Source organism: Chenopodium quinoa, unplaced genomic scaffold (assembly GCF_001683475.1).
Source record: "Chenopodium quinoa cultivar QQ74 unplaced genomic scaffold, ASM168347v1, whole genome shotgun sequence".
Taxonomy (NCBI): Eukaryota; Viridiplantae; Streptophyta; class Magnoliopsida; order Caryophyllales; family Amaranthaceae; genus Chenopodium; species Chenopodium quinoa.
In genome coordinates, this window is record NW_018743906.1 from 76,245 (window position 1) to 148,333 (window position 72,089).

Consider the following 72,089-nt stretch of genomic DNA (forward strand, 5'->3'; position numbering starts at 1 on the left):
AATATTTTATGAGAGAGGAAAATTAGGAGCTAAACTGAATTGAACTGAACTGATTGGAGCTGAACTGGAATAAACTGAACTGATTGGAGCTGAAATGAACTGAACTGAAATTAAGTAAATGTGAACAGACCCTAAACTAAAAGAATAATTAAATCTACTTATGTCGATTGTGGTCTTTTTCAACTATATCATGAATAAACTGTTAGTAAACTTCAATTGAAATAAAAATCAAAATAAATTAAATTAAATAAATTGTTTATGATTAACATTTCACGTCGTTGGTCGAGGTAAAGTAGGTCGTTGGGACTACTAACCCTAACCAGATTAGAAATTTATAATACCTAGACTTACACTAAACTAGTTAGTGGCAAGTAAAGGGTCGAACAACGAAGACTAAGTGTATTCAATTTATGCTAATTAGACAACTAGGATGGTCGAGATATAGAGAGAGGTGCAACTAAACACTACTTTGAGCAAACAACTAAAACTAGGGAAAGTGGAATCCAATTACATTAATGAATTTAACAGCAACATTGCAATTAGATGAAAATGACCTCAATTAGGAACAATCAACACACTCAACTCACTCTCGCGCAATTAACCATGCTAATTATTCTACTAAACTAATTCACTCTCGTGCACTAGCCTAGCATAGGTATGCAAGAATTTAGACTCTCAAACAACTCACTTTCGCACAATTGATTGAAAGCACAATTAAGAACATAGAATCAATTAGCTAGAAAGATTCTAATCCATATTAGCATAATCCATATACAATAATTAAGAATCAATTTCATACAAATCACAATCAATCATTCAATTCATCTAACATAATTTTCATCCAATTCCCTAGAATAAAATCTAGGCTAACATGGTAAAGAAGAACATGAAAAACAAAGTAAAACTAGAATTAAAGCTAAAATTAAACTATTAAACTAATTAACAACTCTAATCAACAATCAAATAAACAAAACAAGAAATAAAGGAAAGCAATAAAGATGAGAGAAAGTTAGAAATGTGAAAGGAATGGTGTCCTTCGAACAAGTGTATTATTCTGATAGCGGGTTCAGAATTATTAGAAAGCTAATATATTCAGTAAGGTCAAGTGATCGGAATGCCTAGGTGGAGGCCGCTTTCGATCAGTAATATTAATATAATTAATATTACAGCTTAATCTTGACTGAACCCTTTGGGTCACACCCAAGCAAAATATACGAACCAACTCGACGAATTAATTCGTAAGAAATTAATTCGTCGCCCGAGTGTTAAATATTTAGACGTCGGTAATTCGAGCTTGGAGCGTCAAAACCGATCGTCGGAAGTCGAGTCAAAAATAATAAAAAGACGAGACCCGCAAAATAATAATAAATCGACCATATTCCAAAAATACCCCTAGCATCGGAATGCCCCGAGCATCCGAATGCTAGGGGCAAAAATGTCCAAGCATAGGTGGCTAGCAAGCGCACCAAGCCGAGCCTAGCATGGCTGGCTAGGTGCGTGCTAGCACACCGTGCTAGCAGCCACATACAGCAGCAGCTAGCAGCCCCGTGCACGTGGTGCGTGCAGCAGCTAGCTACCGCAAGCTAGGCGTGCTAGCAGCGCACGCACTAGCAGCCACGCACAGTCACAACAGCAGCAACCCGCATCTTGGTGCGGGGCTGGGCTCAGGCTGGGCTCGTGGTTGGGCCATAGGGCCGGTCACTATGGGGAAGCTTGAGGAATATGGGAGCAAGTGGGTAAGGACATGTGACACAAGGAGAGTATTGAGTGGGGAGCAAGTATGGTCCCCTACTCTCCATGTGGTCCTCACCAACCCATTTCACATGGTAATGCCACTTGTAGATTTATTATTAGTTTGCAATTTTAATTTAATTTAGCTTTAAATTAATTTGTGGAATTTCATGATCCCACATTGATGGGATAGGAATTCCCACTCATACTTTCCTCTATAAATACCAACCTTGGGATTTGGAGTAAAGGGCTTGAGTGGGAGTTAGAAAGAGCATTCCATATTTTGGGAAAAACTCTTAAACTCCATTAACACTTGGGTTTTGGTCGGACCTTGCTAACTCCAAGGTAGCGGACCTAAAAAGTCGTGTTCGTCCTTTGTGGGTGGATACCGTTGGAGGCACGGCATTTGCGGTGCTCAAGGCTTTCAAGTAAGAGCCCGTTTTGAGAGGGCGAATCTCGCTTCAAGGGTATGATTCGTTCTTCTTTTTTCTTGTGTTTATTTATTTATGCTTTATGGTTTTATTAATTACGAGTGGTTCCTTGGGTCGGGGTTGTTTCCGCGGTGAGTTGGACTCACCAAACCCCAACAGCGGTATCGGAGCCCCGCTCGTTTATTTTTATAATCATGTTTTTCAAGATTTATTTTGGCTTATTTTTCTGGTTTAATTTGCTAATTAGATTAGTAGCTCGATTTTATTTATTTTAATCCTGTTTTTAATGTCGAATTTGGCCCAGAACCCAGATTTTCGCCTAAGAATAGTGAATTTTGGGTGGAAAAGGTGTTCTGGAAAGGTTGTTACCCCTTCGGAACTGTGATTTTAGCCAAATTCTGACCAGAAATGCCTTTTTCGAGGGATTTTTCGTTTTTGACGAAAAATTTTAAGTCTTTTCTAACCTTGAAATTAATGGCATAACTTGTTGATTATGTGGTTGATTATTTGCATTATTTTATGCTTTTTAAAGTCCCCTTAAAGCACACTTACTTGGTAGTATTTGATGCTTAAAGGTTGATTTATTTTTACATAATTGCAAACTAATTGCTTTTTAGTGTGAAATTTTTTGTTTTGAGGCTTCCTAAGTGTTAAAGATTCAATCTTTATTTGTGATAAGTGATTGAAAATTTTAAAACCACTAAATTCCATGTTATTTTGTATTAAACTTTGTTGTTTTAATCATTTTGAGTTGATTGGAAACATAAAGTTTCAATTTTTGTGATAGAAATTTGGTTATCCTCATGTTGGAAGATATAATTTTCAAGGATTCACAAAATTTAGATGTTGGAATTTTCATTTGAACATTAAAGTTCATATTTTTCCAACTTCCCCTTACTTTGTCAAATTCTCAAGTTTAATTTAAATTGATTATTAAATTAGAAGTGAGAAATTGCCTCAACTTTGTTATTGCACCAAGCTAAACCAATTTAATTAAGAATGGTTCTTGTAATTATTTTGGTTATTTGCACTTTGAAATTTTATTAAGTTAGACTTGTTTAAAATTTTTATTTTTTTGCTTATTAAGTTAGTTCTAAAATTAATTTAGAATTAATTATGTCTCGCGAAATGGGATCAAATCCCGAGGCCATGGCACGCAAAACGAGGCAAAGAACCACCCTTGGCTAGCCGGGTTGCATAGCAGCCCGCATGTGGCTGCCCCGCCTTGCGTGGGGCCACACGCGCGGAAGCAGCACACGGCCGCAGCAGCCACGCACCAGCAGCCATGGCTGTGCGTGCGGCAGTGGCTGCAGCCCATGGCTGCTTGTCGCGGGCCGTGTGTGCGGAGTTTTTTTTTTGTGTGTGCATATGCTTGGTGCGGTGCGGTGAGGTGAATAGCCGTAGTATGCTTGGTTTGCATGGGCCGCGATTATTCGAGTTTCCTTGGCAAAACGCTTAAAGCGAAAGCCACTTGAAATGCGGTTGGCTTAAGATTGCTTATTTTGCCGTTTTATTTATTTTAATTAATTTTGTTTATTTTAATTAAAATTTTGGGAGGCTAGGCCTCGGTTTTGAGCGGCATTGGCAAAATTTTATTTTGACAAGTTTGGGTGCTACCGACTTAATTAATTAGATTAATTAAGGGAAATGCAGAATTTAGTGGGAGCTTCAATTAATTAATGACGTCAAATTACATAATCGGTTAAACAACTTTGACTAGTTTTAATTAGGCGTGTTAATCGGATTAACCACCTAGATTAGTTACTAGTGCGCGCGTTGTTTAAATGCATTTTACTTGTTTGATATTGTAAATTGCATGGGCCAGTGAATGGATGAATGGAATATATATTCTCTCTCACAGGTTTTATGAAATGGCAACTAGAGGGACTCGATTAGGATAGAAAATACGAACTACGTGCCGTTATGTATTTTTGTAAATCTAAATACGGTCTACGCACCGTTAAGTATTTTTGTACCTTAATATTTAGATTATTCCTAGTCGTAGACACTAGTACTTGCATAGTTTGGTTAAGTCTTGAAGACGGCGTATCTTGGAAGACAAAGCCTTGAATTGCAAATGAAGACCTTTTAAAGATTTGAAGAATTCAAGGGGTCATGCTAGTTGCCAATATGCATCTATAATTTCGCTTTATATTTTATGCTTATATACATGTGAATTATTCGTTAGATGCATGTTTAGGTTTTCTTTATGTTGCGATGATTAGTTAAGTTCACTTAAATCAACCAACATAGAAATCCTAGGTCCCTAATAATATTGAGTCAAACTTGCCTTTACAAAACAACACTTACCAACCAAATGAGGGTGATGGTAGGCTACGCCAAAGAGAGGTGTCATCACTTCTCCAAGGCTCATAAGGCACACCGGCTGTGCACGTTGGTTTTGGTTTAACTCATCGGTATGAGTGAGGAGTCCTCACATACAGTGGCAAAAGAGATACATCGCCAAAGATGCATTAGATGCGACGATTGTCTAACCAAGAGTGGCCTAGAGCCATTAGCAAGGCAATGCTTACCCTAGAAGATTGAGTGTTAAGACAAGCCAAAGCATGCTTAACCACTCTTTATTTCTTCGGATCTTGGAATCGCCTTATTTTCACAAAATAGGGACAATTTTACGTGTAAATAAGACGCTAAATAAGTATTGAAAATTTGCATGAATAAAATTCAATCTTATTTAAGTAATTTTGAATGGTTTTTTCATTAAAATTCTTTCAATTGTAGAATCATGTCTTCAACTAATGACAACGACCTTATGTACCCGGAACTTCCCGAAAAGTCACCATTTTTGCTCAATTTGGTGAACTTTAAGGAATGGGAAGATGAACGTGGTGCGTGCAGCAGCTAGCTGTCGCAAGCTAGGCGTGCTAGCACCGCACGCACTAGCAGCCACGCACAATCACAACAGCAGCAACCCGCATCTTGGTGTGGGGCTGGGCTCGGGCTAGGCTTGTGGCTGGGCCATTGGGCCGGTCACTATGGGGAAGCTTGAGGAATATGGGAGCAAGTGGGTAAGGACATGTGGCACAAGGAGAGTATTGAGTGGGGAGCAAGTATGGTCCCCTACTCTCCATGTGGTCCTCACCAACCCATTTCACATGGTAATGCCACTTGTAGATTTATTATTAGTTTGCAATTTTAATTTAATTTAGCTTTAAATTAATTTGTGGAATTTCATGATCCCACATTGATGGGATAGAAATTCCCACTCATACTTTCCTCTATAAATACCAACCTTGGGATTTGGAGTAAAGGGCTTGAGTGGGAGTTAGAAAGAGCATTCCATATTTTGGGAAAAACTCTTAAACTCCATTAACACTTGGGTTTTGGTCGGACCTTGCTAACTCCAAGGTAGAGGACCTAAAAAGTCGTGTTTGTCCTTTGTGGGTGGATACCGTTGGAGGCACGACATTTGCGGTGCTCAAGGCTTTCAAGTAAGAGCCCGTTTTGAGAGGGCGAAGCTCGCTTCAAGGGTATGATTCGTTCTTCCTTTTTCTTGCGTTTATTTATTTATGCTTTATGGTTTTATTAATTACGAGTGGTTCCTTGGGTTGGGGTTGTTTCCGCGATGAGTCAGACTCACCAAACCCCAACAAAATGCTCATTGAATAGATGAGAAGAGATTCCATATAGTTGGTTCTTCAATCTCTCAAAAACCCCATGGAAATCCAAGTTTTCTCTCTCTAAAACTACTCCTAAACTAGAGAGAATCCTAATCTAACCCTAATCCTCCTTAGAGGAGAGAGAAAATGTAAAAACTCAATAATATGGATCCCCGATGTCTTAAGAAGGTCGTATAATATATATACATCCCGAAAAACCGAGTAAAAACGAAACAAAACCGCGAGAAAACCCAGAAAGCCGCGCCCGCGGTGGCCGGAGAGCCACGCCCGCGGGGAAAGGGCCGCGCCCGCGGTGGCCGGAGATCCGCGTCCGCGGGGAAAGGGTCGCGCCCGCAGTGGCCGGAGAGTCGCACCCGCTGGCTGGCATCTCCCAGCCATCTACTGAAAATTGGAGAGGCTGGGAGGAAAAGGGTCGCGCCCACGGGTGGGCCGTGCCCGCGGTGGCGCTGCTTGCTGCTATGGGCTCGGTCCTTGGATGCTCGTGGGCTGCTGCCATGATGCTCCTTGGTGATGCTCGTGCTTGCTTCTTGATGATGCTCGTGCTTGCTTCATAGATTTCTTTGCTTCAACGCTTTTTCTCATGAAGGATCTGGCCTTCTCTCGGGTCGTAAATATCAAGGAAAATGTCAATTACCTAGAAAAAATAGAACACGAGAGAAATAGTGAAAGATCACAAACAAAAGCACGCGAAACAAGCTAGAAACCGAGAAAAATGCATAAAATTGCAAATTAAGGCCTAAAAACATAAACTAAAGCATTATTAACTAAAACGAGACTAAATGGACAAGAAATAACGAGAAAGACCAAAATAAACCTAAAACAAAAGGAGAAAAACGCCCTAAAATGTGTCATAAATGACACTTATCAGTCGTGGACCGCCGATAGAGTTTCAAGTGAAAATATTGATGTCTAGGAATACTTAGAGGAGAAATTGTGAAAGAATATATAATCAAACCGAAAATTAAGAAATAATAGTATTATAGAGATAGTGAGTAGAAAACGGTGTCCATAACCCTCGAATTAAAGGTTACGGTATTTATAGAGCTGAAGTCAAAAAAGGATAGAATTTAGGGGAACCCTAGAGTGAAACAAAAAAGAATGGCACAACGTGGACAGACTTGATGCGATGCGCCAGATTTGGCGTGCCATGTGGCAGGTTGGCGCCACGCAACGATGTTTGGCGCGTCACACCAATTTTGGCGCATCTCACTAGACTTTCTATTATTGTGGTTTTTGTTTTTATCATTCTTTTTTCTCAAATTATACACGTGTCAACTTCTCCTTCAATTTTTTCCCGCCCAACTTTATTTTTCTCTTTCAATTTTATTTTATTTTTCTGAAAAGCTAAATATTAACGGCAAATTAATTTTATACCGTTAAGGTACATATAACTAATCTTAGGAAAACAAATATTAATCCTGTATATATTATGTGATTACTCCATCTAATTACAAAGTCTATTAAATTTTGTTGTACACGTGAATTTGTTTATTACTATATTATTTTAATTTTGTACTTTGGTTTATGTTAATACAAAGATTTTACATATATATATTGGGTGATAATATGACTTGAAATGTACACAATTATAAATTCTTTTTATTATTATATATGTACTTCGCACATGAGCTATTTTCTAGTTAATAAAATAAGTGATAACCATAATGATTGTGGGCCTTGTAACAACTATCGGGTTCACTCTTATAAGATATTGATACTTAACTTATGTGAATTGGGCCCCTTCACTATGACCCCGTTTGGTTTGATGTAAAATTTTTTCGTGGAAAATGATTTTTCCATTTTCCTTTGTTTGGTTTGTTAAGGGGTGAAAAACAATTTTTCCAAGGGTGGAAAATTCCATCCTTAATGATGAAAAACATTTTCCTTCACAAAACAAGGGGAGCCACACTTTCCTCTCTCCTCCTTACCTCCTTTTTTACTTCCCTCTCATTTATCCTTATGGCTTTACCCCACTCCTATTTTTTATTTTTTTTTGAACTTTTCTTAAATGCAACCAAACAAAGGAAAATAAATTTGCAATTGTGCTTTTTCTTGAAAATATGTTTAACTCCAAATGAAAACTAATTTTCCATTGAAAATCCTTTTTGGTGCAGCAGGCCACACCATGTGGCCTGCTGCCAAATCAGCAAAAATAACGGACCCAGACGCGCATAACGGGATTATTGGTTTTGTTAGGGTTACTTGTATTTTTCAGGGGTTACTTGTATTTTTTTTTTCAGGGGTTACTTGTATGGATTACTTATTCAGGGGTTGTATTTTTCAGGGGTTTCTTGTATTTTTTTTTTTCCAAAAGTTACTTGTAAGGATTACTTATCTAGGGGTTACTTGTATGGGTTAATTCAAGGGTTACTTGTATGAGTTACTTATTTAAGGGTTACTTGTATGAGTTACTCATTTAAGGGTTACTTGTATATGTTACTTATTCAGGGGTTACGTGTATAAGTTAGTTATTCAATGGTTACTTGTAAGCCCCATACCAAACCAATAACACCATACAAGTAACCCCTGACCAAAACCAGTAACACCGTACAAGTAATCCCTGACCAAACCAGTAATACCCTACAAGTAACCCCTGACCAAATCAGTCGCACCTTACAAATATTCTACAATCTACTCATATTATTATTGTTGTTTCTGTTGCTGAATTTTTGACGAAAAATGTTCGATTTAAGATTCCATGAAGAAAACAAGCTCACATTTCTCCGGTTCTCATCAATTTCACTACTTCAAATGTTGTTTGATTATCTTAAGGTTAATTAATCACAACTTTTCACAGCAATCTGACACGCAATTTCTACAATTTCGGGCTTTAATTGCAGCAATTTGGCAAAGAGGAGAGAGAAAATGGGTGGAGTAGAGATATGTTGTTGGTAATGTGTGGTTTGATTTGGAGAACAAGTTAAGAAAAGAGGAGAGAGAAGATTAGTGGTATAAAAAAAAAATAGTGTAACCAACCCCAAAAATTTGTGAAATGTTTTACATTAAACTAAACGGGGCCTACATATATACTTGGTGACGAAAGTCTATACATCACAAAAGAGTGGCCGAACATGCGGAATTACGGAAGCGACGCATGAAACATGCTTTTACGATTGTTTATTGAGAGCGCGATAAATCATGCCACTCTCCTCACTACATGATGGATCGATTTGCATAAAAGTCAACTTCCTTAGTCTACAATACATTCCAACGTACTTCTCTAAACCAACCTAAGGTTAAAATTTTTCCTCAAAAAAAAAAACCTAAGGTTAAATTTTGTAGCATTAACTTAACCAAATATGGCAATCACAACATCTCTTTTATTGTTAATATCTCCAAAACTCTCTCAACAACAAAACCATACATTTTGCACCCTCAACAACCCTTCAAATAGGCACATCAAATTCAATCCAAATCTCAAATCCTCAGTCTCTAAACTCTTTAACACCACCCAAAAACCCCAATTCTTACGATTTCGATACGTAAGGAATCAAATAAACTCCATGTTCACAGGCATTGTTGAAGAGCTTGGCCATGTTAAGCATATGGGTTATGATGAAGATGGTGGATTTCACCTTCAAGTTGAAGGAAACATTGTCCTACAAGATGTTAATCTTGGTGACAGTATTGCAGTTAATGGTACATGTCTAACTGTGACTGAATTTGATACTAATGCTTCGGAATTTACGCTTGGGTTAGCGCCTGAGACGCTTAGGAAGACGACGTTGATGGACCTCGAACCCGGGTCGATTGTTAATTTGGAACGAGCCCTTCTGCCTTCTACAAGGATGGGTGGTCATTTTGTTCAGGTTAGTTCTTTCTTCAATAGCAGCTTTTATTTTTATCCTTTGTGACCTCCTTGCTCCATTTTACAGAAATTGCACCATATTGACTTTTATACCATTTCACAAATTCTCTTTGACTATTTATTGGCTATGTAAAGAAAAATAGTCATATACGTTTTTTGTCAAATTTGTCTCAATTTATACTTTTAAGATATCAAATTTTTATAATAGGATCTTGCTGACGAACGTTTTCGAAACGTTGGATAAGCAGTTAAAATATGACTTAAAGTGGTATTAATTTGGGAAAGTATGACAAAATCACGTGTCGATCGGAGTAATTAATGTTAATTTAATTTTTCTACTTTTAGCTAGCTTATCCAACGCTCCGCACTCGGAGCTTTTGCCTATATATAATATTTACATATTAAGGATAAGATTAAATACATTAATAATCAGAGTTATACGTTGAGAAGTGCAAAACTTTCCGTGTGATTCAATATTTGTTGAACGGAGCTTGGAATTATGAGGGAAGATTCTTTTTGGGATTTGAGGCTATTGCGTTTCCCAATAGCCTCAATGAAATATAAAAGTCTAGAATTCAATGGGACTTAAGCTAAGTTCTCTCAATTCTAAATTGAATGAAACATATTTGTTTTTAATGGTATGTTTTTCATCTTAATTCAGTTCAGTTTAGCTTCAATTAGTTCAGTTCATTTCATTTCAGTCCAGTTTTTAATTTTCTTCTCTCATAAACAATTTATTTCAGCTCTATTCAGTTCAGTTCAGCTGCAATCAGTTCAATTCAATTTAGTTATTTTTAGTAAATCAGAACATACCCTAAATCTCGAGTCATTTTCATGCCATATAGCTTGATCGAACGGAGTATGGGTTATAAATATATAATACAAACTAGTACACACCTAGACAATATATAATTTGGTAAACATAATTTTGTGATTTGCTTCCAAATTTCAATTATTAATAAGTATATTGCAATAACGCCAAATTTTCAATTTAATTTAGGGACATGTTGATGGGACAGGAGAAATAGTATCACTTGATCAAGAAGGTGATTCTTTATGGGTGAAGATAAAAACAAGCCCAGAGATACTAAGGTACATCGTACCAAAAGGGTTCATTGCAATCGATGGCACAAGTTTAACAGTGGTTGATGTGTTAGACAAAGAAGCATGCTTTAACATCATGTTAGTTGCCTACACTCAACAAAATGTGGTGATACCACTCAAAAAAGTTGGTCAAAAAGTTAATTTAGAAGTTGATATATTAGGAAAATATGTGGAGAGACTCCTAAGCAGTGGATTTCTTGATCCTACCAAATCATAATATGATTATGATTATTAGCATATTTATCATTGGCAAAATCCTGTATGTAACGGGTATATTGAAAACAATTATACTTACTAAATGCTAAATTTTGTATTTTGTTGTTTTGTGATCAACTAGAATTATTATAAGTTCATAGTTATATTAATTAATGAGAAGAATTGTAGGGGCATACTTGTTTAATTATATCTAAGTGTTTATTTACAAAATATCAACCTTCTTATTTTCAATAATTGATAATTAAAATTTATGGTCAAAGTTTTGTTTGGCTAATGTGAAAGCCAAAAAAATGCATAATTTCTAAATGGAGGTACATATATATATATATATATATATATATATATATATATATATATATATATATATATATATATATATATATATATATATATATATATATATATATATATATATATATATATTTTCCGTAAAAAAAAAAAAAAAAAAAAAAAAAGAGGCACATATTTTTTTAATTTAACTATTTTTTATTGAATTGAGCTTATTTTTGTTGAATTGAAATTATTTTTACTAAAATAAAATTATTTTTTATTAAATGTTATTGTTTTAAGGTGAAGTATATAGGACCTTGGTCTGTAAACATAACTTAAGTTAGTGTTTCAAAGGTATAAGTCAAAATGATACAACTATTAAGAAACCAGGGTTATGACATAACATGAATGTCTACCCACTAGTCATTCACATTGATACTACATTATTGTATGTCATTAAACTAGTACTCCCTTCGTGTTTTAATAAGTGTTACACTTACCAAATCCGGCCGTGTTTTAATAAGTGTTACACTTCCTTTTTTTGGCAAAATACTACCTTTAAATATTATATATCTCTCCTCTCATGATCCTCACCCAAACCCACTACTACTTTTTTTATTATATACTTCCTCTCATATTCATTATTTTTCAATAAACTATTAACCTCACTATATTTCTTTTACAACTTTTTAATACTCCAACTACCCCACTTATATTTTTTTTTATTTAAGTCAATTAAATTGCCTAAAAATATATGCCGGTTAAACTGTAATACTTATTAAAATACGGAGGGAGTAATATACCACACATATATGGAAATTGACATGAAGTATGTATGTCCTATTGTCCTACATAGCCAACAAACACATTCACTCAATCACTAACATAGTCATCAAAGGGGTTTACCTCGATCTATTATATTTTTAACCTCACCCTCGAGACTAAATATTTAATTTCCTTGTAGGTCATTAAAACCTATATCGATCGATTTTTAACACTTTTACCTTTACACTAGTGTCCACAATATATATTAGTACCTATATATCAAACAATGTCTCTAGCCTTAGTCTTCATATCAGCATATCGCCAACTTGCAACACTACGGCCAACACTCTATTACGCTGGAATATGGACAACAATGTTGATTTTAACGGTAGTGGTGGCATCATTCTCCCCGGAGCTAGCCTTCATGGAGGCAATAACCCGTTACTCGCCGTCGTGTGGTGGCGATGGATACGTGAGGATCCCACTAGACATGCCAGGTGAAAGAGTATGCTTGCCTGCCCACATGTTGAAGAGGTCTACGTTGGATGTCTTCATTCCCACTTTGTTCTCTGCTCTCATTGTGGCTTCTTCTGCTTTGCTTCTTAGATCTTTGGGCTTATCCTAAAATTGTAAACAACTTTATTAATTTTTTTGGGTTGGTAAAAGGTTGTATTGTGTGAGTTGGGTGTTAGAAGAGTCATGTCATATGCAAGGAAGGACAACAATTGCATTGTTAAATTAATAATATATACTTTCTCTAATTCTTTTTAATTGACACGTTTTGACTTTGTCCACTTTTTGCATAATTTATTGTAACTTATTTTTGTGAATTCAAAATTAGTTTTAAGAAAAAACTTAGTTATACGCGCTTTATTAGATTCGTATCAAAATCCACTTTTTAAATAATATTTTTTTCTAACTTTTGCTAATATATGTAATACGGAGTAAAAGATATTACATTTAAAAGTATGCATTAGTAAATATTTTAGTACTCCCTCCGAATTTAATTACTTATTCCACTTTACATTTTTTACTGTATTAAATTACTTACTCCATTTATTTGAAAAGTTTAAACAATATTTAATTCATTTCTTTCAACTGTTAGATTCTCTCTCCTCCAATTAATATAATAATAATAAAAATGTACCCCTTACCCCCCAAACAATAGAATTTGGTATGTACATCTCGTGATCATTTGCTCATTTTATCAACAAATGAGGAGGAAGTTTCGGTGGATGGGCTGGGTAGGGGAGGTGGTTAATGTGGTGGGTCTGCTGGAAAGGGTGGCCATGTTTTTTTTATTATTAAAACAAAAATCAATAATTTTTTTTAAATTTTTTTTTTTACCATTCACGTGGTTATGTGTTATGCCACCAATCTCCCTTAATTGAGCTCTCTTGCTTTTTTTTTTTTTTTTTTTTGCAAAAGAGTTTGCTACAAGCTTTCCTTCGCCACTATGGTTTGTGAACGGGTGCACCATATCTTGTTGTGCCGGTTTAATAGCTAGCTCTTCATGAGTCGTGATTGTAGGTATGAATTTGTATGTCTAGTTTCTTCACGATAGTTGCTGAAATCTAATAAAGCAGAAACACAATAGCTGGATCCGCCCTCTTTTTTACTTTCTTTTTCTGAGCTGACCGGTAGAGCAAGTTGCCAATATTCGTCTTGCTTTCCCGTCTTAGATACTTTATCCCCAGTCCTGGGACTAGTATTTTCATCTTGTGGACATGGATAAGTGATATTTTTTCATAATTAGATCTCATGGCTAATCTTGGTATTCCTTAGACATACTCTTCTTTTGTGATCTTTATTTGTTAAAATCATACACAAGTATTACATAAGTTCATACTTTATTTACAACCATTCCAAAATTGATAATGAAGGTAGAAGGCAAGAGAATAAATTCATAGAGTATAATAAGTATACAAGTAGAAGGTGTTCTTAATGATGTTTGGCCATATTATGAAAAGCGTAATTATTTAGGTCCAACTTGATCTAACTTGATATTAATCAAATATAACCCAAAAATAACCCGAACCCAACCCGTCATACACCTGCTCAAAACCTGACTCGACATAAGTTTAAACTAAAGTTAAACCCGACCCAAAATTGATAAAATTGAACCCAACCTATGCGTGAAAGGGTAACAACTCAGTATAACACAAAATGAACTCAAACTGAATACCCAAATAAATAGTTATATAAAAGTATAGATAGTGTAAGATTTATCTTGCTTGTTACATTTAATGTAACTAAGAGGGCCTTTACAAGTAGAATTCAAAGTTAATACAAAATTTCTGGTTTTAAGATTAAAGAAATTTTTTAGCCTTCTGAAGAACTATTTGCTTCCGGATTTCAAAAAAACATTTTCGTTGTCAGGCAATACTTATTCATCCTTTATTCGTTCTGTTGTAATCTGCATCACGATACAAAATCACTTTTGAAACAAGAAATACAAGGATGAGTACATAAACTAAATTAAACCAATATCCAATAGCTACTCTAGTTACACATTGCAATTAAAATTTATCTGCACTTTCTAGATCACAAGTTTCAACAGAGATTTATTATCAAACCTTCTACTGATCTTGGACTTGATCTTTGCCCTTTGTCCTTTGCACTTTCTACTGGAGTAAATATAAGTTCTGATTGGATAGATAAATAGTTTACAGTACTTCATTTACACGACTTGTCAACAAGTAATTGAAACAACTAATTTCCAAAAGGATATGCTTGGACAGCTTGGAAAGAGTGGATATGGAATATTACCAAAGTAATTGAAACAACTAATTCCCAAAAGGTTTATTTGAAAGTTAAGATAAAACCTAATTTCCAAAAGGATTATAAAAAAGAGTTTTTAGGTTCATTGCCATTATCCTCAAACTATCACTCTCATTCACCCTTTTCCCGAACACCTTTTTTTATGCATCACAAAAAACAAGAATGAATCAAAAGTTACAGAAACTGAATTGTAACATTGATAGGAACATCCAAAAATTCACATAAAGAAGCTATAAAAAGAATCAAGATCATAGCATTTACTTACTGTTAGGTATTTTTTTTCCTGGGACTGTTTGTTTGCCCCTTTATCTTGGCTTATTGTTTGATTTTCGAATATGTAGTTTCATTCTTTGAGTATTTTTTGGATAAAGAAAATACTAACCGTCAACCGTGACTTTGTTGTAGTAGTATTAAACAGTTATAATCTATAATAGTCTGTTAGAAATGCTCTATCTTTGCTCCCTCTTCTTTGGCTTAATCCTGTCTTTTTCTTTATCATCTCATCTTCATTGTCAACTTCTTACTCTTGTTCCAGATTCCTCTTTAAATCTGGTTACAAAATATAGTAACTGTAGTCGCATCTGCTACTTCCTCCTTCTGCTACCCTTCCCTTTTCCATATATTTATGTGAAATTTAAAGTCTATTCCTAACTTTTTGTTTGGGTCCAATTTAGCGTAGTTGGGCCAGTCTATAAATGATTCAATTACAAACCCAAGGTCAAAGGCTCAACTCTCCAATCCATGCCAAGTCAAGTCAATGGCCCAGTCAATGTGGCAAGCCCACCTGACTCGTGGCCCATATCTCCAATTGTGCAAAGGTATAAAAGTCATCACTACTCTCACATTACATTCATTCACTTAGAGCCTCAAGCAATTAATACTCTTGTATAGCTTTCTCTCTCTGAACACTGTATTGACTTCGGCATCGGAGGGGCCTTCCTCGGCACAACCCCCGAGGTCAGTTTACGTGTGTTTGCTGTGCATGAAATCCTCGGCACAGTCGTCACTTGGACCGAGACCAGTCTTCAGCCCACCAAAAAGGACCTTGCCGAAGGTCCCATTGTTTTCATCCGAAACAATTTGGCGCCGTCTGTGTGGAAGACTTTAAAAAAAACAAGTCAATCTCTATCGTTCTACGCAGTCTCATTAGCAATGGCTAAGAACCGTAAGAACGGTAAAAACATTAACAAATCCGATTCCTCCCCATCGAGGAGGAACCCGATCCAAATGGGTGCGCGGAAAGGTCCACTTTTGACGCCCTCGCCATCACTGTCTCCATCACCCCCATGAGTAGGCAATCAGCCAGCTCGGAGAGGGTTCCCTCGGAGAAATCTCCATCTCCACCTCATCACACTCAACAACCGACCAGTTCTCGTCATGTGAGCCGGTCGGATGCTAAGAGTCATCCTCAGAGCATCCACTCCCGTTCTCAGCCGAGGACCCCTCAGACAGGGCCCTTGACTCAGGAAGTGGCGAGAGCGGTCGCGGTCTTCATGGAAATGATGAAGGCCCAAGCAATGCCACCACCTCATGACCGTTCACCCCCTCAGCCGAGGCAGCTGCGGAGGAAAACGAGCCAGCGGGGAGGAAAGCCCCCATCCTTCAAGGAATTGGGGGACCAATGGGAAGAGGATACTTGGAGAACCGAGCGAGAAAGAAAAAGGAACTCGCACTTCTTCAGGGAATCCAACACCCAAAATTATCAAAGTAATAAAAGCAGCAGCTCTGCTTCAGCTCGACCAGAGTATGCTCGCCGAGGCGTTTACGACCGTCTCGGCTCCAGGGAGCAGAGCGTGCACAGCCGCCTCTCTTACCCTGATCGTACTGAGTCTCGTCCTAAGTCTTCCCAGCCGGGGACGAAAACCACTTCTACCTCTCTGAGAGGGCGGAGCGCAGTCCCAACGGCTAGGAACAAGGGAAAGGCCGTAATGCTTCCCACCAGTTCTCCATTTGAAAAATGGATTCTGGAAGAGCATGTGCTGACGGTGAAAATTCCGTCGCACATTACTTACTACGGTACTTCGGATCCGAAGGACCACATTGCCTCTTACGAGGGGCACATGCATCTGAACCCTAGGTCCGAAACGACCTGGTGTAAATACTTTCCTACCACTCTTAAGGGGGTCGCGCAAGCGTGGATCACAAGGGTGTTTAGGAGGGTTCAATAACTGGGTGGAACGATCTGTCCACCAAATTTAAAAGCAAGTTTTCTACGGCAAACCGCCGAGAGAAGACAACTGCAGAGCTCTTGGGCCTGCAGCAAGGGGAGACCGAGAGTCTCCGAGACTACCTGACTCGCTTCAGCAACGAGTCGTCCGGCATCACAAGCCTGGACCAAGGGTTGGCCGTCTTTTCTTTGCAAAACGGCCTACAGACTGGCAAGTTCCTCGACTTCATGGTCATGCATCCCCCGCGGACCTTGGAGGAAGCTCTGAATGCTTCGGACAAGTTCATCCGAGCCGAAGAGTGGAACAAAACAAAAACTCATCCCCAAACATGGGCTTAGAAACAAAAACAGCAAATGTCTGAAGGCCAAGGCCAGAAGAAGGGCAAGGCGAAAGCCTCCGAAATTTCTTTAGCGGCCGAGTCGAAGAAGGACAAATCTACCCCTCACCTGGGTAGATACGAATCTTATACTCCTCTCGCCCTCACGCTAAAATCTACAGCGTGACGAAGGAGGAGCAGAGGTACAAGAAGCCGAGACCACTTCCCCAGTGGTATCAGCAGAAAAATAAAGACCGATGGTGTGAGTTCCATGAATCATCGGGACATCACACCGAAGAATGTATCCAGCTGAAGGACCAAATTGAGGATATGGTCCGGAAAGGTTACTGGAAAAAGTATCTCGCGGATCACCGCGAGAAAAAAGCTGAGATAGCAGAGAAAGACCCTCGGCAAGAAATTGACTTCCCCCGGATGAACAGCAACTCGTCGGACAAGGAAACTTTTCTGACAATCCTTACCATTTCCGGGGGCCTAAGTTCTCGGAGAGAGCGAAAACGTCACTTGAGGGCGCTGACCCATCAGGTGAACAATGGTGACATCCAGCCTCCCCAATCGCCGGTGCCGAACATGACGTTCACAGTCGCTGACTTCCGGGGGGTAACGTACCCTCATGAAGATCCTCTGGTGATCATAAGGCGAACCCTCATCGACGGTGGTAGCGGAGCAAACATTTTGTTCCGAAAGGCCTATAACCAGATTAAGCTGAAGACCAAGCACCTCACGCCAGTACCCTACCCGGTATCTGGATTCGACGGGTCTTCAACTTACCCCGACGGGAAAATCACACTTCTTGTCACTATCGACCGCGACGAAGCAGCCAGGAACTTCATGGCCGAATTCTTGGTCATAGACGCTCCATCCGTATACAACATGATCATAGGGAGACCTATGATTCACGAGATTCAGGGGGTAGTCTCCACGTACCATCAGATTATGATCCACGTTTCAAACGCCGGCTACCCCGAAAGAATTGAGGGCAGCCAAATGGAAGCCCGAAGATGCAACTACCTCAAGCCATCCACAAGTCGTTCGAACGACGATGACGAGGATGAGGAGGAAAAAGAAATGGAGCGAAGTGCGAAGAAGCCGAAAGGCCTAAGCGCTTCGGCCAAGGTACCCTGGCAAAAGAAAAATCGCTAGGGAAAGAAAAGTGTGGTTCCTCTTCCGAGCCGAAAGACTCGGAAGGCCAACTGAAGAAAAAGTTTGGGAAACCTGCTAATATTGACAGCAGGCCCGATTGTGAAGAATCCGGCCCCAAAGCAATGGAGCTGGATCAGCAGACTCAAACCATAGAGTTGGCTAAGGAGACTCTGAAAAGTGCGTTACAATCGGACTGGATCTCGATCCGAACGTCCGCGTTGAGCTCATCCAATTCCTTCGGGACAACAGAGATGTGTTCGCTTTCTCGGTAGCTGATATGCCCGGAATAAATCCGGAACTCATCTCCCACAAGCTTAATGTCGACCCCACGTGTCGGCCAGTTAAGCAAAAGAAGCAGAATTACTCCGTAAGCAAGAACCGAGACATTGCAGCCGAAGTCAAAAAGTTGCTGGATGCAGGCTTCATCGAACCCTGTCAGTATCCAGAATTGATGGCTAATGTGGTGATGGTTCAGAAGGCAAATGGCACCTGGAGAATGTGCGTTGACTTCACGGACCTAAATAGGGTTTGTCCAAAGGACTTTTACCCCTTACCGAGGATCGATCAGCTAGTCGTCTCGACAAGTGGGCATGCTCTGCTTAGTTTCATGGATGCATTCTCGGGGTATCATCAGATCTTCATGCACCCTGAAGACCGAGCAAAGACGGCCTTCGTCACAAACGTCGGGGTGTACAATTACAAAATGATGCCCTTCGATTAGAAAAATGCGGGGGCAACGTATCAAAGGCTGGTAGATCAGGTTTTCGCCGATCAAAAAGGCCGAAATATGGAAGTCTATGTCGACGATTGTATCGTCAAAAGCAAGGAAGATAAAGACCATGTTACGGACCTGGCTGAAACCTTCGCCACCTTAAGAAAGCACCAAATGAAGCTGAATCCGAAGAAGTGTCTCTTCGGCGTGAAATCTGGGAAATTACTCGGCTTCATGGTTAGCAAAAGAGGGATTGATGCCAATCCTACAAAGGTGCAAGCAGCGCTCGATCTTCCCAAGCCGAAAACAAAGAGGGACGTTCAGCGGCTCACCGGAAGAATTGCCGCCCTGTCAAGGTTCATCTCTAGAGCCTCGGACAAAGGGTTACCCTTTTTCAAAGCCCTGAAATTCCCAAAATCTAAAGAGCTCATCTGGGAAGACGAGCAAAGAGAAGCCTTCAAGCAATTTCGGGAGCATCTAGCTCAACTTCCGAAGCTGGCTCGCCCAGCCGAAGGAGAAACTCTTTACTTATACGTGGCAGTCAGTCCAGCCACTATAAGTGCAGTACTGCTGAGGGAAGAAGAAAAAGTTCAGCAGTCGATCTACTTCATCAGCCACACTCTAACGGACGCCGAGACTCGCTACCCCCTACTCGAAAAGGTTGCATATGCAGTAGTGGTAGCCGCTCGGAAGCTGAGGCCCTAATTTGATTGCCAACAAATAGTGGTCTTAACTGATCAGCCGCTGGAAAAAGTCCACGACAAAGTTGAAAAATCTGGTAGGCTAGCCAAGTGGGCTTTTGAGCTCACTGAGTTCAGCATCAACTACCAGCCGAGAGCAGTCATTAAGGCTCAGGCTCTAGCGTACTTCCTGGCTGAATGCTCGTACCAGGAGACGCTAGATGAAGAAAAGAAAATTTGGACTGTTTTTACGGATGGATCCTCCACCGTAAATGGTTCAGGAGCAGGGGTAGTGATAACCTCTCCGGAAGGCAAATCCTTCGAGTATGCACTGAAATTTTCTTTCAAGGCTTCAAACAACGAAGCCGAATATGAGGCAGCAATCGCTGGCCTAGAGCTGTGCATCTCTTCGGAAGCCAAACATGTATGTCTCAAGACAGACTCTCAGCTCGTCGCAAATGAGATCCGAGGCGAATATGAGGCCAAAGAGCCCTCAATGATAGCTTATCTCGCAAAGATCAAACCAATTATGGCGAAGCTGAGAACTTTTGAAGTTCAACTGATCCTCAATGCACAAGCCAACGCACTCTCCAAGCTTGCTAGTTCAACTCTAACCGAGCTGAACCAATCTGTATATGTGGAAGTGCGCCGAGAAAAAAGCATCGACGAAGTACCTGAAGTGTGCTGCGTCGACCACGAGCCGAGCTGGATGGATCCCATTCTAGCTTACAAGCTTCGCGGAGAAATTCTCGAAGACAAAATCCTAGCCTCCAAGGTGATGCGAACCAACTCAAGGTTCATTTTTTTCAGAGGAGAGCTCCTGAAAAATTCCTTCTCAGCCCCATTCCTGAAGTGCGTGGGAGCAACAGACGCTGATTACATCCTTCGGGAAATCCATCTTGGCATCTGCGGGAACCACATTGGGGAAAGGACTTTAGCCCACAAGGCATTGAGGTCAGCTTCGGTATTCCGAGGGTCTTTGTCTTTGATCATGGAAGGCAATTTGATAATTTGTCGCTAAGGCGATACACTGACCAGTTCGGCATTAAATTGGCATACTCAGCAGTGTGTCATCCACAAAGCAATGGTCAAGCCGAAGCTGCAAATAAGCAAATCCTCAACGCTTTGAAAAAGAGGGTTGAAGATCAAAAGTCCAAGTGGATAGAGGAACTCCCCGCAACCCTATGGTCACTTCGGACAACCGAAAAAGAGACAATGGGCCACTCACCTTTTGAGCTGGTGTATGGTGCCGAAGCCATTCTTCCAGTAGAAATCGGCTCCGAAAGTCTGCGAGTGCACCACTTCTCGGCTGAGAATGAGCAACTCATGAAGGAATCCCTCGATTTCCTAGACGAGGTCAGAGACTCAGCCCGAGACAGAATGGCTGCATACAAACAAAGAATCAGCAAATTTTATAACCGAAGAGTTCATGCGAGGCCTCTCAAAATTGAAGACCTCGTCCTTCGGAATGCTGCAGCTGTGCAGAAGAGCCGAATTCATGGGAAACTCTCAGCCACTTGGGAGGGACCTTATGAAATTTATGATGAGCTTCAGCCTGGAACATACCGACTTCGGCAGTTGGATGGAACTGAGCTGAAAATTCACTGGAATGCTGATGTACTTAAGAAATATCATGTGTAAACCCTTCGAGGCGGAACAATCTTTGTAAGTGCATCTTCAATTATTAATGAAAAGGCCTCCGAGCCACCATTTCTTCAAATACTTGCAATTTTTTGTTCTTTTATTTTTCTGTCTTCTATTTTCTCTTAAAGGGTTTTTCTTTGGCACTGACCGAAGCATTCGCCTTATAGGCACCATGTTTTGGATTGCTACAAAACCCGCCTAACACGGAACATCAGTCTTCCAGCCGAAGAAAATGCTTCGGACAGACTTGTTCCTAAAGGCAATGAGTCCGTGGACGAATCTGGGGTATTGCCTTAACTGAGCCTTGTGCCCCAAACGGTTATTGTTTAAGACATTGCCATAAGTTGGTCCTGTGTCTCAGATATCCATTCTGAAGGACAGACAGAAAGCAAAGAAAAAAAGCGTGAAGTATTAGAAATATTGTTAACATTAAAAGCTTCGTCTGAATCAAAAAAGGACAAGCAGTCATCTTATAAATCCGAAGACAAGGCCTTCAGATTTCTGGGGGCAACAAGCATACAAGTGCAAATTATCTTCAGCTGAAATTTTCCAAGCCGAAGCTTTTTACTTGGAAGATTTTTGCGAATTTTCGGAAACTTAGAAAAGCAAATGCAAAGTTCTAAAGCAAGACAATGGAAAAAAAAGCAGCAGATTTATAACATGTGAAATACGCTCGAAAACCGAGCTACAACAAATAAATGTTTCAGAACAAGAACTAATATCGGCAGCCGCCCACAAACGGGAAATTACAGCTGCCGAGCTACGTACAACTACTCAAAAAAGCAAAAATAGATAGAGTTTGTACATCAAGGCAAGCTGAAGCAAAAAACATTCAAGGCAAAAAATTCAGAAGCGACAAGTCAGAAATTAAGTGCATGTTGATCCGATCCGCAAGATTCTGAAGACGAATGCCCGAGTTCCTAGGCTTCAGCAGAAGGGTCAGGCCGAGCAGTTGGGACTCTTAGCAGTTTCAGCCCCGGCTGAGGAAGCGGCAGGCTGAGCCTTCGTCTTGGCCTCTTCGGCCTCCTTCCTCTTCAGAGCTTCTCCAGCTCAGCAACTTGAAGACGAGCCAGGAGATCCAACTCGGCCTGGCTAGCATAGACCATGTGAAGGTCGTTGATGTTTTCAGCCAGACCTCACACTAGTCCCAGTTTATCTTTGCATGATGAGCCAACCTCCTGGCCACGTTGAAGTCGTTCTCGTAACCCTGATCATACTCAGAGTATAGATCTTGACCTCTAGTTGTTTTTGGGCCTCCTTCAGCTGCTCTTGAAGCCAACTGCTTCTTAGCTTCATCAAGCTGAAGCCGAACCCTTGCTCCTTGGTTCTTCAGTTGATCCCAGACAAGACCCACTGCAGTTAGGGCTTGAGACAATTTTGTCCCCTTTTCTTTCAGCTGAGCATCTAAGTCCTAGGCTTCAGCAGTAGTTTGGGCCTCGAGGAGCTGGACATCTCTGCTCTCAACAGCTTGGTTAAGACGCTTCATCTCTTCATCCAGCGTCTCTTCCCTCTTTCAGAACCTCTCTTCTCGACTGGCCATCCGAGCCCTGGTGTCCTCTTCAATTCTATGCTCAATCCGGGCTCGAAGACCGGGGACATCAACGACCCCAAACTCATTCAGCTATGCTGAGCCTTGATCAACGGTAGGAAGAACATGTTCTTCCATTTCCGAGAAAAAGACGTTGAAGGCTTCAACCATTCTCTTTTCATGGCTCTCGGCATCTACGTACTGCTCTTCTGCTGTCGCAGCCTTCAGCTCTACATGTTTGGCCCGGGCTTCAGCCTCTTCAACCTTCAGCTGAAGTGATTCAATCATCTCTACAGTAAGAGTATGATTATGAACAACTTGTAAATTCAGGGAAGAACCAAAAAAAAAATGCAAGTGAAGCAGGAAGCTGAAGTTTCCTGCATCAGCAGCCTTTAGTTGTCAACAGCAGGAACGAGGATCTTTCGGCTAGGCTCACCAATCCCAGCAGTTGCTCGGATGGACCATTCTCTAGCCCGATCAACCTCGAACAAGTTAGAGAAGTCCCCGAACAAGATCAACCACCTTTCTACTAAGTGAATCCAGGACCTACTGCTACCGCCTCTCCTCCAATTGAGTCCATTCCTAGTAACCCCCCAAACAGAAAGGAAACAAAAAAGGGCTTAAAGGAAGGCAGTCAGTTGTAAAAACAGATTGCAGACAAATGTCATTTCCAAATGGCTTAGTTAAATTAATGCTAATCAACATATATTTTGCTGAACTTAGTAAAAGGATTAGCAGTATCATATAAAGAATGATTAACTTACCAACCATATATTTTTCTGAACTTAGTAAAGTTAAAGACAATGATTCCAAACTCATGTGAAATACATATCACAAAATCCAGTTGGTAAATAATGATGAACTTACTATGAATGTAGACACTTTAAATTCTGCTAATTAAGGATGGTTATTACTTACATATTTTTTACCATCAAAAGGAAAAAGAGGAAAAATATTCAGGGGAAGAGGAAAGAACACAGACCTTGACCATGGTTTCCCAGAACCAGGAAATGAGCCCATACTTGTTGAAATAACCAGGCAATAAGTGCAGCAAACTATGTAAGGGTATCCCAAGCAACTGACTCAAATAAGCATTCTTTCTAGGTGACAACACCAGTAATGAGCTGCACAGATAATCCAAGAATTGCAGCAGTGACTGCATCAACTTGCAAAGCTCCTCCAAAAACCCACAATCCCACTTGATGAAAGTATCACAAGGAAAGCATATCAATGTAACATGACATGGTATCTTTATATTAAAACTGAAAACTGAAATAAAAGTACTACAGAATGATGTACAGAGCGGAAAATCAACTTTCACAACGAATCGATGTTAACATCATTGAAGTTCCTTAATGACCTCAAAATTGCACAGATATTTAGCCCATAATTAGTATAGAATTTATCAATTAATCTTCATAAGTCATACAGGTATATATAATTTTCAATTGGCTAACATACAGGCATTAGTTGAAGACTCGGCTTCAACAAACATTTGCAAGCTAAACTGACAGCAAATACAGCTACAGGAATTTTGAATAACATTGCAAGCAAATATAAATCCAGAGCAAATACAAGGACCGGTACTGGAAAGGTAAACAAAGAGCTAACAACCACTTTAAAGGTCAACTCTTCTAATTATTAAACAAATACATATACTGCTCCATGTTGATCATATCCGCCAATTTAACTTCTCAGAAGAATATCAATAAGCTGAAAAGCTTCCCCCCTCTAATAATTTATGATTATTATCTTGGTGGTTCAGACACAACTGTTTCATAAGCTATATTTTTTTAGGCCTAATTGCAGGTGTAGCAAGCAAGATCTCTGAAATCAATTAGCAAACACTAACAAATTTACTAACCAAAGATTGGATCTAACAGAAAAATAACTTCAAAATTTTATAAATTTTAATTCTAATTAATTCTAAGATATCGTATAAAAAGTCACAAGGTAATCACACAATCTTAGTCACTATTCATCAGATCAAGACCTAAAGGAGCAAAAAAACCAAGAATAATGTTTAAAGAAGAAGACAGAAAGAAAGAGGGACCTTGAATTGGATTATTCAAAGAGCTTCCCAGTAGACGAAAAGATAATAAGGCCAATTTCAGCATCACGCAGAGTATAGTTTTTTTTTTTTTTTTTTTTTTTGGTAAAAAGAGTGCATTTATAATCCAACCAGTATAAATCGCAAATTTAAAAGCAAAATGGGTAGTTTCATAATTATTTGTTTGAGACTTCCCAAAGATCTTACATTTAGCCCACTGAATCCCTGTTCTTATGCGGCTGTTTACCCAAAACACCAACCCACAACACCGCCCTTGACCAAACTAACAAGGACAAATTACAAGAGCCCAAAGGTAACCCTAACAGATTACTTTTGTTAACGTGATTATAAAAAATGAAGTTGGCTGACTTGATGGGACATGCAGAGTTAAATCAAAACAGAAGCAACGGGGCAGCATCAGCTTCACACAACAGGTCTTGCTCTCTTCTACATACTTTAATTCAAGCCAACTCTGATTCGTACCAAACTGTAAAACTAAATTCAATTGATCATAACTAATCTTTAGCAATTTAAAGTAAATTTGGCTGTTCCAATCGATTTCATCGATCTAAACTAATTTCTGAAAATTCTAATTGATCTCAATGCGAACTATACTCAACCCAACTTTGATTTGTACCATGTTACCCAATAAAATGCCAAATCCTTCTTCTCCATGTTCCCTCCTTTAAATGGCTTTGAAAATTATAGGTTGTACTTACTCCCCTCCCTTTCACTCTCTCTCTCTCTAAAAGTGCTCCATATCTCTTCCTCAACTACACTTTAAAAATGGTGAACTTATATTCTCGCCCTCCTCTTCCTCCATCATCCTCAAACTCGTCTTTTAAGGCTTTGCAAATTTAAAAGTATCCTAAAGGTGTTAAAATTGGTCTTTACCACTATCCCATCTTTTATTCATCCCCCTCTTGTTCCTTCCCCCCTTCTTTCTTTCTTCAACCCACTCTTCTTTGTAAGGCTTTTAAAAATATATTTTTCTTTTTACTACTTGCCAAGTTGCCAACCCCTGCCCTTTTCTAAAGAACATCATAGAGAGCGACAGCACCAATTCTGCAAAGATGATTTAATGAGTTCCTTCCAACGCATCCAATCAGGCAACCAAATACATAGAGTAATCAAGGAGAGTAAGAACCTAAGAGATCATTCATACTTCAATGCCTCGGAAGTCATTCCTCAACCTTGCACCTCGTCAGTAGCCCGTAGTTCCCATGCTTCAGGTTGTTAAGATATAAGTTAGCAGAAGAAGATGCAAATGAATAGAAAATATAATTATCAGGGCCATTTCATTGTCAAGGTCCCAATAATAGACCTTGACACCGCCATGTTGGAGCTTCAAAGCTGCTCTGATAGATACCATTGAAACCCTCAGTATATACATCTGTTAGGAAAAGAACAAAGTAACTTGTTTATAGCTAGGAAAAGATAGAACATAAAACCATAGAAAAGAACTCAGTAATTTCAAATAGATTAGAAAGATCATAAATTTGCTTTACAGATTATCTACCTTACTTCTTGCTTGAAATTGAAAAGAGGTGGCAGTGGGCGACCGTTTGGAAGGCGAGTATTGGGATCACGAAGCTCATCAAAGAAAGGATGAACACATGCTTCCAACTGCAAGCTAATTAGTAAGGCAAAAAGATAAGTTCAGATTCTAAAACTTGCAAAAAGTTACGAACAGTTAATACCGTACAATATAATTTAACAAGATTATTTATAGGAAATATAAATCTAGACGTTCTCATGTTTCCTTGAATGCAACCCATTCCATCCTTTCCTGTAACTTTTTTTTCCCTTGGAAGGGGAGGGAGGCTTTTACATGAAGGCAAGGTCAAATAAGAAAATAAGAATGAGATTGTGCCAAATGAGATTGTGCGAAAATGTGGGGGAGAAAAGGGTGATGGGTGAGGATGGTTGCTTACTGCAGTGCAACAAAGATTGGGTGAATACTGTAGTCCTGAAGCAAGATTGATGGCTTCAGGAGGCATTCATTCAGGAGGCATTCATTTAGGAATAACCTGCATCAGCGAACATCATTATCAGTATACAAATTCTTTCAAGCATCAAATTGTTCATTGATTGAAAATTACATAGATACTTGTATACGACATTGCAGATTTACACAAAAATGTTAGGGAATCAGATGCATGTAAGGACTTCCAACAACACACCATCTTGTTCCCAAGAAAAAAAAAATATATAAATAAAATAAAATAAAAAAATTCACCCAAAGACGGCCATATGAATGCCATATAAGTTTCACAAGGCCATAAGGGTTTAGGTACTAATGCTTAACACTTCAATGGATCAATTCTCTCAAAGTACAGGCCACTTGACCACCTCACCTTAATCTTATTAAATGAACAATGTAATCAACATTGCAGCAGTACTCATCCCCTTTCATAAATTCATCATATGAAGAAATTGGCCCAAGTGATACACATTATAGTATGATGCTATGATCCACTTTAAAAAAATGGAGTGAAAAAGTAGAGGGGAGGAAACAGCAATAATACCTTGTGCCAAGGGTGAGCTTTAATCTGTGGAAACCTAAAATCAATATAGTTGGGATTCATCATCGAATTTCTTCTCTAGTAGGAGTACCAAGAACCTGAAAATATATGGACACAGTCAATTAATTTTGAAACCCAAATTTAGGAGAGAGAAACATGTTGTGATCAGATCAATTGCCTGCCATTGATGAGAGAGAAAGGAAGGTTGATGAAAGATTGAGTGGTGGTGAAAATGGGAAATGGAGTCATACGAATGTACTCAACGAGAAAAAGTTAAATAATTGCAGGAATTTTCTAGGTGAAGTTCGGGTTTCGAGATCGAATGTTGCAAAAGGAGGGACAAATTTCGGTTTGGATTGGAATCTAATTATGAAAACCGAATTAATCTGGTTAGGTTCGGTTTGGATTGGACCAAATCTCAATTTGGTTTAGATTCGGTTTGAGAAATCCAAAACCGAATTAATTCGAATTGGATTCGGTTTTGGCCATAATACAAACCGCAAACCGAACTTTCACCCCTACTTGAGTATCCATGTAACACTCGACATTCCAAGTTTACAACATAAGTATGGAGCCTATGGACCGGTGAAAGTGCATATCTTTACCTCACACTATAATGGTCTTTTGAAGTACTCTACATATTTTCTCCCTCCTCTCTGCATGTTATCCTATATGTTGCCCTTTCACCCTAACATTAGTTCACCCCCTCTCGTTGAAGTGATTCCCTCACCAATTAAAATCAATTATACCTTGCAATAAATCTCATTCAATTATACCTTGCAATAAATCTCATTAATTTGGAAAATTGGCGAAAACTCCAATAAATCCCACTAATTAAGATGGACTACAATCTTCTACATAATCCTAAATCAATCATATTGATGTCAAACTTAACTAACAAACCCAGTTGTAGGGCATCAATACGAATTCAAGAATAATTTTCCTAAAAATAAAAGAAATTTAAAAGGAGAAATAATCTCAAAGACAAGAAAGTTAAACTTATCCCAAGAAACATCAAGATCAAACAACTTGCCAATTTAAAAGGTGATGCTGATGGCAATTTCGATGATTTGTCCTTCATCCTAGTAACTCAAATCTTAAAACACATAAAATAAAACAAAAAAAGGGTTATGCGCAATAATCTGGGCAATTAAGGAAATAGAGCTTTCAAATAGGGTTTTCAGGAAGTGGGTAAAATTTGTATGGTGAATACATGTAAGCTGAAAACTATGTATTCATAAGTATCATCATATATTCATACCTGATAACAAAAGTATCGTCAAAGTGTTCCTCATAGTACTGTAGAGATTGAATTGAAGAAGAAGCAGTGTTGATGAAAGGAGATAGAAAACCCAAGCATCATCTGCAATTTCATCACCTAAACTTAAAAACCTAGGTCAAATTGATGCTGAATTTCTGGTACAATTTGATTTCAGAGGAGAGAGAAAGTGAATCAGAAGGAGAGAAGATATTTGATGACTATAAAGAAGGATAACCATCTACTTCAAAAAGCTGTTTTAATGGAGAGAATGCTTCAGCGTGCTTCAATGGAGGAGAGAGAGAAAAAGTACTAATCCCAAACAACGTCCACGTGACAAGCAAAAAAAGGCAATAAGGAACCGATGTGGAAAGAAGGGCCAAAATGTCTCATCAATATTCATTCAACAGTAACAATTTTCTCATATTTATAGAAGGTGTATAGATTTGTAATCTCGAGATCACAAAAATTTTAATTTTCATTTCAAAGCCTAACACAACTATTTTATTTTTAGTTTCACACCTGGTTATGACTAGCTGTTCATAGGGTTCTGTTACAAGTTGAACAATGAAATAGCATAAATTTAATGTTTTACATAGTCCATCATTGTGGAAGTGCTGCTATAACAAGCCACTATGGATAACAGCCTAGCCTGACTGATACCGAAAAGGGTTATTGCAATAGACAAATATTATTACAATAATTGGCTAGACTGATTAAATGCGGGCTCTATAAAACCTTTTATATGAAAAATATTGACCTTGATGTTTTCATATCTGAGCTCTAATAGCAAACAAAACCGCCATGCACAAATAACTAATATAAGAGAGATAATAGATGTCTCTTTGTTAATCTAGGTTTTTGCCCAACTGGCTGCATGTGAACCTTGGTTAATCTTTTAATTATAAAGACAACACAGGACTTATCATTTAAAGCTTATTTTAAGCTTATATGCAAGTGCATGTATTTGTTTAATCCACTGATAGGTAGTTCAGACACATGTTTAAACCAAATGTATCAAAAGTCATTTTACCCAACTTTATTTAGGCTCAAATATTACTTCTATCAGCATAGTGCTAGGAATTAGCATGGTTTCTGACAAGATTACAACTCTAATTATGGCAAAGATTAGGGAAGAACAATGCTGATTATATTGATAATAGGTGAATTACATTAATAGAACGATAATTCCACTTTCGAGAGGTGGATGCTCTCCTAACATGAGCTTTCGAGAGGCTCATTCTCTCCCGATAAGAATCCTCACAATATTCAACATGATGATTATTCCTCCTAATGAGGCCTATATATAGAAAAACTCTCATAACAAACTCTAACTTATTCCCCAAGCTACTATTAATAGGCTATGACTAACATACCCTTCCCCTAATATTAATTCCTTGCACATAGTTATATCCATTATTACTTAAGACCGACCTAATAAAAAGTGCACATAAATGTAAGTAATTTACCTGCCACTTAAGCACCAAAAATAATAAAGGCCTTGAAAAGGAGCAGTGTGGTCTACAAGCACAAGCCTTACACAGTAAAGATCCTGAGTAGAATCCTAAAAACATCAAGTTTAATTCACCATTCTTACATACCATGTAATGATGAAACAACCAAAGCATATGATAGATTCCTAACAAAACAAATCAGCACTGCATAACACAGCAAACACTAAACGGACTCATTTAATAAGTCAAATGACCATGGAGCAAAAAAAAAAAACTTAAACAAAATAATCACAGCTAATAACCGCCTATCGTAAAGATGCAACAGATACTAAACATGAAAACCATGAATCACTTTTATCAATGCTGAGTACAAATATACGGATAGAATACTACAGGAAATTAGGTCAGGCCATGTAACATCCTTTAATTTAAGGTGATGCAAGACCTAATATAATGGCATGAGGTGCTCAGGTTGCAAGTAGCACAATTGTACTTGGGACAAGCCATGTAACATCCTTAAATCCAAGGTGATGTAAATAACACACAAAAATGATGATCATTATCTATGAACGTGGTGAATATCAACATATTTGGTTTACACCATAAAACAAGCATATGCAGATACACAGTACCTGATGTAAGAGCTCCAATCACCAATGTTTCTACAGAATGCACGTCTTCCACGTCCTCTGATTATTCTAGAGTCAACAGCTGCAATTTACCCAATAACTGTTCCTGACCAGGTTCCCCTGAGCACCATGAGAAGACATAATTATAAGACACTAAGCCAAGACAATTGAATTAGGAAATACCAATAGCGGTTACTGGCATGATAACATCTAATATGGCAACCATATTTTGCTGAGGGTGGCCAGATAACATATGTGTAATGCTACTGATATCCAATACACCAGCAGCCAGAAGTTGCAGTGGGCCGAAGCAAGTCCATGAGAAAGGGCAGGCTGATGTGTGAAGAGCAAAAGCATAGATTGAACTGTAGTGGAAAGGCTTATTATCATTCACAAGATGTGTTAAAATATTGCCTTCACAAAGAAGGGTTATAGAAACAAAAAGGGAACGATACAATATAAGCTACAAGTCAGCCCAAATGCAACAAGTTATATTAGTCAAAAAGTATCAAAACTTACTTCAACCCAGAGAAGGTAAACCAACCAGTACAATTAAGTTTGCAGAAAGGAGATAGTTTTGCAAAAGAAACTGCATCATAAAGGTCCCGAGATATGTTCTTTTTTCGACTTCTAGAGCTCATTGATGAACTAGAAATGCAAACGTATAAAGTAACGTCGGAGTATTGGTGTATTCATCAGCAACGTTCTGCAGAAAGTCTACTGCCACACTAGAAAAACCCCCCCAAATCATCCACCACACATTGAATTCCCTGTCAGCAAGTTTCTGACTACGTAGAATAGGTTAAAAAACAATTTAAAAAAAAAACAATCTGGAAAAGAACAACACTAGTCTTTAAATAGTAGCTGACCTGCAAAGAAGAAGGCATAGCATAAATAAGATAGTTGAGCTACTAACAACTATATAAAATCTCTAAATAGCCCTTCCTCAAATATTCAATCGATCCAAGAGGCCATAAAAGAGAGGGAGGAGATTGGCTATTCAGCAAATCAACAACTATAATGCCTTGCAAATTGGAACAAAAGGCAGAAAGCAGCAGAACAGAATAGAAGGTAAGGAAAACCTGAAGCACAACAAAAGCTATAAATTCGTGAACAAACGACTAGCAAATCTACTACTTAAAGTAGGTTGGGAAAAAACACTTAGAAAATCACCCCCTCCCCTCCCCTCCCCCTACAATTTTTTTTATAAAAATAGGAGCTTGAAAGCAAAAAATTGCTAACAAATCATTCCCTCTAATCCCTCTATGTAATCCCCAAGGGAATAAAAGCTAAACATTAAATCACACAAAATCTGGCAACAACTTACTGCATCATACTGCCATGAGGTTTGAACAATCCCAAATAGATCCACCACACCACTCTGAACATTCAAAAACCTTATAACACAAACGACCAAAGGGAAATGCCCAAATCCAGAACATCTCTAACAAATTATGAACAAAACAGAAAGCCAACAAACTTGGTAAAAGTATAGTAAAGGGCAAACATTAGAACAGTGCACATATATTAAAATATACATCATCATCACACAGTCAAATGAAGGAAACTATTGCTAATTATGCAACATAATTTCCTAACATAAAAAAAAATAAAAAACAAAGGCAGCCAACTAAAAATAGGACCAGTAAAACTATTTCAACTTAGAGTTCCATTTTTATAGTAGAAATCACTTCATCCTTTCGAGGTTTTAGCTTATTAACCACCTGAAAACTTCTGCTTTAAAGCTCTTTCTAATTAGAAATAAAATCCACAACCTACTTTTACTTTTTTCATGGATTATAGATAAAAAGATAAGCAGATAGATATTTAGAGTTAAATCTCTAATTGTAAATGCAATATCTCAAATACATTAGTAAATATGATAAATTTAAATATAGATTAATAGCCTAAAAAATTAACCATAAAAACCAAGAGATTGACATATATAACTAAATCAAACTCCCATTACACTTCAACTGAATAAGTCAACAATTGCAAGTCTAAATAGGCTTTCCAAGCTTATAGAGTTTAAAATGAGTATTTGGAATAATAACGGTGTTGTCAAACAAATCACAGCAATCAAAAATAAATTTTGTTCTTCTCATGGCAAGGAGAATTTGATGAATTTCTTGCTGCAACATCGTTTTAAACTCCATCCATTCAACCAGAAAAACCATAGCTTGTGTGTTAGTCCAAGCGGCAGACGCATTTGCAGCAACATGAACTCGATTTTTAGCTTTATCAGAGAATGATGAGATGATATTTTCATCAGGAACAGCAGGATCATAAACCACCAAATGAACATCACGAGCTTTCAACAATGCTTTGCAAATGTAAATGGCCGGAGACTCGCGAATATCATCGGTATCAACTTTGTTGGAGAAACCATAGATAGCTATTCTCTTTGAAGATCCTATCATGGATAAAATTGTTTTCACCAAATCATCCATTTTCTTCCTTCTTAATTTAATTAACTTATTAAAAAGTTCCATCTCTTCCTTCAATCCAATATAATCACATAAATATGAAAGATAGGACACATCTTTGTTCAAGCCTAATCCTCCGTAACCCGGTCTTGAATCGACAAAAAAAGCATCAACCCTAGGGTTGGCCGTAAAACTTCTCTTCACATCATCAAAATTAGCACCAACCTTTCCGCAAATGGTAGACCCGATATTCATAATAGTTAGTTGAGCTGAAATTGATGCATTAGACAAAAGTTTACCTAGTTCAACAGAAGAAAGGGAAGTAACCATTTCAATCCTATCATAATCATGCTCCACCACTGGCAAGTATAAATCCCTAAAGAATTCTCGACCACCATTAAAAAACTCTTCTAACACTATTTTATGAGGATATGACAGATCATCAACAACCGTGCCTTCGGAGAAAAATTCTGGGTTGGTAATGATATGAAGATAGTTGAAGTTGTTGTACTCAGAGAAACGATCATGAATGTTCCTCTTATAGTCTATTGGAAGTGTGGACTTTACAACCACATACCTAGATCGCAATACTGGTTCCCTGCCAATTGAATCCAATATAGCTCTGGTCGCATCTTCCCAATTTTGGACATCAAAATCACTCTTTACCTGTCTGGGCTGTTCTTTTAACGGTATATTAACCGCAATAAATATCACCCGACAAAGGTCAAGCTTAGCAGCAATATTGGAGCTAAATACCAAATTATAATTAACATGCATAGCTTCATCCAGTAAATCATCCATACCAGGTTCTGAAAACAACATCAATCTTTCATTCTCTTCGTTAACACCATTTATATTATTGATGAGATCTATATCCCTGTCAACCACAACGAATGTCTTATTTAGCCAGTGGTGCGAAAGAACAGCCATTGACAAAACTCCCACTCTTCCAGCTCCAATACAACAAATTCTCTAAACATCATCAAGATGTAGAACCTGGAAACAAAAAAAAAATTATAATAATTATACCAAGCAATATATCAGTAGTTGTACAGTTAATACAAGTAAAATATACTCACTTCTTCAACAGGAACCTCCCCATTATCAGCATCATCATCCATAGAATCCGTAACATAATCATCACGTTCAACAGGAACCTCCCCATTATCAGCATCATCATCCATAGAATCCGTAACATCATCATCATGTTCATGAGAAGAGAACTCCTCTTGACTAGCAGAAAAATTTTCACGATCGCTCATTTTTAAGAGTAAACAGTAGCAAATTGATGGATACTGAAAAGTAGCGCAACAATGTTAAAGTTTGAAGAAAAACTCAAATTAATTAATAAACAAAAACCCAAAATCAACGAATGTAATCTATGATATAAACTATCATCAAGCAACTCAATCAAACCAAAAACCCTCAACCCATTACTCCATGGAATACTTAGATTTTGCAGTTAGAACCTAACCCTAACAAATTCAAAACCAAAATTTTAGCACAATTAACATGTCCAAAACTTACCCAGAAAACCCAAATTCGAAACAATAAAAACTGCAACAATGAAGAAAAAATTGAGAAAGCATTAAGCAATAAACAACTGATCACATGAATACAAATTAAGTTTTGAAGATATACTCAAATTAGAGGAGAGAGAAAGAACCAAAAAACGCAAATTTTAGGAAAGAAAAAGGACTTACATTAAAGGGGTTAGGTTGGTGTTGACAGTGATTGGGCGGCCGCCGGTCCCTTCTTCCTCTGTCTCTGTCTCTCTCTCTCTCCTTCTCCTTTCGTGGTGTGCTCGACAAAAGAGACTATGGGCCTGTTTTTTTCGACGGCCCTGTTCTCCGAGGAAGTATATTTGACAAAAGTGGAGAGGGTCCATTTGGACCATCGCACCAATAAAAATAATAATTTTCAGAATATAAATAAAGATAAAATGATTACCACTTAATTTTGTTTTAATATTGTTTGATACTCTATTGTTCGAAATTTTTTATTGGAATTGTCAAAAAAATTAGTGAAATCAAACGGATACCTTATGTTCACATTCTTAAATGCATATGTTCATATTTTGAATTCTTATGTTCAAATTTTGAATACTTATGTTCACTTTTTGAAATGCATATGTTCATATTTTTTTATGCATATGTTCACTTTCTTAAATGCTTATGTTCATATGTTGAATCCTTTTGTAAACTTTCTGAAATGTTTATGTAAACTTTCTGAAATGCATATATTCACTTTCTAAATCTATATGTTCATATTTTTTTTATGTATATGTTCACCTTCTGAAATGCTTAATTATGTTCATACGCATTCAAAAATGGACCAATGCATATATTCATATTTTGAATGTGTATGTTCATTTTCTAAAATACATATGTTCATATTTTTAATACTTATAATGTGTATGTTTTAGGGACCCAATGCATATGTTCATATTTTGAATGCTTATGTTCACTTTCTTAAATGCATATGTGCATATATTTTTATGCATATGTTCTCTTTCTGAAATGCATGTGTTCACTTTCAGGGAACCAATGCGTATGCTCATATTTTAAATGCCTAGATTCATTTTCTAAAATGCATATATTCACATGTGCAATGCATATGTTCATATTTTTAATACCTATAATGCGTATGTTTCATAATCATTTTATTTTAAATTTCTTCAATTTTCTTGTGCTCATAATTAAGGGTGCGTTCTATTCACCTAATTTTTACTTATATGAACTTATTTGATCTTATCTGAACTTATATTAACTTATCTGATCTTATCTTAACTTATTAGCCCTTATTTTAGTTATAAAATGAACTTGGGTAGCCCTTGTTTTGGGTAATTTTACCCATGCCACGTGGGCCAATCCCTGCTTGACACGTGTCAAGCCCTCATTGGTCCCAATGGGACCAATCTCCATTTGACACGTGTCATCCCAAAGACCTGGGAGAAACGGCGGCCTTTAGGCCCAAATCCCGAGGTAGCCGCAATGCGGCGCAGCCCACCAATGATTAGGGCAATGACCTAATCATGGGCACATTTCCCAATGACCCTATAAATAGGGAGAATTACCCCATTTTGGGGGCATCTAAAAAATTATCTAAAATTACCTACATTCTCTTACAATAGAAGAAACACCTGATCGGCTTGGAATTCGAGACGATCTCACCTCAATTTCCGCACCTTTTTCCTTCTCATTCAAGTACTAACTTGATCGTCGGAGGCGGAGCTCCACCCACCCGGAGTCTCCGTTGTTTTGCAGGTACGGGCGCTTCCGGATCAGACCTTGTGCTGTAACTCTCTTGAGGGACTAAAAACACCCAAAACATTTGGCGCCGTCTGTGGGGATCAAAAGACGGCAAGGAAGTGTTACCTCTCAAACGTCAAACCAACGGCTGCTGCAGCCGGTCCTCCAAAGGAGCCAATAGACCTTGATAATGTCAAGGACCCTGATTCACCCCCACCAGCAGTCGGCAAGAAAAGAAAAGTTGATCAGCTGGTGGAGGTGAAGAAGGAGAAGAAATAGCAATCACTGACCGGGGAACGGTCAGATGATCTCCTTCCCCAGCCGGCTGGAGAGCACATTGATATTCCTCTGGATGATACCCATCCAGAGCGAACTGTTAAGGTGGGGACGGTTGCTCACAAAGAGTTGGGTGCAGACTTGCACCTTCTGCTGAAGGAATTCAAAGACATTTTTGCCTTTGAAGTGGAAGAGATGCCAGGCATCAGCCCAGATCTCGCTGTCCACAAACTCGCCATTGATCTAAAAAAGAAGCCCATCCGGCAAAAGAAAAGAAATCTTGGCGAGGAGAGAAGTCAGGCGGCAGTTGCCGAGGTAAAAAAGTTGTTAGACGCTGGGTTCATTCGGCCATGTAACTTCCCGGATTGGGTAGCTAATGTTGTGCTTGTAAAGAAGCCGAATGGTACCTAGCGCATGTGTGTTGATTACACTGAATGGTACCTCACTCTTTACATGGTTGTTAATAAGTTGAAACCTTACTTCTTGGTAAATCCGGTGGTGATCTACTAAGTTCAACCACTAAACCGGCCAATGACAACATTGGAGTCATCCGGTAGAATGCTCAAATGGGCTATTGAAATGCAAAGTCTTGAAATCACCTACGAACCAAGAAAGGCAGTGAATGGTCAGGCGTTCGCCGACTTCATTGTTGAAATGACAAGGCCGGCTGCTCCGGATAACCTTGATCAGGTTTGGAAGGTGCATGTAGACGGGAGCTCTACTATGAACTGATGTGGTGCAGGCATTATCTGTCAATCTCCAGAAGGAGGTAAATATGAATATTCACTACGGTTTAAGTTCCAGGCCTCAAATAATGAGGCGGAATACGAAGCCCTGCTAGCCGGTATACATATGTGTAAGGCGGCAGGGGCAACCAGAATTGACGCCTGCTCGGATTCTCAATTGGTTGTTAGCCAATACCATGGTGAGTATGAAGCCACCCATCCGGCTATGATCAAATATTTGCAGGCGGTCAAAACCGAGGTTGGGACTCTTGAAGAATTTCATCTGAGTCAAGTGCCCAGGTCGGAGAACAATCAGGCGGATGCTCTGTCAAAATTAGCATCCTCCGCCTCTTGTGATACGCCTAGGTCAGTCTTCTGGGAAGTTATGGAAAAAAGAAGTATATCTGATGAAGATCCCATCGGAGTTCTTGACCGAAGCTCTACCTGGATGGATCCCATCCGGGCATTTTTGACAGACGGTGTGCTTCCTGATTCACCACAGGAGGCGGCCGTACTGAAGAAGCGTGCTGCAAGCTTTGAGATGAGAAATGGAGAACTCTTCAAGGCGGGTTTTTTGAAACCTTTATTGAAGTGTGTTACCCCAGAAAAGGGGAAGGAAATTCTCGAAGACTTGCACGCGGGGTACTGCGCCTCTCACTCAGGCGGCAGGTCATTAACCGTCAGAGCCAGACATCATTATTTCTGGCCCACTCTTGAGTCAGATGCCATGGAGTTTGTGAAAAAATGTGACAAGTGCCAAAGGTTTTGGCAAGCTAATCCATCGCCCGGCTACTGATCTGACGGTTATCCACAGCCCAATCCCGTTTGCTAAATGAGACATGGACATTCTAGGTCCTTATACTCCTGCACCAGGCGGAAAGCGCTACATTTTGGTGGTTGTGGACTATTTCACCAAGTGGGTGGAAGCTGAGGCGGTCAAAGGCATCAAGACAAAGGATGTCATCTCCTTCATCTGGAAGACTATTATCACCCGGTTTGGGGTACCTATGTCTATGGTGTTTGATAATGGCCCTCGGTTTGAGACTCCTTAGCTTAAGACTTGGTTGGGAGACCAAGGGGTCTCACATTGTTTTGCATCAGTCGGCCGACCCCAAGCAAACGACCAAGTTGAAGCCTTCAACAAACTCATCTCAAACGGTATAAAAAAGAAAATAGAAAGAGCCGGTGGTTTATGGGCTGAGGAATTAATTCACGTCCTATGGGCCATCTGGACAACTGAAAAAGGGGCAACCGGTGAACCCCATTTCTCATGGTATACGGTGCTGAAGCCGTCTTGCCCATCGAGCATTACGAGCCTACTCTAAGGGTCATGCTTTATGATGAGGAGGCAAACTGGGAGGCCATGCAGCTTGCATTGGACTCACTCCCGGAGCGCAAGGGCAATGCCGCCTTGCGTCATGAGATTTACCGTTTGCGTATGACCCGTGCCTAAAACAAGAGAGTGCACAAACGTCCTCTGAAAGTTGGGGACTTTGTGTTACGAAAAATGAAGGCAACCGGTAGGGCCAATGAACAGGGAAAGATGACTCCTAATTGGGAAGGCCCCTACCGGATTTCTGATGAAGTAAGAAACGACACCTACCGTCTGGAAACTCCGGATGGCAAACGGCTGCCTAGAACTTGGAATGTAGACAATCTGAAAAAGTACAACTTCTGAGATTTTGTAAATTTTTGTAGATGAAAAGCCTATCAATGAAAAAGAGTTTCTTTTTGTTTTAATATTGTTGTCTATGGATACATGCGGTAACTTGTATATCACCGTTTGTGTAGTACACATATGGGAAAACTAAGTTTAAATAACTTAGTAACTTTTATTTCACCGTTTGTGTAATACACAGACGGGCAAACTAAGTTTTAAAATAACTTAGTAACTTTTATTTTACCATCTATGTAATACACAGACGGACAAACTAAGTTAAATAACTTAGTAACTTTTATTTCACCATTTGTGTAATACACAGACGGGCAGACTAAGTTATATAACTTAGTAACTTTTATTTCACCACCTGTGTAATCCATCGATTAACCATCTGTGTGATACACAGACGGGCAAAAAATAAGGCCAATAACCAGATTAAAATTTATAAATTCGTCTGCTCCGTTATGAGTATGGCGTCCGGCGACGCCCCTCCGGGTGTTATCGTCGCAGAGGGCATTTCTATCGAATGCTCTACAAGCATATGCAGATGGCAAAGATAAAACGACCTAATTGGTCAACTCATAGTTGTCTGACCAAAATAGTCTGAGAGCGAGGGGATCTAAACCGGGTGCTTTGCGAAAGCAGCCGGTGGATAACCTAAGTTTAGAGTTGGATTATTCGACGAAATTGCACAAGTTACCCCAATGGGGCAACTGGATAAGTGCAATGGATTGCAGGTACCACAGGCAGCCTTAAAGTTGCCCTGGGACCATTATTTAGGTGGACTAAATGTCTCCTATCTCATTAAAGGTCAGGTGGACAGTATGTCCTCGGCTGTATTATAAGACCGCAATTGCTCTTTGAATGTGGTAAAGATTATTTTAGCCAAACAACCATTTGGAAAGACGGATAAATGCTAGCTTCATGACGGCGGTGTGTTGGTTTGGGGCAATCACCATTGTGATTGATTGAACTTGGAAACATTCCATACTCCTTAAAGTATCAAAATTCCCAAGTCCAATCAATCATAGTATTGAAACCAATCACCCAGCCGTCAGGGGCAAAAGTAGCCGGTGTATTGACCACCGCATGCTTTAAATAAGTTGGGCAGTTTCAGGCACACGCATATGTAAAAAAGCTTAAAGAGAAAATTTCAAAAACAAAGATGCAAAGCGAACCGACTCAGTCGGCACATTCATAAATAAAACGGCTAAATTAGCCGGGATAAGCAGTAAGATAACCAGATCTACGTCCGGGAAAGAAGTAATTGTTGAATTACAAGAGAAATACTCGGCACGCAGGCCGGAAACAAAAAAAAGCTTAAATGGCATACTGCCGCTGAGAAATTATGGCTGGCCCTGGGCTGGCTGGGTCTGCTCGGCTACAATCTTCTCTGCCGGCTCGGTCTCCGCCTGGGGATCAGCCGCGTCTTCACCCGTCGCCGGCTCCCCCCATTGCTCGGCCGCCCAGGCCTCATAAGATTCCGACAGAGGCTCTCCATCGTCTCTCTTGCGCACAAGCTCTTCGGCATATTGGAAAGCTTGCTCCCAGTGGCTGTAGTCGCTGTCTGGGTAGAGAGCACTCCAAGCCATCTGCATGCGGAGGGAGGTGTCCTCTTCCTGATCGGCAATCAGGCGGTTTTGATCCGCCTCGATGGTCGCCTGGAGGTTCTCCTGGACCTTCTTCGCATCCTCTTTTAAGCGGGCAACCTCCGCCTTGAGCTCAGCATTCTCCTTAGCAGCACTCTGGAGAGATTTGAGGTCATCTTGCGCCTTCTTGAGGTCGGCCTCAACCGCCTGATTTTTCTCTTTGGCCTCCTTTAGCGCAACAGCTGTTTCGTTGAGCCTATCCGCCTATTCCATCAAGAGGGCTTTAGTTTCAAGATTATTAAGGAGGCATGTATGTTCAGCTACATCTTGAGATTTTCTAGCAGATCTACTTGCCCTTTTTACCTCCTCCCTCTTCCGGGTGTACGGCCGCTTGAGCCCATCTACCCTTAGCATTGCCTGAAGAAAAGATTGTATATATTAGGCATCCGGGGTAATCTAACGAAACTATATTACAAGTAAATAAGCATACCTCAGACAGCAAGCTGGTGATCCGTTCTAGATTGAACGTCTTAATGCCAGGAATGGAATCTTTCTCCCTTTTGGGAACAGCCGCCAGCATGGCCTTGGCATGCGCCTGCACGTCCGGCCACCTAGGCGATTGATTTGCACCAGATGTGAAACTGGGTGAGTAACCTATATAAGTGGCACCAATTTGATGCCGGCTATCTGAAGAAGACGTCTGCTGGGAGTGAGATTTCACCCGAAAGGGCCTCCCAGCTCCGGCGGGGTAACGAAAGGGTTATGTGTACCTTCAGAGTGAGGGGCTGCACTACCCCCAGGCGTAGAGAAGCCGCCTGAGGTCAGGTCTAAGCCTAGACCAAATCCCCCCAGTGTACTGTAGACACCCATTTGTGTCTCCCTAAAACCAAACCTAGTGATGAGTACCTTTCACGTCGAATCATAATCGAATGAAGCGAAAGTGTGGAAAGTCTAGTGTTGCGGATGGTTTTTAATTTCTTTTCTCTTCTCTCTGTTTTTGAAAACTTATTTTAAGAAAATAGTCAATCCAGTTTGGTTGGTCCATGATATGGTTACAATAATAATGTAGTTGGATGGGGTTTGAAAAGACCTTTCCAACGATATATTATAAGCCCAATTCCGATGAATATCGAGGAAGTTATGGCCAAAATACTAAACTGGGCCCGATTTGGTTTTTATATGCGGCCCAATAATCTAGAGGAGGGCCTATTATTAATTATCATTCCTAAAGCTATTAGGATTGATTATAGTCTTTTAGAATACTCTAGAAGGTTCTTTTAAATCCTAATGGAGTTAGGAGTGATAATTATATTTTAAAGAGTTTGAAATTGAATAAAACTACTCCTTTTAAGAATCCTTGTTTTGTACGAAGTGGAATATATTCAGATTTTATTTTCGTGCCTCGTAATATTTATTCAAATTTTATATGGTTGGATAAATCTTGAAATTATCTTTCCAATGATATATTTTAATATTAAATCCGAGTTATAACGAAAAAGATATGAATGAGACATGAAACTCTATCCAAAACTGACACCCTTCTACTATTTTGGCCATATCTTTTTATCTACAAAATATTTTAATCTGATTCTAATTGGATTGGAAAGTAGACTTTAAGATCTTTCCAACGACATATTATATTCCTTATTTGGACTTTCGGATCAAAAGATATGATAAAAACAAAAACGCATGAATTTCTGAAATCAGCGCCTGGCGCCAGCCATTGGCGCCTAGTGCTAGACATTGGCGCCTGGTGGCGCCAATAAGCTATTTCTGGCGCCAGCTCTGTTTCAGTTGCGCCAATGCTCTGTTTTGTTAATTTTATCTTTTTGGCTGATTTTCTCTATAAATAACGTCGTAAAAACTCCGTTTTCATTCATCTGCATTCACCAACTTACATCAAGATTTTCTTGATTATTCTCTCTCTCTCTCTTTTTCTAAACTAGCCTTTTCTCAAATACAAAATTCCGCATTCGCAAGATCTAGAAACACCTAGCCATATTCGAAGTTGCCTTCGCCCTAGACGTGAAAGGTTTAATTTCTGAGGGTTTGGTCCCAAATCTCTATTTCAATTATTTAATTTAATTGTTTTGTTTATTATTTTCCTTGAAGTTACTAACGTGTGTATTTTGTTATTAGAAAGAGGTACGAGGCATCAAAGTAAGTACTTTAATGATTTTTATTGATATTATGATGTAGAAATCATGTTTATATTGTTATTATGATATTCCTAGTATCATGTCTAGGGCAATTTTAATATTAAATATGATTGTTGCGATGCCTTTTATTCTCTTCCTAATATTTATGATTGTTAGTATCATGTTAGGGTTAAAGATTTGATTTTTATTGCTTAGTGATATGCTAGGGTTTGTTATTAATCTTGTTAGTATCATGCCTAGGATCTTGCTATTATTATTATGCTTTAATATTAACATGAACATGATTATGATTATAATTGTTATAATTTATGATGATTATTATTTTGATGATGATTATTTTATTATGATTATAATTTTGTTATCGCTACAATAATTATTATTATGATTAATATGGGTGCTATCATGATGATTATTCTTAATTATATTTGTGATGATTATAATTATTATTATGTTGCTTGATATTTATTTTTATTGCTTGATCACACTTTTTATGCATGTTTAAAGGGAATCTGTAGAATTGCATAATTTGCATACCATCCCATCCCACTTTGACTGAGTTTGGAGAAACGCGAGTTTCGAAAACAAAAGTCAAAGTATCGATAGGGACGGAGAATGATTCAGAACATTCTGCGATCCTAAATCACTCTTGTAACGTCGATACCTGCAAAACTAGCGTTAGTTAAACGGATAAAAGAGTTAAGAAACGCGTATCTTGCACCGTCAAGCACACGTCTCTGAAAGTAACCGATTGCTGCTGTATCCTTGTTTTGATGACCTCCTGCAAGCTAGAGAATGTCATCCCGCTTGAAAACTGCTACGCCTGTAACTGCTTCCAAATTAGAAGATTGCTTCGCCTGAAACGATCCTCCTCCGCTTTGATAATATTCCACGTCCAAGGGAATACCATCGAAGATTGCTTCTCTTGAAACAATCCTCAGTTGTTTGTGACCACCCTCCACAATCTAGGGAACGTCATCTTGCTGTTCGATGTTCACTCGTCTCTGAACAAAGAGCTTCCTTTGGATATGTTCACGCGTCTCTGAAAAAAGAGCTTCTTTTTGATATGAATCCAATTTCCGCTGTGATAGTCTTCGAAAAGATCACTGCTTTTATCCTTAATGTTGCTATGCCAGTATGTCGGCGCTTTGCTGCTTGTGAACCAGTATTTCGACAATCCTCTTTTCTTTGGGAATAGTTGACAACACAACTCTTGTATGATGTATTAAAATCCGATTTAGGGAAAGTTGTCAATGCTTCGTAACAATCCATCCTTGGAAATGTTGCCACGATGAAGCGACAATCCGTATCTCGGAAAATTCGCCAAAATCCAATTTTTGGGAAAAGTTGCCAATGCTTCGTAACAATCTTTCATAAGAACTTTGCTACGATCGACAATCCATGTCTTGGAATATAACTCTTGAAAGCAATCCGCCTTAGAAATTTGCCAACGCTATGCGACAATCCTTTTGGGAAAATATTGCCACTATTGACAATCCGCGTCTTGGAACATTTGCAAGAAAGAGTCGACCGACAATCCACTTCGGGAAAATTTGCCACTTGCTGAAATGAATGACAATCCACGCTGAGGAACCTTTGCCGATATTTATGATGAATAGAAACCTACAACAATCCTTTGGGAAATTTTGCCATAGGGAACTGGGTGTATGACAATCCAATCTCGGAAAACTTGCCAGCGATCTATGAATGTATGACAATCCGAACTTGGAAAAACTTGCCAAACTAAGAAGGAGCACGACAATCTACGCTTGGAAACTTTGCCAGAGATGACAATCCAATCTTGGAAAAATTTTCGTTGAAGAAGATGCACGACAATCCATTTTTGGAAATATTGTCAGTTGGGGATGACAATCCAATTTTTGGAAATATTGTCGTTTTAGTGCTTGCTTTTAAACCGATTGTAATGAGCCAGTGTTTTAGGCGCTTAAGCTAAGTGAGACGATCTTTCATCAGGTCGACCACTTATTGTGATTGTAATCAAACTGACTACTTAATCATGTCAAATTGCTTATAGGGGCTAACTAGCGTACCAAGGAACCCGAAATTGCTGTATGAGGTCAAAATCATCTTTCTGAGAGGCTTCGAGCTCTGTCGTTGTTGAGATATTTCTGGCGCCAGGAATTGGAGTAGGGTCTTCCCTATTCTGCTGCACCTGTATTTATTTTTGACTATAGAACTTTGCCAATCTCTTTAGCCATCTTAGGGTTGACCTAAGGCTTAAAATTATCTTAGGGTTGACCTAAGGTTTAATGTTGCTTGACTCATCGACTTGACACGACTCAAGGTATAAACTTGACTCGCTGATTGACTGAATCGAGGTTGACTCGACTCAAAGTGAAATGACACATGTGTTAGACTCATGACCCGTGTGTGCATAGTGTTGATTATGCGACTCGAAAATGCAAAAAAGCAAAAAATTTCCGTTATTTTTGTGGAGGGTACCGACTTTCTCCCGAAAAAGAAAGACGTGAAAAAGAAGAAGCGAAGTTTGAAGGTTCATGTTGAATGAGCTTAGTCAGATGTTGTTTGATACTGTCTATCAAGGTGCAAGGATTAATCCATCCTAGGTTATCTCAATGGTTGACTCAATGATAAAAGTATGTAGGTAACTCAGGCATGGAGGCTAAGCACTTCATACTTCGTGATGCAATGATGAATATGATTGATGAGTGATGTTGATATGATAAGGCATGCTTCAACGTTATGATTTCATGACAAAGGGTTCCTAAGGGAAATAAATTTGGTCATGTATGTGTGATGTGTGTGATAGTGACACTAAAGCTAGGCCGTAAGAGCTAAGTGCGTGGGAAAATATATTGAAAAGAGTCAAATGGTGGTGAATGATGTAAGGATCAAGCCCCCAAGTCTATCTCTAAGTGGATAGGGATGAGAATAGGGAATCCCTTGATATGATCATGGTGTAAGTGTGTGAATGTGAATATGAATGCATTTTTATTACGGCCGCACCTCGACGTGAGGTTGCCTACGTATCCGTTAGGAATCAGGCCGAACGTAGCTATAGCCGAACCTCGCACAAGTGTGTATACCTCAAAAAGGTCTTTTAAGGGTTGTAACGTGGTTAAGCTAAAGGTTTGAAGAAGAAGGGGATAAAGGCTCAAGACCCTCGATAAGCCCCCAAGGTGTGCAACCTTGCTATTGAATATTTGTATTTTCATGCTTGAGGTTTTCTACTCTTTTTTAGCTCTTTTTGCTTTAGCATTTATTTTATTTTAATAAGTGTGGGCAATCCCGATCATACGGTCTATCACTCACTTGGCATTCATGTTTCTCAGGCACGGTACCGAGCACGATAAGAGACGCAATCTGAGACGTGTTCTTATCGAAGATATTTTCATATCAAAGACATTGGAACACTTGCCCTTTTGTACACTTTTATTTATTTTTTGTTTTTGATTATTTTTGCTTTTAATTTTTGGAATCACTCAAGCCCTTTTTTAGAATTGCACAAGTTGCATACCATCCCATCCTAAGGTTAGGTAGATGTAGGTTGAAAAAAGAAGGGTCTATCGTTAGACGAGGCTCAAAGTGGTTTATGAAGAAAGAATTGCATATTTGAAAGGTGAAAGGAGATATGACGTGGCTACAAGGGGTGCCTCAAATCATTAGTATACCTTGTGCTTAATTCGACATGGATTTTTTTTTAATGCAATATAATGAAATGATCATATGCAAGGAAATAAACGCTCATTTTATTAAAAAAAGATAAAGAATTAATCTACAAAATTAATCTAAGGGAAAAGAAAAGGTGTCTATGATAGACTTATTGGGGAAAGAGTAAATAAAAAAGAAATAGAAAAAGAGGTCACGAAATCTTGTCGTTGAAGCTCGCCTCTTGTCTGGTGTCATTCGCTTCATCATCACCCAGTCTTCTCGCTAGCTAGAGGCAATGGGACCTTGTTTGCTTCTATGAGATCTTGAATGAGATTTTGAAACCTGTAGCATTCATCAGTAGTATGACCGTTTCCTCAATTGTACTTGCAATAGGAGTTTGGATTCCATCTCGAAGATCGATTTTCTGGTGTTGGATCCTCGGTAGGGCCAATAGGTTTGATTAATCCTCGATCGTAAAGACGGTCGAAAGCAGCATCGTAGGTCATTCCAATAGGTGTGAACTCTCACCTGGGTTTCCTTTTAGATCCTTGATTGTCCATGGCTAAGACACCATTATGGTCAAAGGTACTAACATTATGACTAGAGTGGGCGTTTTCGGAACAAGAAGGATTGTCGTTCTTCTTTCCTTTCCAGCCACCGTGGTTACTATTGTTAGTAGCTTTTTGCTTTGAGAGGTCGTCTTCGATTTCAATTCCGATGTCATAAACGGCCTTGAAAGTATTCACATTGTGTTGATATTTTAAATGCTTTGAATACTTTTCTTAGAGATTCTTGATAAACATCCTCACATACTCCTTTTCGGTGGGGACCTCAATCATCTTGGCGGAAGTTTCCCTCCATTTATTAAAGAAAGAAGTAAAACCTTCACTCTCTTTTTGTCTTAGCATCTCAAGTTGTCTATGATCGGTTTCAACTTGAATATTGCACTTGTATCTATCAACGAAAGCGTTTACTATCGATTTCCAGGTAGATGTTTTCTCCTTGTCAAGGGAGAAGAAGCATTGTTGGCAAACGGTTTCAAGAGATAGTGGGAACAAATAGGGGAAAACCTTCTTATCGATACCCTCAATGTTCATTATAGTTTCGAAAGCTCATAGATGGAAGTAAGGGTTATCTGTTGCCTTGAATTTAGGGATGTCAGTGGCGTTGAACTTATGTGGAAGAAGTTCCTTGTCCAGCGAGACCCCTTGTGAACTCATGCCCTCAAATTTATAGTCGCTAGATAGCTTGCTTAGACTTTCTTGCATGAGGTTCATTTGTTGTTGTTTCACGGGATCATCGATCTTGAGTGTGAGTAGCTTCAGTGTCTCAGTCACGTTAGTCAATTGACTCCTAAGTTCATTAACTTCCTCTTGAGTTGCCATTATCTTTTTAGCCTTCCTCTTTTGACGAATCGGTTTATCAAAAAGTGAGACTTGAATAAAGAGGTTGTCCTTGATTAATCGCCCTTCTCTCCTCGACCAAGTACTGTGGAAAAGAAATTTGGGGATATTCATTATTAATTATTTAACTTAAACTTTATTCAACATTCAATGGATGGAGGAAGTGAAGAAAGTTTGGAATAGAATGTGAAAGAAGATGATGTAGATGGAGGGATATGAAGAATTAGGAATAGAATGTACCCCCCAACTCAAATGACGGAAAAAGACCGACTCATGCATGAACCTAAGACATGGTCATGGTGACGTGTACTCAAAGTGTGTGCTAAGATTAGTGAGTGTAGATGGTACGTTAAGACTCGTGTCATGACCATGTGGCTAGACTATGTGACTAGACTCAAGCAAAGACTAAGTTAAGACTTCACGTATATGCATTAAACTTGACAGATTGTGGTATTTTAGTCATAACTTTTTATCTGTGACTCTGATTTGGATGAAACCAACGCCAAATTAAAGGTAAAACTCGGGGCTACAGATCCATAGGTTGTAAGACTCGTCGTTCTTTCTAGAACTCCGGATATGACTAAAACAAGTTGACGCTTGTGCAGTATACGGGAATAAAAATCCGAGTTGACTTAAAGGAACTATGACTCGATTTTATGTTTATCTATTAGCTCAAATTAATTAATTAATTAAACAAAGTCCTTTAGTCATTAATCATTTTATTTAGTCTTAACACAAGTCAAACAAACGGTTAGGAAAAAACCACATAGTGTATGCACAACAAATAATGCACAATTAGTCAAGTAGGCACAATATGATGCAATGAGTTTGCAACCTAACCATGGCTCTAGTTCTCTAAAAGTTCGGGATATGGTTTAGTCAATAGAGGGTCCATGGTTAATTGTCCGGATGCACCGCACGGAAGCCTAACCGTGAAGGGTTGGCGCGAGTGGATGGGACACTGCGAGTTTAGAAAAAACTCGCTTCCATGGTTTGGTGAATTCAACATCTCGGATGTACCCTTTGTTGCACGGAGCGTTCAATCGGGTAGATGGAGCATGAATTCCCAGAGGGTTATGTCCATATGTAGAACACATATGGGTTTCAGAAAAGTGAGAAAAATTCAATTAGGATGTAGGATCGAGCAAACAATACGAAAAAACGGTCGAAATTAGAACGCATATTTCTGGCTCGGTATTGGGGGAAATTGGCGCCAGCAATCAGAGACTGGCGCCAGATTTTAACTGTAGCGCCTGACGCCAATGCTGGCGTCTGGCGCTACGACTAAAATTCTGGCGCCAAGCTCTGGCCCCTGACGCTACTTCCCAAATGCCTCAGCAGCTTTCTGTGCTCGATAAAATTTTCCAGTTTCGCGCGGTGTTATTTCAGCCCAAGTCGTGAAAGACGTTTCTCAAATTTCCTACGTGTAAAATCCTATGTTTTTAACTCATTACGGATGGTCTTTCCAATGAGATCTTTTTTATGCATATGACAATAATGTTAATCAAAATTACGCACATGAAATACTTAGAACGTTTCGAGTCTCATCCACTCATTCTAAATCATTGCCGAAACAAATTCAGGAAGTAAAATAGAAATCCTCCCCAGTGGAGTCGCCAAAAACTGTGGGGAATAAATTTCAAGCGATAATCCCACTAGCTTTGAACCCCACTGTAATCATACACTAAAGTACGGTGGCGTCCAAAAGGGAAGAAGATAGAGCAAAAGAGTCGCCAACAAGTTTTAGGAACTTGTAAACCGTTCACAGGATGAAGGTTACACCCCTTAACGATACAAGAGATCGTCAACTCCATAAGGTCTAGAACTAAATAAGGGTTCGGGGATGAAGGTACAAATCCAACCTAAAAGAGATTGAACCTGCCCTAATAATAGGCCTCTACTTTATTCTGATTGTATTCATGTGCGCTTTCTGACTAACATGCAATCAATAGGTTTAACCCTAAACCTATTTATCTATGTTGGTTGAATATTAATGCACAAATAAACTATTATTGGCGATCACTTGAAATTATAATCAAATTAACCCTAACAAGATTATTAATTATCTTATTAAGCGTGATTACAAGTACAAATTCCCTTTAAACATGCATAACAAGTGTGATCAAACAATAAAAATAAATATCAAGCAACATAATAATAATCATAATAATAATTACAATCATCACAAATATAATTAAGAATAATCATCATGATAACACCCATATTAATCATAATAATAATTATTATAGCGATAACAAAATTATAATCATAATAAAATAATCATCATCAAAATAATAATCATCATAAATTATAACAATTATAATCATAATCATGTTCATGTTAATATTAAAGCATAATAATAATAGCAAGATCCTAGGCATGATACTAACAAGATTAATAACAAACCCTAGCATGTCACTAAGCAATAAAAATCAAATCTTTAGCCCTAACATGATACTAACAATCATAAATATTAGGAAGAGAATAAAAGGCATCGCAACAATCATATTTAATATTAAAATTACCCTAGACATGATACTAGGAATATCATAATAACAATATAAACATGATTTCTACATCATAATATCAATAAAAATCATTAAAGTACTTACTTTGATGCCTCGTACCTCTTTCTAATAACAAAATACACACTTTATTAACTTCAAGGAAAATAATAAACAATTAAATTAAATAATAATTGAAATAGAGATTTGGGACCAAACCCTCAGAAATTAAACCTTTCACGTTTAGGGAGAAGGCTATTTCGAATATGGCTAGGTGTTTCTAAAACTTGCGAATGCGGAATTTTGTATTTAAGAAAAGGCTAATTTAGAAAAAGAGAAAGAGAAAGAGAGAATAATCAAGAAAATCTTGATGATAGTTGGTGAATGCAGATGAATGAAAACGGAGATTTTACAACGTTATTTATAGAGAAAATCATCCAAAAAGATAAAATTAACAAAACAGAGCATTGGCGCAACTGAAACAGAGCTGGCGCCAGAACCAGCTTATTGGCGCCAGGCGCCAATGTCTAGCACCAAGCGCTAATGGCTGGCGCCAGGCGCCAGGCCTGGTTCCAGGCGCTGATTTCAGAAATTCATGCGTTTTTGTTTTTATCATATTTTTCGATCCGAAAGTCCAAATAAGGAATATAATATGTCGTTGGAAAGCTATTAAAGTCTACTTTCCAATCCAATTAGAATCAGATTAAAATATTTTGTAGATAAAAATATATGGCCAAAATAGTGGAAGGGTGTCAGTTTTGAATAGAGTTTCATGTCTCATTCATATCTTTTTCATTATAACTCGGATTTAATATTATAATATATCATTGGAAAGATAATTTCAAGATCTATCCAACCATATAAAATTTTGATAAATATTATGAGGCACGAAAATAAAATCTGAATATATTCCACTTCGTACAAAACAAGGATTCTTAAAAGGAGTAGTTTTATTCAATTTCAAACTCTTTAAAATATAATTATCAATCCTAACTCCTTTAGGATTTAAAATAAACTTCTAGAGTATTCTAAAAGACTATAATCAATCCTAATAGCTTTAGGAATGATAATTAATAATAGGCCCTCCTCTAGATCATTGGGCCGCATATAAAAAACCAAATCGGGCCCAGTTTAGTATTTTGGCCATAACTTCCTCGATATTCATCAGAATTGGGCTTATAATATATCGTTGGAAAGCTCTTTTCAAACCCCATCCAACTACATTATTATTGGACCCATATCATGGACCAACCAAACTGGATTGGCTGTTTTCTTAAAAAAAGTTTTCAAAAACAGAGAGAAGAGAAAAGAAATTAAAACCATCCGCAACACTAGACTTTCCACACTTTCGCTTCATTCGATTATGATTCGACGTGAAAGGTACTCATCACTGGGTTTGGTTTTGGGGAGACACAAATGGGTGTCTACAGTAATGCCTTTCCCGCCGACAGTCAGGCGGGTCCCAGTGTTGCTGTCAGGCCCAATCTTGGCTGAGCCGGTTCGGGCAGACTTGATGCCCTTAGGAGTAGAGGTGGAGTCATCCCGCCCTCTTTTTACAAGGTTCTTCGAGAAGGACCTTGGAACTTCTCCACCCTGCAAAAAGAATGTGAGTAAAATCAGCCGGCAAAATTCGCAATCTCAAGGATAATGACTCAGGCGACGCTTTACTTACCGCAGCCTCCAATTTGGCTGCCTTGGCCTCAGCCAGATCTCTCCTGATCTGGGCGGCAGACCGTTTGGGGGTTTTATCATCAGCCACCATTTCCAAAGCTTTTTCTGCAAGAGAAACAACAAACATTAATCACAATTTGCAAGAAAACATCACAGACGATATGCAACCGGATGTGTAGCAGACGTACGCTTTGGAAGCATTGTACTCAGGTCGCAGGCGGACAGGAACGCCTCATCCCTGAACCATGCGCACATGGGAATCCAGTTTCTGGGGACAGGGTTGCCGCCTCGAGTTCAAAGAACTTGGTCTCAAGTATCTTGTCGTAATCGTCCCAAGGGATCCGGGGCAGAACGCATTTCCTGCCTAAAAGCTCTGGCTTCTTTTTGTACCGGCGAAGCTCCCGGTTTTCCCGCTTTGTGGGGGCAGACAGTAAGAAGAAGCGGCTCTTCCAGCCGTCGTACTTGGACACTTTGTCCAGTGTCATTTGGTACTGATGGAGAGTGGTCAGGGTATACCAAGCCCTCCAGCCGCCTGGGTTACGGCTGAGATAACGCATGTGAGCAAATACCTCCCAGCCGAGGTTCAAGCCCTGTATCTTGCAGGCGGCGACATAGCCTAGGATGTTAGCCCACAAATTGGGGGTTAACTGCCAGACGCCTAGGCCATATCCTCTCAGTATATCCTTTACCGCATGATGAAGAGGGAAACGGACGCCGACTAGAAAGGCCGTCTCGTAGCAGCCAAAGTAGGCGTTGGCGTTCGGCTGGTCATCCTCCCAAGTGATGGTGCCCATCTTAGGCGGTACCCGAACGGTAAACCCCTCGCCTAAGGGCCGCTTTCGAAAAAAGGTTTCGATGTTTTGAAGCATAGCCCGCCTATCCTGGCGGAGATGTGAATGTTGAATGGGTCATCCTTATCATCCCATTTTTTCCTTTCCTCAGCCTCGCTATCCACAATCAGGGAGGAGGGAGCATCACTGTCCTCAGAGCTTGATTCTGAGGCGGACTCTCCGGATGACCTAGAGCATGAAGCAGAGGCTCCTTGGGCTCTTCTTTGTGAGACGGTTCCCTCACTGTCTCTGTCCTCAACTTCATCAAGAATTGAGTCGCTGGGGGTCCTAGGGATCCCAGACGGGGAATACTCCCCCAAATCTTGGTTTATTCTCCCCTCCTCAACCGGGGTCGTTTCATTGGACGACACTTCCAATGTACCGTCTCTTTGACGCCGTCTGTAGGCGGTCTGCTTAATTCTGGCCATTGTGTCCTTCATAGACACATAGATGGTCGGTTGAGGAGGTGAACAAAATTGCTCCATGCACCCAAAGCCGACACTCCCAGTCCGAGACTCAGCCGTACCTGGAGACCGGCTGACTACTGACCTAGGCTGTGCCGTGTGTGTTGGTGATGAGTCCATTTATTGAAAAAAAAGATACAAATAAAGAGTTGAAAGGGGGAGAGGCGGTACATTACAACGTTGCTTGAAAATGACGTTGCTTGAAGGTGATGTTGCTTGCATGGGTCACATGCGGTGAATAACCGACTGTATCTGGCTCCTAAAGTCGATGTTGCTTGCGTGGGTCACAGGCGGTGGATAACTGGTTGTAGTAGGCTCATAAAGTTGATCTTGCTTGCGTGGGTGACAGGCGGTGAATAACCGAATGGGGCAGGCGGAAGGCAGACGTTCTCTCTCTAAAAATCTGTGAGCTTTATCTCTCTAGGAAGTTTTTAGAAACGTCCAAAATGAGACGATTGACGTTTGTATTTATAGAGGGGTAAATTCAGGGGCAATATTGTAATTTCCCTATAATGTGAAAAGTCATCCTCTCACAATAAAAAAAAATATTATTATTATTTGCCTGAGTGACACATGTAACAGATGCCACGTGGCGCGCCACATCACACCTGTGAGGGGCAAATGTTTTGGGTAATTTTACCCATGCCACGTGGGCCAATCCCTACTTGACACGTGTCAAGCCCTCATTGGTCTCAATGGGACCAATCTCCATTTGACACGTGTCATCCCAAAGACTTGGGAGAAACGACGGCCTTCAGGCCCAAATCCCGAGGTAGCCGCAATGTGGCGCAGCCCACCAATGATTAGGACAATGACCTAATCATGGGCACATTTCCCAATGACCCTATAAATAGGGAGAATTACCCCATTTTGGGGGCATCTAAAAAATTATCTAAAATTACCTACACTCTCTTACAACAGAGAAAACACCTGATCGGCTCGGAATTCGAGACGATCTCACCTCAATTTCCGCACCTTTTTCCTTCTCATTCAAGTACTAACTTGATCGTCGGAGGCGGAGCTCCACCCACCCGGAGTCTCCGTTGTTTTGCAGGTACGGGCGCTTCCGGATCAGACCTTGTGCTGTAACTCTCCCGAGGGACTAAAAACACCCAAAACATCCCTGATTAACCCTTATCACAACTTATTTGACCTTATCTAAACTTATTTTTCCTGAACTTATCTTATCTAAATTTATTTACCCTTATCTGAACTTATCTGAAATTATTAACCCCGAAATAAGTGAAAATAAGGTGAACAGAACAGGGCCTGAATACCTTATGTTTATATTATTTGTACTGTATGTTCATTTCGTAAAACAGATTTTTTTGAAGAATCCTTCAAATTCACAAAATCAATCAAAATATATCACGAAATCGACAAATAATCAGTGAACATGTTAAAAAAAGTTATAAACATTTAGTATATTAAAAATGAACATGTTTTTCATGTATTCATATAGTTCAAGTTCATTGTATATAATAAAATAAATCGCTAAAAAGTGTTCACTTTTTTGTAGTAAATGTTCATTTTTAATGTACTAATGTTCATTTTGTAATTAATGTTCATTTTTAAACTAATACATATTCATTTTTCTTACAGAAATTATACAAAAGTTTGATTATAATTATTACGTCAAAAAATTGATTATATATTTGATTGATTAAGAATAAAAGAAAAAAATATATATATATATATATATATATAAAAAGAAAAAAAAAGGAGGAGAGAGAAAATAAAATAAAACCCACCTTCTTCTCCATTAGTTCTCTGAAACTTAGAATCATTTTACTAAATGATAAAGGGATGAAGATCATTATTGTAATTATATCATCATTATTGCAAATTTTTGATCAAGAACATTCTTCAACAACATTCGTGGCTGGATTTGTGATAAATCAATTGAATTTAAAGAAGGAAGGAGAAAAAACAGAGCAAAAGAAAACTATAATGAAATTTTTGATCGAAAATTTTGATGAGAATTAGGAAAGAAAATAGAAGAGATAGAATTGGGAAGAAGGAAACTAAAAATTTTAAAAAGGAAACAAACTAACGCGGGAAGAACGTTAGAGCTAGGTTGTATGATTTGAGTTTGGGCTGCGTTTCATGCATAAATTCTTGCGTTTCATGTTGTTGCAACTACACTAGTTGCATAAGGTTGTATGTAAGAATATGCGTGGACCGATTAAGCTAGGACCAAACCCGGACCGGACCGAAAGGATCGGTCCAAAACCCAGACCGGACCGCTTTAGACCAATTTAATAATTTATTAAAAAAGACTCTAATTTTTTTAATAATTTTATGGAAAACTCGAAAAAAGTAAAGGAAAATCTACACTTTATCATTTTTTTTGTATATTTATTACAAAAAAAAACTCATAAATTCAAAGTTTTCTAAGCTTATTAAGGATAATCTTAACCAATATCTAAGGTTTCACACATATTTTTAATAAAAAAATCGGTCCGGTCCAAGACCGGTTTTTTATAGGGTTTTGGACCGGACCGGACCAAAGACCGGGAAAATAAATTTCTAGACCGAACTGATTAATTTGGTCCGGTCCGGTCGGGGGTCGGTCCGAGGTGGTCTGGTCCGGACCGATTTATGAACACCCCTAATTAGCAGTTTAGCACGAAGCTGTAGAAGATCCAATCTCGGGTATTACATGTTTTCTAGTATGAGTTAGGGTTTATGTATTTTTGCTGTAGCGTTTTCCATTTTTTATTTAAATTGGTATATTATGTGTATTTTACCTTTGAAAATTATTCTTGAGGACGTAATCTTGAGGTTTTGTCTAATTTCCTTTAAATTTTTTGAATTCCTTTATGTAATTTCTTTGAATTATTTTTGTGATTTCATATGGGTTGTGACTATTTTGTTGTTTGGGTATTTGGGTTTATTTTGGTACTCGAATTTCTGCTATTTTTAATGCGAAATTTGTGAGAAATTGTTGAAATTTTTTGATGCTTACTTTGTAGTCTTTAAACTCCAAAATTACATCAAAGACACTTGATGTAATTTGTGCAATCTTGAAAATTAAAGGCATATGGTTAGGTGAGGACCATTTGGAGAAGGGGGGACCAAACTTGCTCCCCACTCCTCTCCCATAGCCGACCAACACATTCCCTCAATCCAATCAATCCGCGCCACGTGGCACCCCCACACTTGGGCACCAAGGCACCTAAGTGTAGAATGCCAGTCGCTGCCAAGCCTTCAGCCCAGCAAGCCACACACCAATTGTGCGGGCTGCTTGGACGAGGCCTGCTGCTAGCATGCCACGCACCATGCACCATGTGCGGGCTGTTAGCTGCAGCCTGTTAGCATGCCTCGCACTTGGTGCGGGCTGCTAGCCTCGGCCAGCTGCTAGTATGCCTTGCACATGGTGTGGGCTGCTAGCTATGTTGTAGCTTAGCCTAACAACTTGGTTATGGACATTTCTTTGGTTCAAGATGTAGCATCATGTATTGGTGCTATGCATTCTATCCTTGGGCAGCAAGATATTCAACCCCTTGAATTTCTTGTTGTTCTTATTAACTAGTTTATTCTAGTTCTTTTTATGCTTTGAATAAATTGTAAACTTTAGTCATTTTAAGTTTGCAAATTAGTTATATTTTTTCTTAGCTGATTTTAGTTCGAAAAATATTGTCACATTCACACAAAAGTACAAGTGCAAAGATACATCAAAATGGCAGCCATTTAAGCTTGGAATCCGAAATTCTTTTACAAGGAATTTCAAAGCTTTGACTTGGGAGTTACAATTAGTTGTCAAAGATGAATTACAATCCATTACAAGCCTTAACTTCAGCCTTCAAGTGGCCGTTGATATCAGTCAACATTGGAGCATCTTAAGCCTTAATTTCAGCCTTCAATTGGCTGTTTAATTCAGTCATCTTTTGCAGCAACTAAAGGGCGTCCAAGTACACCCTTTTCCACATACATTCAAGATAATTTCAAGGCTTGAAACAAGGAGGAGTTACACTTCTTTGTTGTTTGAATTTGGGCGTGAAAATTGGAGGAAATACATCTCCAACTTGCTGCTTGGATGGGCGTGAATTAAGGGGAGTTACACTCTCTTAATTCTGATTTTAGTTCAGCCATAATTTGGAGGTTATAAGCCACCATTTTCTCTTTGATGTATCTAGTTAAATAAGGCTTCTTTTAATAATGTATCTAGACAACAAAAAGCTGATTTGTACTTAGCTTTAGCTTAGGCGTGTAACAAGTGAGCTGAACAGCCACTTAAGTTAGCTTGTACTTAAGGATGCTTGTTTACTATAAATAGCAAGCAAATGTGAATGAAAAAAAGGCAGATTATTCAAACAAAAAACTTGTCTTACATTCGTTTCTTGAATTAGAAACAAAAACCTGAAATTCTTGGATTTGGAATTTCGTTTCCTTTGCTTAGTTAGCTAGTTTAGGCTACTAGCTGGCTTGTGATCTTAGGAATCCAAAACGTTTCTTAGTGGTGTGACTTTATCTAAGAAGCCTTTGGTTCTTTAGCCTTATCTATCCCTTGGTTTATCCCTTGTGTATTTCGAGTGTTACTCCAAATATACAATATTTGGCGCTAGAAGGAGGGTGATCTAGCAAAACAAATACCCAAACACATAGCTTAAACACATACCCAAACACATACCCCAAACACAAACCATGTCCGACATCCCACCCCCTAATTGACAAGAATATGTCAATAAGGTTGCACAAGAGAAAGAAGATATGGAGCAGCGAATGCAATATTTGCAAGATTAGTTAAAAGATCTTTCTACTAAGTTGCGCCATCAAAAAGAGGGCTTACCCAATCATAGTGATGAAGAATTGAGTGAATCTAATTTCAATCACAATGATAGGCCTTTTCATGAAAGAGAAAGGTCACTGCCTAATAATGACATTAAGGCTGACATCCCGGAGTATGATGGCAAACTCGATGCTGATGAGTTTGTAGAATGGCTTAGAACGGTGGAGAGAGTGTTTGATTACAAGCAAACACCGGAAGAAAAAAAGGTGAAGATTGTAGTCTTGAAGTTAAGAAAATATGCCTCAACTTGGTGGGCTAGTGTGTGTGCCAAAAGGGAAAGGCAAGACAAAGAGAAAGTGAGATCGTGGACCAAGATGAAAAAGATGCTGAAACAAAAGTTTCTTCCCACATACTATGTGCAAGAAAACCTTTCCAAGTTCCACAACCTCAAACAAGGTACAAAATCAGTAGAAGAATATGCTAGGGAATTTGAAGGATTTGTCATGAAGTGTGGAGTAGAGGAAGATGAACCTCAAACATTGGTGCGCATTCTGGGAGGACTTGACCCAAAAATAGCCAATGTGGCCGAACTACACCCTTACACCACCCTTGAAGAGCTCATTATCTTAGCACATATGATTGAGCAGCAACAAAAAGCAAGAGGCAAAAGTGAATCATCACGTATTGCACCTCAAACCTCATTTCCCCCCAAAAAGCAAACATCCAATTTCCCACCTTTCAAACCCACATCCAATCAGCCTACTTCTAAACCACCTTCACAAAACACCCAAAATTCCAACCCAAAACCAGCCCCAAGAAGATGTTTTAGGTGTCAAGGCCTTGGACATTTGGCTAGTGATTGTCCAAATAAAAGGATTGTCACTTTGATCGAGCATGAAGAGGAGGACGAATTAGAAATTGAAGTGGACAGCAACCTTGAGGTGAATGATGATTATGCGTGTCTTGGACCGGATGAAGGAGAATGCTTGGTGGTTCGACGTACACTAAGCAATATGATTGGCAAAGAAGGGAGTTTGCAACGTGAGGCAATCTTTCACACTCGTTGCACCATTGGTGGTAAGGTATGTACCTTGATTATTGATGGAGGTAGTTGTACCAATGTAGCTTCACAAGTAATGATAGACAAGCTGAAAATAAAAACCGTCCCTCACCCTAAACCTTATGTGATTCAATGGCTAAATCATGGTAAAGGGATTCAAGTAACACAACAAGTCTTGTTATCATTTAGCATTGGTAAAACTTATGAGGAAGAATTATGGTGTGATGTTATACCTATGGATGCATGTCATATTTTACTTGGTAGACCTTGGCTGTTTGATAGGCGTGTGATGAATGATGGGTATAAAAACACATATTCCTTCACTGAGGATGGACAGAAAATACTCCTTACCCCTCTAAACCTCAAAAACGGCCACCCCATATCCACACCCCCCACTTCCCTTACCACTCTCATAAAATCAGAATTGCATGAGTATAAAGCTCACAAACAATTCATTTTAAGCCAACTTGATACCCCTTCCCAACCGACACAAAAAGAACCACACCCACTCCTCACCCCTCTTCTCAAAACCTTTTCCCATGTTTTCCCCGAAGACATTCCCCATGGCCTACCCCCAAAACGTGACATACAACACAAAATTGATCTTGTTCCCGGATCAATGCTCCCAAACAAACCAGCCTATAGAACCACTCCAAAAGAAACCGAAGAGATTAGGAGGCAAGTGGAAGAATTACTGTCCAAGGGTCTTATTCGTAAGTCTCTTAGTCCATGTGCTTGTCCTACTTTGATTGTGCCTAAGAAGAATGGAGAATGGAGAATGTGTGTTGATAGTAGGTCAATCAATAAAATCACTATCAAGTACCGGTTTCCTATTCCAAGGTTGAATGATTTACTTGATGATTTGCATGGTTCTAAAGTGTTCTCTAAAATTGATTTGAGAAGTGGCTATCATCAAATTCGAATTTTTGAAGGAGATGAATGGAAGACCGCTTTCAAGACAAAGGAGGGCCTCTATGAGTGGCTTGTGATGCCATTTGGTTTGTCTAATGCACCATCTAAATTTATGCGCCTTATGAATCAGGTTATGCAACCTTTCATGGGTAAATTTGTTGTAGTTTATTTTGATGATATTTTGGTGTATAGTAGGGAGGAAGAAGAGCATTCTATGCACTTGCAACAGGTTTTTGAAGCCCTTGAACGTGAGAAATTGTATGGTAACTTAGAGAAGTGTCATTTCTTCACTTCCCAAGTTATTTTTCTTGGCTTTAAAGTCTCATCACAAGGCATTGAAGTTGATGAAAAGAAAGTTGCTGCAATTCGTGAGTGGCCCACGCCACAAACCATTCAACAAGTTCGAAGCTTTCATGGACTTGCTTCTTTATATAGAAGATTTGTGCGGAATTTTAGTACCCTCATGGCATACTATGACAAGAAAAGAAAGGAGGTCCGTTTTCAGCCCGGTGACTTAGTTTGGATTCATCTTCGAAAGGAAAGATTTCCTTCCAAAAGGCGGTCCAAGGTTAGTCCTCGTAGTGATGGTCCATTTGCTATTATTGAAAAGGTGAATGATAATGCTTACAAAGTTGAGTTGCCCGGAGATTATGGTGTTTCTAGTACCTTTAATGTGGTTGATTTATCACCTTACTATGATGAGTTTGAAGAGTTGCCGAGTTTGAGGGCAAACTCTTTTCAAGAAGGGGGGAATGTTGTAGCCAAGCCTAACAACTTGGTTATGGACATTTCTTTGGTTCAAGATGTAGCATCATGTATTGGTGCTATGCATTCTATCCTTGGGCAGCAAGATATTCAACCCCTTGAATTTCTTGTTGTTCTTATTAACTAGTTTATTCTAGTTCTTTTTATGCTTTGAATAAATTGTAAACTTTATTCATTTTAAGTTTGCAAATTAGTTATATTTTTTCTTAGCTGATTTTAGTTCGAAAAATATTGTCACATTCACACAAAAGTACAAGTGCAAAGATACATCAAAATGGCAGCCATTTAAGCTTGGAATCCGAAATTCTTTTACAAGGAATTTCAAAGCTTTGACTTGGGAGTTACAATTAGTTGTCAAAGATGAATTACAATCCATTACAAGCCTTAACTTCAGCCTTCAAGTGGCCGTTGATATCAGTCAACATTGGAGCATCTTAAGCCTTAATTTCAGCCTTCAATTGGCTGTTTAATTCAGTCATCTTTTGCAGCAACTAAAGGGCGTCCAAGTACACCCTTTTCCACATACATTCAAGATAATTTCAAGGCTTGAAACAAGGAGGAGTTACACTTCTTTGTTGTTTGAATTTGGGCGTGAAAATTGGAGGAAATACATCTCCAACTTGCTGCTTGGATGGGCGTGAATTAAGGGGAGTTACACTCTCTTAATTCTGATTTTAGTTCAGCCATAATTTGGAGGTTATAAGCCACCATTTTCTCTTTGATGTATCTAGTTAAATAAGGCTTCTTTTAATAATGTATCTAGACAACAAAAAGCTGATTTGTACTTAGCTTTAGCTTAGGCGTGTAACAAGTGAGCTGAACAGCCACTTAAGTTAGCTTGTACTTAAGGATGCTTGTTTACTATAAATAGCAAGCAAATGTGAATGAAAAAAGGCAGATTATTCAAACAAAAAACTTGTCTTACATTCGTTTCTTGGATTAGAAACAAAAACCTGAAATTCTTGGATTTGGAATTTCGTTTCCTTTGCTTAGTTAGCTAGTTTAGGCTACTAGCTGGCTTGTGATCTTAGGAATCCAAAACGTTTCTTAGTGGTGTGACTTTATCTAAGAAGCCTTTGGTTCTTTAGCCTTATCTATCCCTTGGTTTATCCCTTGTGTATTTCGAGTGTTACTCCAAATATACAACAAGCTAGCCTTGCTAGCCAAGGTGCGCTAGCACGCACCAGCCAGCCTAGGCTCGGCTTGGTGCGCTTGCTAGCCACCTTGCTAGGCCATATGCCCCTAACACTCGGTTTGCTCGGGGCATTCCGATGCTAGGGGTATTTTGGTAATTTTGTTGATTTATTAGTAATTTTCTCGTCTCGTCCTTTATTATTTTCGACTCGTCTTCTGGCGCTCGGTTTCGACGCTCCAAGCTCGAATTTTCGACGTCTAAATATTAATTACTCGGGCGTCTCATTAATTCTTTCTAAATTAATTCGTCACGTCGGTTCGTTAGTTGCTTGGGTGTGACCCGAAGGGTTCGGTCAAGATTAAACTGTAAAATTAATTATACATTAATATTACTGATCGGAAGCGGCCTCCACCCAGGCATTCCGATCACTTGACCTCACTGAATAATTAGCTTTCTAATAATTCAGAACCCTCTATCGGAATAATACACTTGTTCGAAGGACAACATTCCTTTCACCATGTTCCCTTAACGTACTCAATCACTGTTGGATATCTTGCCCACCTCGCTTTCATGGTAGCTAGAGCATGATCATACTCCGCCTCGGTTGTTGCATCCATGATACGTTTCCATTTGCCATTTTTAAAACTGCTACCAATCTTCTTGTTTGTGAACATCTTCGTCACCCTAGCCTCCACATCTTTGTTAATGTGCCATCGACAGAGTAAATGCGACGTCCCTAGAAAAACTTCTCTCAAAGCCGCACATAGCCCAAGTTCACGGTCTGACAAAAATACCGATGGCTCTTTATCAAACCCAATCAACTTCCTTAATCTCTACAACACCCACCGATAGCTAGCCGTGCACTCGTTGCGCATGAAAACATAACCAACTAGAAAATTCTGGTTTTTCAGTGTCACACCTACTATCTCAAAGAAAGGCATCCCATATTGATTGGTCTTGTAAGTAGAATCCATACCTATGACATGTGGGTATGTGCGGAGTATGTTGACCGTGATCGGGTGCACCATAAATGCATGTTGCATGACGTCGAGATCATCGGCCATGACCTAGTGATGTGTCTATTTTATATAGTATTTTACCCCCGTCCCTTGGTCATAATTAGTAGTGTTTTTGGCTCTTTAGAGCCACTTTTATTACTAATTGGTGTTTTCTAGTGTTTTCGTAGATTTGGTTGACTTTTGCAGGGATTTATGCTTTTGGAGTATTTTCCCGAGATATTTTGGAGCAATCACGAACATTGGAGAAGCACGACCAGAGTTTATAGCCCAGGGCCGGTTAGAGCCATCGAACCGGTGATTAAGGGCTCGGTATAGGTGATACCGGGGCATTTGGACCGAGTATTCAAGACCTAAAGAGGAAACCCAGATTGGCCCGAAGAATTGGAGCCCAATCGAAGTCCAAATAGTGGCCCAAATGAGCCGCCCGGCCAAAAAGGCTGGCGCCCGGAGGCGCGCCCGACCGGGCGGGAGAAGCTTAGTCTGGCGCCCGGCCGGGCGCGATATTAGTATTAGAGACAAAAAAGGCGCGCCCGATCGGGCGGTGCCTCGCCCGATCGGGCGCGTGTTTTATTTAGTTGACGCTTAGCTTTGTTTTAATTTGTTTTAGCTTAGGATTTTTGTACGGAGTATAAATAAACCTCCGTAATACGTTTTTAGGATTACTAATTCTTATTCTCTTTCTCTCCTCTTTACTCTTTCTTTACTCTCTTAATTATTCTCTTAGAATTCTTTCTCTAAACTTTTGTCCTTAATTCTTCCATTAATTCCAGATTACTTTTTGGTAACAATTTCTTCCCCTTTAATTTCAGTTATTTTATTTACTCCCTTGATTATGCTTTCATTTATTTATTTGATTAGTTTAGTCATGATGATTTGTGAGTAGTTTAATTTCTAGGGTTTATGGGGATCTAATAATTAATATGAAGGGGTAAATTATTGTTGTTGATTATCAATGCTAGATTAATTTCCTATTGATTGATTTAATGCTCTGTGACTAGATTAGGCCTATCTTTTATGCATGAATTTGACAATATTGATTCAAGAATCGAGAGATGAGAATTGATGTTTAGGTCTAGTTTCAATAGGCAGATTAATTTATAAATGGTTAAGTCAAGATTCGAGAGATGAGATTTAATACCGGTAGATTAATTATGTGATTGTAATACGTAGCGAAAGCCCTTTACAATCTGGTTAATTGATGCATTGATGATTGGCTATTATTGATTATTGATATTGCATGATAATTTCTTACTGAATTGTTTTAATGTTTTACAATTGCGGCTTGTAAAAGTATAACAATATTAAATTGATGAATCGAGCAGATGTTAATTTGAAATTAAAGGTTATTTTCAATAAGAACTTAGATCTAGTAAATTGCGAGAGCCTGTTAGATCTATGTTGATTAATAAATTGCGAGAGCCTGTTAATCATGTTATTTATGCAATGTCAATGATTGATTACTATGTTTTACCCTGGAGTATTATTTATTGGTGAACCTATGCCCTAGATCCTTTTATATATTGTTTTCTCCCTAATCCTATTCTTTGTAGTTTAGTCTCATACTCAAATATAAATATTGGTTAATTAGATAATTTAGATTATAATAATTAATTAGGAGTAAAAAGACTTGTTTCCCTGTGGAGATCGACCCTACTTCCCTATCTACTTTAGTTAGAGGATTTAGGTATTTACTTTTGATTAGGGGATACGACTTTACCCTGTCACTTAGTAAATTTTCTTACTCTCTCTCACCAAATGAAGAAATTGTTGAACAACTCCTCTTCCTTCAGACATCTCCATCCTGAAGTCATTCCGGCAATTGTAAATGTGCCTGATGTTTGGATGATCATCAGGAAATTGCTCTTCAATAGTTTCCATGATGTTACGGGGCGCAATCTTGGACTTTGTCATGTCACGCACAACCTGTTTTGCACCCGGGCTCAATTCGCTAACTTTACGATGACCCTCTTGATACACAATCATTGGGTGGTTATGTGTCCTGGTGTGATCATTTTTCGCGCGGATCTTCCAACTGTCAGTGGTGAATTCATAATATATCTTGATGTAGAAAGGACAACCATTAGCTTTGGTTTTTGTGTCCTTCCGTATCGCGTTCTCCAAATCTCTCGGCTTGCTCCGCCTTGCCCGATCACATTTCAAATATCGATACGGCCGACCATCTCTGGTTTTGTTATATGACGATTTCGCCAAAATAAATCCAAGATTTGTGGAAACACCATCTGCCCATTTAACTGCATCCTCAAACATTGGAAATAACGTGTCCGTGACGAAATTCCCACTATAATTCACACCATCACTGCCATCTTCAGATTCCAAATCCTATACAAATTAAACAAAACAATGGTCTAAGACAATATGTTCTTTTTTATAATATTAATAATAATATTTATAAAACAATATTACAACTAATAATATTATTAACATTAATAACTAATACTAATACTAATACTAATACTAATAACAACAATCATAATAACAACAACAATTACAAAATAATAATAACATAATTACTAATAATAATAATAATAATAATAATAATAATAATAATATTGCAAGTGCTCCTCTTACACCGCTTTTCAAGCCCGGTGGTGGTATTCGTCCTATAGCTGTGAGTACTATTTGGCGGCGTCTGGTTTCGAAGGTGGGTGATGTTATGGTTGGCCAGTCTTTAGGTAGTTACTTTGATGGTCTTCAATTTGGCGTTGGGGTTTCTTCAGGTAGTGAGGCAATTCTTCATGCTGTGAATCGATTGATTGAGGATCGTGGTTCTGAGGTTGGTCTTTCTATGTTATTGGTGGATTTTCAGAATGCCTTCAATCTTGTTGATCGTACGGTCATGTTGCGTGAAGTTCGTCGTCGTTGTCCGGGCATTTCCCGATGGGTTGAATTCTGCTATTCAAATCCAACCATATTGTATTATGGGGACCAATCCTTATGGTCGTGTCAGGAAGTGCAGCAGGGTGATCCCCTTGGTCCTCTACTTTTTTCTTTGGTTTTACAGCCCTTGGTTTGTAAAATCAGAGATGCTTTTGACTTATGTCTTCGGGTGTGGTATTTAGATGACAACACTATTATTGGTAACACTTTGGTGGTCGGGAAGGTTCTGCAGTTGATTATGGAGGACCCTCGAAGCAGGCTCGTGGGTGTATTTCCACCTAATATTGCTCGACCTTCTCATGGTGTCAAGTTGCTAGGTGGTCCCGCTAGTTCCGATCCCCATTTGGAGGTGACCTTGTGCTGCAGAGGGTGTCCAAGACCATTGCTCTAATGGATAGGGTTGCTAAGCTCGATGATCCCCAGTGTGAGTTGTTGTTGCTTAGGGCATGTATCGGAGTTTCTAAACTCTACTTTGCCTTGCGTACTTGTCCTCCTAGTACTTTTGAGGTGGCTCAGCGCACTTTCGACAAGGCTCTTCGATCTTCCTTGGAGCGTATCGTTACTGCTTCGGGGCCTGGGTTTGGCGATTGGCAGTGGCGGCTTGCCACCTTACCTTTTGCGTTTGGTGGACTTGGTGTTTATTCCGCAGGTGATGTTCGTCATTATGCGTTTCTTGCCTCTCGGTTACAGTCTGCTGGGTTGCAGACAAAGCTTCTCCGGCATGCTGGTGTTGATGGCCTTGGTCGAGCTTTCGCGGATGCGTTGCTTTTGTTTAATGGAACGGTTGGGTCTTGAGTAATCCTAGTGAGATCGCTGCCCCTAAAATCATGAAGAAATTGGCAGATATATATATTTCACAAAGGTTACCGCTTCTGCAGAATCTGCCTTTTCTTTGTCTCCTCGTCAGTCGGCATTGTGGAAATCGCAACAGGGAGATCACACCTCTGCTTGGCTTCGGGCAGTCCCTATTTCTGGGTTGGGCCAGACGATGAACGCAAAGACATACCGATGTGTGTTGTGTTACCAGATGGGCGTTCCATTGTTCTCTGTCTCGACGCCGTGCTCTGCTTGTTCTCGGGTTTTTATTGGAGATATTTTCGGCGACCACTCGGTGTCATGTGCTGGTATTGTAGGTATTAAACATCGGCATAATGTTGTTCGGGATACACTTGTTGACATTTGCTACAGATCTGGGATTTCAGCAAGAAAGGAGGTTGACATAGGGTTATTTGGAGGAAATACCGGGGCCCTTAGACCTGCCGATGTGTTACTTTATTCATGGGATCGTGGTCGTGATGCATGTGTCGACTTCACAGGGTCTTCTCCTTTGACACAAACAGGGCTATCTGACTTTGTTCCTGGACAGGTGGTGGCTGATGCGGCTTAGCGAAAACGGGTAAAGTATGAAGCTTGTTGTCGAGCGATTGGATACGGTTTTATTCCCTTCTCCTTTTCTTCGCTTGGGGAATTAGAGAAGGAGGCTATTGCGTTGCTAAAGCGGGTTAAGAGGTTCTCGACGATGCAAGACATTGGGGCTCGTGCTGCAGCTCATATCTTCACTAGGGTAGGCTTTGCTATAGCTAGAGGAGTGGGGCCCAAATTATATCTCGGCTTCCAACTAATTTATTGTAGGTTGTATGACTTTTGTTTTTGAGATAATAATAATAATAATAATAATAATAATAATAATAATAATAATAATAATAATAATAATAATAATAATAATAATAATAATAACAATAACAATAATAACAACAACAATTACAAAACAATAATAACATTATTACTAATTACTAATTACTCAAATTATCAAAAACATAATCACAACAACAATAAAAAATAAACTAAACAAAGTAATTTAATTAATATTAAAAAAAAGTTCTGAAAAAGGGACATCTGCCCAAAAAATCCGGATGTCCCAAGGTGGATCCGTTTGGAATTTTTGGATCCACCTTGGAAGATCCGGAAATTTTGGGCGGATCATGATTTCCGCTCAAAATTTTCGGATCATCCAAGGTGGATCCGGAAATTTTGGGCGGATCCACCCTGGGACATCCGAAAATTTTTGGCGGATGTCCCTTTACCTGAAAATTAAAAAAAAAGTGCAATCTCCGGCGTACGAATGTTCCAGTCGTCCATCATCCAAGACCCGTCGCAAAAACTTGATAATTAATTTTGTGTAAAAAAAACGATTTAAGGTGGTCGTGGGGACCGATTTGGTTTGAAGGTCGTGGGGACCAATGTGGTGAGCTCGGGATTCACGTGGTACTACTTTGAGGGGACCGTTTGATATAATATGTTCATGACCAACAAAGTCCTCCTTTTATATTACAACTTGCATAAAGGGCATATTTATCCATTCAAGTTAAAATGAGAGCGACAAATAGCAATTCACAGAAAAATTTACAGAATTACCCGTCGGGTAGTTTGCGGGTTTTCGGGTCGGATCAAACGGGTCGGGTTTTTTTTAACACCCCTTAGTGATACTCAAACAAATTTTCTAACAATAGTAGTTGTTTCTAAGAAAAAACTTAAATAGTAGTTGGTTTTAAAAAGTGGAAAATAAATGATAGTGGTTTACAAATTTCCCTAATAATTTTAAAAAAATTCTATATTTGCAAACAACTCAAAAATTCGAGCATTTGCTCGAGCATATTATAATTATAATGGACCTTATAAAGATCCGCCCCATTTATTTACTAGACCGATTTGACCTATTTATAATTGGGGCGGGTCAAGGCTTTTAATGGGGCTCCAACCCATTGAATTGTCCTAATTGTCAATATAAGAAGGAAAAAAAAAACCAAAACGGAGGATAAACGAAGCCTACCTCTCCTCGGGCACAAGCCTACCTCTCCTCCTCCTGCTCTTCTCTCTCTTTCAGTTCTCCATTAAATACTTGTATCCCCCATTGAAGCAGCTTCTGCGGTAAGTTGTTGTTTCTTTTTGTAATCGTCATATCAATTTCACAATCTAGGGTTTATTATTTGATCTAATTTAATTTAATTTTCAGTGCAGTAAATTTAGGGTTCGAATATTGTTTCTAATTACTAAGATTATAACCAGCGATCTTGTTGCTAGAAAAGAAAATTATGAGCCTAATTTTATAATTGAATAAAACATCCCTACAATTATGTAATTTTTCTAGCCTTATTTCATAATTAAATCAAATTTGGTTGCTAATGTATTGCAGAACCCTTTAATGTTAGGATTGAACTATGTAATTAGACCTCTTCTACCTGGGCTCAATTTCTTGTATAAGTTTAGAGTTTTCTAGCATATTAAATTAGCTTCATATATTTGAATTTTACAATTTTTCAATATTTAAGAACCTTATTGTTATTACTCTACATTTTAATTGGTTATTAGGAGGACTAAGAAAAACTAAATCTGATCCTGATGGTTATTCTACTCACCTCTAATTTGGGCAGTGTCGTAGGGAGTAGAAATATTGATTGGAGAGAAGAAATCATAAGTTAGGTTAGATTTAGTGGAGTAATCTGCCCTATCATAGTTGGTTTTGAAGTAAGCCTAAAGGATGATTTATATTTTAATGTTCTATTTGGTAATCTGCCCTTTCATAGTTTGTTTGCCGACCACACTTATGGAATTAAGGCTTTAATTGATTGATTAATTGGTGACCACTTGAAATATCCTGAGTATCAATAATTTAAACTTCCTGAAGGATGAGTAAGGTTTCAGTGTTTTATTCGATAACCTCTTGAAATATCTTGAATAACTATTATTTTAACTTTCTTTGATGGTCTTTTTTTTCCATCATATGTTGATGTGATAAAGATGCGATTGAAGTTATTTAGGGCGGAAAGTGGCACTACGACAGTGTGGAGTTGGGATGAAATGAACTATGATGTATTGTTAAAGATAATGAAGAGAGTGCCATTGTGGGAGAGGCTTTGTGTAGCGTGTTTGGTGAGCAAGACATGGTTGTCGGCAGTATTAGATTCAATGTCACCCCCTGGTGTGATCAATCTAAAACTCTTGGATTGCCCTAACTTCCAACGAATGAACCATAGATATCTTGTTTTCTTGAAGCGTAGGCTCGATACTATGCCACTTGACTCTTGCTCTGCATTTTATCATGGCGAAACCTTTCTTCAAGAATATAAGTATCGGTATATTGCTCAAAGGTAATTGTTGTATTTATTGTCAATATATTGTTTTATTCAAGAAATTATTGATTTACCTTAAACTTAGCTTGTTAATTAAAATCAATAATTTATCATTAAACTGTTAATTTGTTTAAATTAGTGAAAGTAAGTTTTAATCGTTAAACCTCATGATTTAAAAATCTGTAAATTATTGGCTAAAATATGTTTTTAATCTATAAAATTCAATTTAGGCCCCATTTACTTCGAGGAGTAAATTATTGGCTAAAATATGTTTTTAATCTCATAAAATTCAATTGGGGCTTACTTAGTGGAAGCCCTAATTAATCTCTGGGATAAACAAAATTTTTTTAATCACATGACATTTTGGTAAATAAATCAACAACTTTATTCAATCATCATCATTGTGGGACGACTTTTATTGAAAAAGTTGTTGATTTATTTACAAAATTGCTATGTGATAAACAAATTTTGTGTAGCCCAGAGATTAATTTGTATTTACCCATTTAGTTCTCTTAATTTTGACTGATTTCACTGCTTTTCTTCTTGGGGTTACTAATTTTACTGATCAAAACTCATTATACTAATTCTTATTGATTAAAGGAAAAATTCACAAGGATAATCCCACCTTTTGCAGGTCTTCTTAAAATAGTTTCACCTTTTAAAAATCTAAGAATAATCCCACCTTTTCTATGAATCTTCTCAAAATGGACCCCTTTCATTTATGACTTGCAACAGGTGAATTGGCCTATGTGGCACTTATTATTGCACAGTTTGTGGGCTATGCTATATAATTATCTTCTCCCTTGTCTTCCACGATAAGTGTGCTCCCCATTCTTCTCTTAATCCCTTTTTTCCTTCCTTAAATACACCACCATGCCAGAATTTTAACGTCACATTCTCCATTACAATAATAATCGGAACAATTAAGACTCAATTTTGTAGAAATGTAGAGCACTAATCGCAACAACCAACTATCTACATTCAACAAACAAGAATCGACAATCACCTATTCAAACAAACAAAAAAACAAAAAAAAAAAAAAAGGAAAACACAGTTTCATATCCAAGCCACACAATTTCAAAAAATTTAAACAGTAATTCATAAAACAATACCTTAAATTTTGATGCTTAACATCCACCATTGTACTTTATGCATAATCCCCACAAACCCAACGAATTTTTATTTTATTTTTTGCTAATTTTCTGGTCTTTAATTAATGGAGGGGGAAAGAGCGAGTAATGGTGTTTCAGAAATGGGATGGTAGTTAGGATAATTAATTGATAAGGGAGGGAAAACAAAATAAAAGTCCACCTAATACCGCTTGACCAAGTACCCGGTAAAAGGGTCCAATTCGAGAAGATACATAGAAAAGGTGGGATTATTTTGAGAAGACTTGCCAAAGCTGAGATTATTCTTGTGAATTTTTCCTTGATTAAAACTGATTCATTTGGTAAATTTGAGCTTTTCATTTTAAGAAGTTTAATATGGAATATTCATTAAACATAGGACTTTAATCGGTAGAAACAATTCAAGCTGTAGTATAAGCTTACTACAGCTTTGCTTTTGTAAAAATTAGTAATTACATGGAAGAAAAGCAACATCAAATCAGTTAAATTCAAGTGTAGTTTAGAACCTGACTTGACTCGAGAACAATACCTGACCCAAATGACCTGTTTGCTACATCTACCTCAAATGCTATCTTGTATAGACAATACTTGCATGTTTGTATGTACTTTGCAGGACACCTTCCATGCAGAAGTTGATAATACCTCGGGCAGTGCGTACAAATTTTACTTTTATTCTGCCTGCTATGAAATACTGGAAGAAGCTGAAGAAAGTGCAGTGTCCTTCAGTATTAATAGCACAATTTCGAAGAAACTTTACTGAGGTCGAAACTCTGCGGTTATTTGGTGCTGTGGATGATGATATTGCAACAATTATACGTGACAGATGTCCTCAACTCAAGCGATTGAGGCTC

The 72,089-nt window shown here is 38.7% G+C and overlaps 5 protein-coding genes across 9 annotated transcripts; 4 read left to right on the forward strand and 1 right to left on the reverse strand.

Annotated features, from left to right (window-relative positions):
- The first annotated feature begins 8,611 nt into the window (after positions 1-8,611).
- LOC110686898 (riboflavin synthase-like) lies at positions 8,612-11,124 on the forward strand. Its single transcript, XM_021863506.1, has 2 exons — positions 8,612-9,612; positions 10,612-11,124. Exons 1-2 carry the CDS (start codon positions 9,103-9,105, stop codon positions 10,930-10,932), a joined length of 831 nt encoding a protein of 276 aa, XP_021719198.1. The 5' UTR covers positions 8,612-9,102; the 3' UTR covers positions 10,933-11,124.
- A 788-nt stretch (positions 11,125-11,912) lies between these two features.
- LOC110686889 lies at positions 11,913-13,014 on the forward strand. Its single transcript, XM_021863499.1, has one exon. It carries the CDS (start codon positions 12,253-12,255, stop codon positions 12,589-12,591), a length of 339 nt encoding a protein of 112 aa, XP_021719191.1. The 5' UTR covers positions 11,913-12,252; the 3' UTR covers positions 12,592-13,014.
- Positions 13,015-14,061: 1,047 nt separating this feature from the next.
- Positions 14,062-35,180, reverse strand: LOC110686899 (UDP-glucose 6-dehydrogenase 3-like). 5 transcript variants are annotated; one of them, XM_021863508.1, is made up of 7 exons: positions 35,002-35,180; positions 34,378-34,593; positions 27,535-34,294; positions 26,941-27,036; positions 26,526-26,639; positions 23,939-26,399; positions 14,062-14,382 (listed from the first exon to the last, which is right to left on the reverse strand). In XM_021863508.1, exon 3 carries the CDS (start codon positions 34,226-34,228, stop codon positions 32,873-32,875), a length of 1,356 nt encoding a protein of 451 aa, XP_021719200.1. In that variant the 5' UTR covers positions 34,229-34,294; positions 34,378-34,593; positions 35,002-35,180; the 3' UTR covers positions 14,062-14,382; positions 23,939-26,399; positions 26,526-26,639; positions 26,941-27,036; positions 27,535-32,872. The 5 variants fall into 5 exon arrangements, with proteins under 5 accessions (XP_021719200.1, XP_021719202.1, XP_021719201.1 ...); XM_021863510.1 differs by lacking the exon at positions 14,062-14,382 and having other exon boundaries at positions 25,088-26,399; positions 27,535-31,642; positions 31,742-34,294; XM_021863509.1 differs by lacking the exon at positions 14,062-14,382 and having other exon boundaries at positions 25,088-26,399; positions 27,535-31,237; positions 31,392-34,294.
- Positions 16,705-18,392, forward strand: LOC110686981. Its single transcript, XM_021863614.1, has 2 exons — positions 16,705-16,763; positions 17,414-18,392. Exons 1-2 carry the CDS (start codon positions 16,705-16,707, stop codon positions 18,390-18,392), a joined length of 1,038 nt encoding a protein of 345 aa, XP_021719306.1.
- Positions 19,279-21,843, forward strand: LOC110686982. The gene is made up of 4 exons (XM_021863615.1): positions 19,279-19,668; positions 19,846-20,748; positions 20,823-21,140; positions 21,790-21,843. The coding sequence occupies exons 1-4, from the start codon at positions 19,279-19,281 to the stop codon at positions 21,841-21,843; spliced, it is 1,665 nt and encodes a 554-aa protein (XP_021719307.1).
- Positions 35,181-72,089: the final 36,909 nt, after the last annotated feature.

What these genes read in the sequence shown, in the direction of transcription:
- LOC110686889 (XM_021863499.1), top strand. Translation starts at nt 12,253, where the DNA reads ATGTCTCTAGCCTTAGTCTTCATATCAGCATATCGCCAACTTGCAACA.
- LOC110686982 (XM_021863615.1), top strand. Translation starts at nt 19,279, where the DNA reads ATGAAGCTGAATCCGAAGAAGTGTCTCTTCGGCGTGAAATCTGGGAAA. An exon ending in GTCCAGCCACTATAAGTGCA is followed by an intron (nt 19,669 to 19,845) that starts GTACTGCTGAGG and finishes TTAACTGATCAG; the next exon opens with CCGCTGGAAAAAGTCCACGA. An exon ending in AGGCATTGAGGTCAGCTTCG is followed by an intron (nt 20,749 to 20,822) that starts GTATTCCGAGGG and finishes TACACTGACCAG; the next exon opens with TTCGGCATTAAATTGGCATA.
- LOC110686981 (XM_021863614.1), top strand. Translation starts at nt 16,705, where the DNA reads ATGGATTCTGGAAGAGCATGTGCTGACGGTGAAAATTCCGTCGCACAT. An exon ending in GTCGCACATTACTTACTACG is followed by an intron (nt 16,764 to 17,413) that starts GTACTTCGGATC and finishes TAAAATCTACAG; the next exon opens with CGTGACGAAGGAGGAGCAGA.
- LOC110686898 (XM_021863506.1), top strand. Translation starts at nt 9,103, where the DNA reads ATGGCAATCACAACATCTCTTTTATTGTTAATATCTCCAAAACTCTCT. An exon ending in TGGGTGGTCATTTTGTTCAG is followed by an intron (nt 9,613 to 10,611) that starts GTTAGTTCTTTC and finishes AATTTAATTTAG; the next exon opens with GGACATGTTGATGGGACAGG.
- LOC110686899 (XM_021863508.1), bottom strand. Translation starts at nt 34,228, where the DNA reads ATGGCTGTTCTTTCGCACCACTGGCTAAATAAGACATTCGTTGTGGTT.